At 42.8% G+C, this 72089-nt stretch overlaps 1 protein-coding gene and 2 long non-coding RNA genes across 7 annotated transcripts; 2 read left to right on the plus strand and 1 right to left on the minus strand.

Annotated features, from left to right (window-relative positions):
• Positions 1–20888: 20888 nt before the first annotated feature.
• LOC148315572 (uncharacterized) lies at positions 20889–31866 on the minus strand. 5 transcript variants are annotated; one of them, XM_088287471.1, is made up of 8 exons: positions 31666–31866; positions 30851–30899; positions 23513–23584; positions 23321–23395; positions 22995–23051; positions 22782–22916; positions 22419–22481; positions 20889–21133 (listed from the first exon to the last, which is right to left on the minus strand). In XM_088287471.1, exons 1-8 carry the CDS (start codon positions 31666–31668, stop codon positions 20925–20927), a joined length of 663 nt encoding a protein of 220 aa, XP_088143597.1. In that variant the 5' UTR covers positions 31669–31866; the 3' UTR covers positions 20889–20924. The 5 variants fall into 5 exon arrangements, with proteins under 5 accessions (XP_088143597.1, XP_088143596.1, XP_088143599.1 ...); XM_088287473.1 differs by having other exon boundaries at positions 20963–21133; positions 22782–22835; positions 23034–23051; positions 31666–31702; XM_088287470.1 differs by lacking the exons at positions 30851–30899; positions 31666–31866 and adding an exon at positions 23681–25679.
• Positions 31867–67043: 35177 nt separating this feature from the next.
• Positions 67044–68349, plus strand: LOC148315573 (uncharacterized). The gene is made up of 3 exons (XR_015840799.1): positions 67044–67789; positions 67877–67970; positions 68038–68349. It is a non-coding gene; the product is annotated as an uncharacterized LOC148315573 (long non-coding RNA).
• A 147-nt stretch (positions 68350–68496) lies between these two features.
• Positions 68497–69529, plus strand: LOC148315574 (uncharacterized). Its single transcript, XR_015840798.1, has 3 exons — positions 68497–68925; positions 69013–69115; positions 69177–69529. It is a non-coding gene; the product is annotated as an uncharacterized LOC148315574 (long non-coding RNA).
• Positions 69530–72089: the final 2560 nt, after the last annotated feature.

Below are 72089 nucleotides of genomic sequence, written 5' to 3' on the forward strand. Positions count from 1 at the left end.
TTCACGGTAACGCCCTCGTCTTCCTTCCCGACCTTCCTCCACACTGTACCATTGATTCCGATTACGACGACAATTTTGATCACCAGGCCAATTCACCCACTCACGCTTTAGTTGATAATGATTTAGCAGATGATTCTGAGCACTATGCCCCGCACGTTTTTGTCGACTCGGATCACGAGTACGATGCAGACCACATCTACGCCTTGTTAGACGCTCAGCGCCACCCGGACACAGTTAGTACCAGTCACTTTTTCCCCCCCGAACCATTCCTGACACCTTTTTCGTTTGAGTTTTCCAAGACCACTTCCCAATCCACCTCGCGCACTTCACGTCCCAAATCACGTAGATCACGGCCACGTCGTTCCCCTCGTTCACCATCGGTTTTAGCACCTGCTCACGTTCCCCTGGCACCCCCTAGCTCGCGTTCACCAGCCCCTGTAACCTTGGTCCCGCGTGTTCCCCATTCCCCTGATTCCCTATGGCGGCAGGCTGATAGGGATCAGGGCCGCCGGTTCGGCTGTGCCCGGACCGACTGCTGCATCCGGCCCTCTGTCGCCCCCCCGCCAGCTACTGAGCTTTGTCCCGGCTCCTCTCCAGCCGCAGCGTCCCATCCTGGCTCTCTGCCAGCTGCTGAGCCCCGTCTCAGCTCCCCGCTAGCTGCTGAGCCCCGTTCTGGTTCCTCCACAGCTGCTGAGCCCCTTTTCGGCTCCCCGCCAGCTGCTGAGTCCCGTCCCGGCTCCTTGCCAGCCGCAGCGTCCCGTCCGGGCTCCCTGTCAGCTGCTGAGCCCCGTCTCAGCTCCCCGCTAGCTGCTGAGCCCCGTTCCGTCTCCTCCCCAGCTGCTGAGCCCCTTCCCGGCTCCCCGCCAGCTGCTGAGCACCTTCCCGGCTCCCCGCCAGCTGCCGAGCCCCGTTCCGGTTCCCCGCCAGCTGCCGAGCCCCGTGCCGGCTCCCCGCCAGCAGATGAGTCCCGTTCCGGCTCCCCGCCAGATGATAAGCCCCGTCCCGGTTCCCCCCGAGCTGCTGGGGCCTGTTCTGGCCTCCCGAGAGCTGCTGACCCCCGCTCCGGCGCCTCGCCAGCGCTTCAAGTTCCTGTTCCGGCGGAGCACGTCCTGCGTCCGCCACCAGTCCCTGTTCCGGCGGAGCACGCCCTGCGTCCGCCACCAGACCCTGTTCCGGCGGAGCACGCCATGCGTCCGCCACAAGTCCCAGTTCTGGCGGAGCACGTTCGGCGTCCGCCACAAGTCCCTGGTCCGGCGGAGCACGCCCTGCGTCCGCCACCAGTCCCTGTTCCGGCGGAGCACGTCCTGCGTCCGCCACAAGTCCCTGTTCCGGCGGAGCACGTCCTGCGTCCGCCACAAGTCCCTATCCCGGCGGAGCACGCCCTGTGTCCGCCATCAGTCCCTGTTCCGGCGGAGCACGTCCTGCGTCCGCCACAAGTCCCTGTTCCGGCGGAGCACGCCCTGCGTCCGCCACCAGTCCCTGTTCCGGCGGAGCACGCCCTGCGTCCGCCACCAGTCCCTGTTCCGGCGGAGCACGCCATGCGTCCGCCACAAGTCCCAGTTCTGGCGGAGCACGTTCGGCGTCCGCCACAAGTCCCTGGTCCGGCGGAGCACGCCCTGCGTCCGCCACCAGTCCCTGTTCCGGCGGAGCACGTCCTGCGTCCGCCACAAGTCCCTGTTCCGGCGGAGCACGTCCTGCGTCCGCCACAAGTCCCTATCCCGGCGGAGCACGCCCTGTGTCCGCCATCAGTCCCTGTTCCTGCGGAGCACGCCATGCGTCCGCCACAAGTCCCTGTTCTGGCGGAGCACGTTCTGTGTCCGCCACAAGTCCCTGTTCTGGCGGAGCACGTCCTGCGTCCGCCACCAGTCCCTGTTCCGGCGGAGCACTCCATGCGTCCGCCCCAAGTCCCTGTTCCGGCGGAGCACTCCATGCGTCCGCCCCAAGTCCCTGTTCCGGCGGAGCACGCCATGCCTCCGCCACAAGTCCCTGTTCTGGCGGAGCACGTCCTGCGTCCGCCACAAGTCCCTGTTCCGGCGGAGCACGTTCTGCGTCCGCCCCCAGTCCCTGTTCCGGCGGAGCAGGCCCCGCGTCCGCCACAAGTCCCAGTTCTGGCGGAGCACGCCTTGCGTCCGTCACAAGTCCCTGTCGCGGCGGAGCACGCCCTGCGTCCGCTACCAGTCCCGGTCCCCGCTGCGCCCGGCCCGCCGCGGCTCCAAGTCCCGTTCTCGGCGGCGTCCGATGAACCGCCGTCGCCTCTCGCCTCTGGCCCTGCGGTGCCAGATGAACCACCGCCACTTCTCGCCTCCGTGTCGGCGGCGTCCGACGATCCACTACCGCTCCAGATTCCTGCCTCAGCGGTGGACGATGACCAGCCGCCGCCTGCCGCCCTTGCCTCGGCGGCATCCGACGAACCGCCGCCGCTCCACGTTCCTGTCTCAGCGGGGTTGGAGGACCAGCCGCCGTGCCACGTTCCGGTCTCGGCGGGGTTCGAGGACCAGCCGCCGCTCCACGTTCCTGTCTCGGCGGGGTTCGAGGACCAGCCGCCGCTCCACGTTCCTGTCCCGGCGGGGTGCGATGACCTGCCGCCGCTCCACGTTCCTGTCTCAGCGGGGTTGGAGGACCAGCCGCCGTGCCACGTTCCGGTCTCGGCGGGGTTCGAGGACCAGCCGCCGCTCCACGTTCCTGTCTCGGCGGGGTTCGAGGACCAGTCGCCGCTCCACGTTCCTGTCTCGGCGGGGTTCGAGGACCAGCCGCCGCTCCACGTTCCTGTCCCGCGGGCACTCGACGATCATCCGCCGCTCCAAGTTCCCGTCCCGCCGGCGTTCGACGACCAGCCACAGCTCCACGTTCCTGCTTCGGCGGGGCTCGACGACCTGCCGCCGCTCCACGTTCCTGTCTCGGCGGGGTTCGACGACCAGCCGCCGCTCCACGTTCCTGACTCGGCGGGGCTGGACGACCAGCCGCCGCTCCACGTTCCGGTCTCGGGTGCGCCCGGACGTCCGCCTGAGTGTTCACGGGTGGACTTGTTGATCGGGCCTCCCGGACGCCCGCCTGAATGGCCCCGTCGGGACTCGCTGGTCTGGCCCCCTGGACATCCGCCAGACCAGCCTAGTTCGCGGGCCTTGGTCCCGCCTCCCGGACGTCCGCCCGAATGGCCCCGTCGGGGCTCGCTGGTCTGGCCCCCTGGACATCCGCCAGACCGGCCTAGTTCGCGGGCCTTGGTCCCACCTACCGGCCCCCTTCCGCCCACCCTCGTTCTTGGACTTGGTTTCATTTTTGACTGTTTTCGTTTGGGACGTCTGGAAGCCGTCCCTTGAGGGGGGGGTACTGTCATGACCCGTGTCTGCCACGTCAGTGTTTTTGTTGTTATTTTCTTCCCTCCTTCCTGCCATGTGCCTTTTGTTATTGTTTTCATCACCTCCCTGCCATGTGCCTTTGTTATTGTTTGTGTTCTCACCAGCTACGCACCTGTTCCTAGTCATCATCACGCACCTGTTCCTAGTCATCATCACGCACCTGCTTCCCATCTGCTCCCCTAAGTACCCGGACTATTTAAACCTTCCAGACCGACAACGCAGTGTCGGGTCATTACCCTGTTTGCCTCCTGTTGCCACGTCACCTCGGACTCTCACGACTTGCGCTTCGCTCCCGTTGTTGCACTTGTCTTCGTTCCCTGTCCGCCTGGCTCGTTCCCGTCTCGTGTTTGGTCCTTGTCATCGTCCAGTTAGTCTCGTTCAGTTGCCTGTGTTGTTTCTTTGCCCACGCCCCGTTGTTCGTCCCCACCAAGCTCCACAATAAATCTCCTTAAAGCTTCACCTACCCCTGCTTCCTCGCTTCTTGGGTCCACCTCCTCATCGCCGCAAGGCGACTCTTGACATCAACGTGCGTTTTACTTATTAGGCCGTGATGCACTGACACAATTGGACCTTAATTTCAGAGTCAATAAGCAAGGGCGAATTCAAACAAACGTCAAAACTTTAAAAGCGCGCATTATCAGTGATAAGCAAAAAGAAAAAACATTACCAGAGCCTTAAAACCAATAACAGAGAAGTAAATGATGTTTTTATAGAGGTGTAATTATTGTCGGCATGAATTGCAAATTACTCAGAAATCACACGGCCATTGCTGGACATCATTTATGACCAGCCAATGACATTTGCGGAAGAGAAAAATTGTTTGAACACTTGAGGCTGACAAAGCTTTTTGAACTTGTCAAGCATTAACTCATTGATTATGATGTGTTAGCACTACCAACTTGATATTTAACCGCTAAATTGAGTCATGGAAATTCCCATGTCTCAACAGGGGGGATTGATATCCAAAGTACAGCTAGGACAACAAACCTTTTTAAAATTTTTGTAGGTCATGTCTAGTGTGTAGTAAACATAATGTTCAAGGGAACATGAGACCAAAAAGGAGCATCTTAACGCACTACCAAATTACTATGAGCATTGAGCAAACAGTGACTGCAAAAAATGGCTTCATGGACTTGTGTTGCTGCAGGAACACAGGAAAGTGAATCCATTTGCATATTAGTCACAATAATTGGATCCCGTGGTGAGAGCCACGTCAGAGTGTGTTCAAGCAGTCTTCACTGCTGCTTAAGGAATCAAAAAATGACATTCTTGTCCACCACATTCACATTGCACGGCGACCTAATTGTCACAGGGACACATTACACTGATAAGGTGCGGTGCGTTTCAGCCCAGCGTCACTTTTTCCCGCACCAGTAGAAGGCGCCACACGACTGTGGAAGCCGCTCCAAATTATCACCAAACCGCGACTTGACCTTATGGACACCTTTTTTTTCCCGACTGGAGAGACATTTTTTTTTAGGACATTTTTCTCCCGACTGGAGGAACATTTTTTGTTTTGGGGATTGCAAATAGAAATTTCGTTTCAAGGGATACTAGGTTGTGTATGTTCAGGACAAGCAGCATGATGTTTTGCACAGATTCAGGCGTGTAAGACACAAAAACCAGGTGCACATTCCAGACTGATAAGAAAGAAATGAGGTGCACATTCCGGACTGATGAGGAGTAGAAGCGTTTGAGAACCAAGGTCACAAAACAGATAATTTGTAAGAGAGAAATTGTGAGAAAAAGCAGGAAGAGCGTAGGCGGGTGTGAGCTAGTCAAAATTTGGGGTTTCCCATCTTGTATGGGTTGTATGGTTACAATGTGAACTGACGGTCAAAATAAATGTTCATGTGTTCTGTCGACATTGGGCAAACAAGGGCTTTAAAACCACAACAGAAAAATTAAAGTTGTGCATAAAACGTGTCTAAATAATTATTTGAAAAAGCAAAACTTACTTAATAAAAATGACCCAATTATAATTGGAAACTGCCTCGCTGACAATGCAGCGAAGTCGGCAGCCCAAGGCATGACCACAAAGTTGGCACTGCAATACTATAAGGGAAAATGAACACACACACACACCCCTACTTGCTTTTGTGACATTGTTGGGCCACCTGAGCAAAACTCACATTGTGGGAACCACCCTTTCTGGTGGTTGTACAGCTCTGGAAAAAATAAAATCAGGCAGTGTCCAGGAATTTAGTTAAACACAAAAACCACTTCAAATTACCAATTAAACAAAGTACAGGGTCCTTCACCTGACTACAGACGATCTTCTGGGGACTTTATTTGGTTTTAATCACTTTTGGGGTCTGCATCTATGCACACTCCCTGGTTTTGCTACCTTCCCGGGTACCACATACACACTGCTTGGTTTCTCTGCCTTCGTGGGTACCACATACACATTGCTTGGTTTCTCTGCCTTCCTGGGTACTACATACACACTGCCTGGTTTCGCTACCTTCCTGGGTACTAGTCACACAAACGTCAGACGACTCAGCACATACCGACTGTCTCAGCACTACACACTTTCACTCCAAGGCAGTACTGTGAACCAACTTACTGACAAGAGGTAGTATTTAGAATTTTAAAAAGTGCTTGAAAGGTTTTGTTCATGTCAAACCAACAGATGACATTATTATTATTATTTAAATCAGTATTAAACAGCATCAGCATAGGTTCAAGATATTATACAGACTATATACGATAAAAAAATACTAAACCACCCTTGCTTTTCCGTCATTTCTTGTATAAGTTAACACATATATAGTTGCATAACATTTGTTTATACAAATGTAACGATTAAAAAGTAGCTGATTAGAGTTTTAATTCGAGAAAATAACGAGAATCTAGCCATTGTCCTTTTTATTTACTATAGTAACAAAAATCACTTAAGTTGCATCAATAGCGATGGCATTGTAGAATTAGAATTAGAAATCCCTTTATTGTCATTGTACTCAAGAGTGCAACGAGATTAGAGAGCTCCCCTCTCCAGTGCAATACAACAATAATACAGACAAATATATAAATTAGATAAATAAGAGAGTGCAATGGAAAATAATACTGAAGGGTATATAAAAACACATCACGATGCTGTTCTGCAAGGTAAGGGTGGTCTCGTGTGTGTGTGAGAGTTCAGAATAGAGATGGCTCTCGGAAAGAAACTGTTTCTCAGTCTATTGGTCCTCGATTTGATGCATCTGTAGCGCCTGCCAGAGGGCATCAGGTCAAACAGGTGGGAGTTTGGGTGGGTATTGTCTTTGACAATGTACTGTCTCAAACAGTTTCCCCCCCCCCCTTTTTTTAAATTTTGTATTCATTAATCTGTAATAAAAATGGACATTATATTTTGGTTAATAAAATTAACAAGAAATAAAAGTAAAGGGTGGTCTAATACTTTTTTCAAGATTGTCCTAACATACATTTAATGCTTACAGTATATGTCTTCGGAAGAAGCGCAGCATTAGATTTTTTTGGTTCTCTCTCTTTGACTTCTGAATTTGAATTTCTGTCACAGATGTGCTTGAATTCTATTTTGGATGATTTGTGTTAAACTGCACAAATATTTGAAGAGCCATAGAATTCAAGAATCACACCAGTGCTGCTACTCCTCCGAACGGGTGAACGCCCTCGATTAACAACCTGCGTTGAGGTGGCTTTTGAGATTCGTGGTGAGGGAGAAAAATCTTTGAAGGCATTCTTAGACTTCAAGAGAGGGTCCACAATTTCCAAAGATTCACTTCCGTCTGAATCAGAGGCCTCACTTGTATCCGGAATATATTCATCTCCACTGTCATCTGAGTTGGAGTAATAATGCTTATCCATTCCAAAGTCAGCCTGTTTTTTTAATCTAAAAAACAACAACAACAGCGAAATATAAAGGATAGAAGGCAGGAGACCAATAAAATATATGCAATTTGCTTGTAAGATTCCCTGAAATCTATATGGGTTGTTTACCTGTATACTTTTGGTCGTCCTGAGCCTTGGGATAGTAATATGGTCTGGGTCTGAGGCGCAAAGTTCAGGGGCAGGATTTGACAATGATTCGTCAGAATCTGTGTCGTTATTCCAAGGAAGATTCAGCCCATATTTTTTGTCCAAGGGAGGAGACTGGGTTACATCAGAGTCCTAGAGAAAATTGAGAACCCATTAAATACTTAATTCCCAGAGGAATCTGCACAGAAAAAGGTCTTAATTCTATTTGGAAAAAAAACAAACTAAAATATTGATGAATGATATGACAAAATAATGTAATAACAAAATTAGAATGATTTTAGGAAATTATTTGCAAAACCAAAACATTGTGGTACGATAATAATGCATATAATTATTCTACGCAGCTATATTTAACAAAAACACTTAATTGACCGTAACAAAAAGCTCCCGGGAGGAAAACTACATTAAATGTTTTTTTACAGGGCAGTGAAAATATTGGAAAATAAAAAAAATAATAAATAAATAAAATAATATAAAAAAAGAATTCAATGTGTATCGATGGACCCATATGAAATACTTATATCGCTATGTACTTATCAGCCATATCGCCCAGCCCAATATGAAACTGCAACTTCAAAACCTCGGGCCATAACAGGATTGTAACATGGGATGCATATCTTCATTCCTAAATTTGTAGATCCCGAGGAGGCTGCTCAATGGTCCTGGTAATCTAAACCTCAACCAATTCGGTCACAGCCAATGTTCTCCATCCTTGTTAAGAAGTTTTGAAATGATTTAATAGATATACTATTGCAAACTATACCAGAATTTTAGACAATTTAAACTTTTGATCACAATTTTACCTATTTTCTAAAAATCTGAAGAATTCACTTAGAATCCACATGCCAAATCACCTGCTGTGGACACATAGGTTCTGTTCTGACAGATAATTCAGTTACAGGTTGTGTACTTAAAGCCAATAAGAGGGCAATGCAGCAGTCGACAGCCTGACGAAAGCTTAAATCTCCCAATGAGAGAACTGTGGTGGCTGGTAGGTTCTTAGATTGTAACATAGTAAAGACATATACTACGCATAACTGTATATCATATGATGATGAGGGAAAATATTATTAGCTACGATTTATGTCCAGATATATTAGAAAACTTGTCCAACCAGCACAGGTCTATCTAACTGTAATTTTAACATCTCAAGACACGACAGGATGACCACATGATACGCATACCTCCTTTTCAGAGTCTGTCAAACCTTGAGAAGGCTGCTTCGATGTTCTGGTGGCATCAACCTCAGCCGATTCAGTCATTGTCGATTGTCCTCCATCCTAATGAACAAGTTGAATATTAATTTAATGAATTAAAAAAAGAAAATGGATCAGAATTTTACACATTTTTAGGCTTTGGCCACCCAAAACAAAAACTAACAAGTTCACGAATGAAACAAAACCAATTACTTTAGCGCATGACAATTAATCTTCAGTAGAGATATGTTGTGACTGATATTTCAGTCACAGGTTGTCTTTTGAATGCCACCAGGGACGCAATGGAGCACAGGACAGCCAAAAGTCTTCTTGTCGGACAGCTGTAGTGGCTGGTAGGTTCTAAGATTATAACATAGTAAAGGCACATACAACTCCTAACTGTATTTCATATGATAATGAAGGAAAAGATGATTAGCTATGATTTATGTCAACAATAAAAATGGCTCTACGGGGTCCCCACAAACACAAACCTGACAGTTGGGTGTCAGATGGCCAACATACCTACTCGCAATTCAACTCAACTGGACCCCACAACACAAGAAAAAGCTGAGTGAGCCTCAAACCAGACATACACATTCACTGACAAATATCCTGTGACACCAGATATATTAGAAGTCTTGTCTAATCAGCACACGTCTATCTAACTGCAATTTTAACATCTCAAGACACGACAGGATGAGCACACGATACGCATACCTCCATTTCTGAGTCTGTAAAGCCTGGAGGAGGCTGCTTTGATGTTTTAGTAGCATCATAAATTTATTGAATTAATTATATTTGAGGTTGGATTAGATTTTTACACATTTTAAGCCTTAGCCACCCAAAACAAAACATAAGCTCATGAATGAAATAAAACTAATTAATTTCGCCCATGCCAATTAATCTTCTGTAGACACGTGTTGTGACCAGTGTTGTTTTTGGCAGGCATTTTAGATTTTGTCCAAGTCATTTGGACAAAGTGCTGATTTGTTTACATCACATTTAGTCATCCCAATTCGTTATAGTTTTAGTCCAGTTTTAGTCAACGAAAACTAAAAAAAGGGTTTTAGTCCAGTTTTAGTCGACGGAAACGCAAAAAAAGTTTTACCCTAGTTTTCGTCAATTTATTCACAAAGGTTTTAGTCCAAGCGGCACGGTGGCCCAACTGGTTAGCATGATGGCCTCACAATATTGAGGTCGTAGGTACGATTCTGGCTCCGGCCTTCCTGAGTGGAGTTTGCATGTTCTCCCTGTGTCTGCGTGGGTTTCCTCTGGGTAATACGGTTTCTTCCCATATTCTTAAAACATGCATGGCAAGTTGCTTGGACACTCTAATTGCCCCTAGGCATGAATGTGAGCGTGGATGGTTGTTCATCTATGTATGCCCTGCGATTGGCTGGACACCAATTCAGGGTGTACCTCGCCTACTGCCGAAGACAGCTGGGATAGGCTCCAACACCCCCCGCGACCCTAGTGAGGAGAAGCGGTACAGATAACGGATGGATGGATGGGTTTAAGTCCATTTGAGTTAAAACAAGGCATTCAAGGTTTCCACCCAATAACAAAGACTTTTGGATGGACTACTAAGGATTCTTCATTACAAACAGAAAAAAGTGGCAACAGTGGAATCAATGCTCACTGCTCCAAAATAAGCCGAGAAGCAAAACATTTTGTTGGGCAACTGTTGTGGCTTTATTTCACTAAAAGCAACATAAAATAATTTATGAACCACATGCTAACAATTTTGTCTCGTCAACGAAAAAAATTCATGTACATCACGTCATGTTTTCGTCATAAAAGAACCTCGTTTAGCTTGTCATCGTCATTAAAAAAGGGGCGTTAACGAAGTATTTTCGTCATAGTCATCAGTGACGAAAACAACACTGGTTGTGACTGATATTTCAGTCCCAGGTTGTCTCCTGAACACCACCAATTGGGCAAGGGAGCGCAGGAAAGCCTGGGGTCTTCTATTTTGACAGTATAGAAAGGCTAAATATCAAATTGAAACAGTGTTTTATATCATGAATATAAAGGGTTGGTGCTGGTTCTGGTAGGGAAACCACAACATAAAGATGTCCTTTATTAGTCCCACAATGGGGATATTTGCAATATGGCATATGATGGCCTAACAGGGCCACCGCCCAGAAAGGAGTAATGCAGAACTTTGTAATACTGTCACTCCCTGACCAGTTCGTTGTTCCTGCAGAGCCAAACTTTGACTCAGACCCACAAATTTGAATTACAGATAGTGGACAATGGAGAACTCCCCCAGTCAGTCAGCATGTTCAACTTCCATAGAAACCTCACATACATTTATTAGATTGCCAAACTAATTGGAAACTACATCACCAGAACACCACAAGTGGGCTCTGTTATTGTACTTAAAGATGCATCTTACAAACCTGTGTTCTCCAAGGCCAGTCAGCTGGTCCATAGTCTTAAGTTATTTCTTCGCCAACATCAATGTCTCGGAGCGCAAACAGACAGAGGTGTGGTCAGTCCTCTGTTGTCATCTTCTTCATTTTACAGTTGGGGTGCATGTGGTCATCATTAACCAGTCTTCCCAGACTGCCATCTTCTTGAGCTGCATCAACACTTAAAATAGATTTAAAAAAAAAAAAAAAAAATTATTCAATCAATGTCAGAAATTAATCTTTGAGACAATCTTGTGTACACAAAACATAAAAATAGGAAATCCACAATTTTTAAATCTTCTAAATCAAATCATACAAGAAATTACTATTGGAATCAGACCCTATTAACAGCTTGTCTTTGAGACTTCAGGTCTATATTTTCATTTGTAAAGATTCAACGCATGAATAAAAGTAATTATACATTTTTGCTTAGAGAATGATTTTTCCCCTAACACTTATGGGATGAGTATGTGTTTATTTTTTTAAATAAAAACAAAAATAAGATAACATCTCAATCTTAGCCTCACCTCCAAGTTTTTTCTTGCCGGCGGAAGTCAAACAAAAAGACAGTGCCTCTTCCATCCATCTTCCTGCGTTGAGATTCATCAGAATCTATCAATTTTCCTCTGTACTCCATAATAAAGAATAAAGTCGTCTTTCCTGAAAGGGGCCTTGGTAAATACTCCTCGACCTAGTTAACAGGGAAATCAAGTTAGCTTCGTAATATTTTTAAGCACACAAATAAGGAGTCATCGTATTCATTTGGGCCACTATACTAATGTAGGGTGGTTTGAAACATTGCTTCTTGTGAGGGATAGAGCAGAGCCCTTCTTTATGATTTTAAAGGAACAGACCAGCCAAAATTCATTTTCCAGCATTGCATTAGCCAGTATGTATTAGGACTGAAAGTACAAATGTCAATGGCACCTGGTTACGTAAAAAAAAAAACTTTAAGTTTATTTAGTTTCAAAACAATGACATCCACTGTACACAGTCATATTGGATCGCGTCACGTGATGTCTGTGACGTATTACGTGCTTTACACTAGACTATCAAAATCAGACTTGTTAACCGGTCTATTGTGGTATAAAAATGCCGGAGGGCGTCATCAAGTACAGCCTTAATTTAGATAGAACTCCTACCATCAGGTTTCACGCTCACTGAAATAACTTGAAACTGACAAAAGTGGCAAATTGTGGCAAAAGAAAAGGTCAAGACACTCTTAATGTAAAATAACCACTTAAAAAACGATGTCAGCTTGGTTATCAGAAAACAATAATATATCTTAGCAAAAGCGTTAACATCATACCTTTAAATGAGTTTATATACTTCGCTTCTAACTCTGCAGTCTTGTCCAGACCCTTGACTGCATGTTCAATAGTATCCTGCTTTGGGGACTTCCTGCATCTCAGGGAAGGCATTGTTTATTCTATAAAGAAAAAAGACAGTTTTGTGTTGATAATTATTCATACTATAGGCTAAATGGAGTTTTAACAATATCAGCGTAAGAAAAATAAATTATAAATTAAAAAAAATATCAATCCCTCCATCCCAATTAACGATTTCAACCATAATAGTTTATATTGAAGTTTAAACAACAGACACAGACAGATTTATGCAGTGTGACTACAAAAATCTTACCAAAATTGCATTCACAGTAACCTTTGCTTTAAGAATCATGTAATTAACCAGTGAACATCGTGTCTTACACAAAAATTAATGACAGAAATTATCATGGTACTTGCATTCTGTTGTTCTATAACAAAAGTGCAAGCTGTTAGCTCCGCAAAGCTAACGCAACAAGCTAGCGTCCCTCGTGCTCACATTCAATGCAAACCTGACCACCGGATGACAATACGCGTCGGTTTAGTTCTTTAAATGAGTAAAAGCACCATGACGTTTTATAATTATTCAATGCTTAACTGGAGCTCGTCAATTATGTCGATGTAGGAGCACATGTTTGCTAGGCCAGTGTTGTAGGCCCACATCCATGGTGCTACTTTGTATAGTGTTTTCCACACAACTATCTCTAACCATGAACAAATGCACTCGAGGCATGTTTTGAATAAAAACAAACGAAAAACACTTACCCATCCGTTTCAACAGCAGTTTGAACTTCGAAGTGGTGATATTCTCCAGCGTTAAGCACCTGCTCGAACTGCGAATAGGTCAAATTCAACAGCGTCTTTTTTCTGTCCTAATATTGCAACACTCGGCGCGACAGGACGTCACTTTCGGCGCGACATCTTTTCCTCCGCTTTTATCCACCGGGCGAGTAAACGCAACTATGGTTTCGTGCACCACCACATGCAACACTTGCACCATTCTCATGGAAAGACTCTCCCTGCTAGAGGGACGTGTCCGCCAGCTAGAGCAGAGTAATGTGGTAAGCGTAAACGTGGCGGACACGACTGTTAGCACGGGTTGTAGCCAACCTGCTAGTCTGGTTCGCATTGGCCGAAAACGGCTTGCTAATCGCGGTGAGCCTGTTAAGACACATAGCAGTTCCATTCCACCTCGGTCTCATGGCTCCCGCACCTTAGTGATAGGTGACTCCATTACCCGCAACATTAAGCTTGAAAATCCAGCCACAGTAATGTGTATTCTAATTTTTTTTCTTTTCCGGTTCCGGCGCCGCGCGAGTGGCTGCCTGTTTACAGCAGCGTGGCTCACTATTGAGCCTTTTTCATGTGTTTTTTCCCTTATATATACACTCGGTGTTGTCATGATCCGTCCTGTCATGCCTTGTCTTGTTGTTATTGTTTTCCCAGCTGAATGGGCGTTTCCCTCCAGCCTTACCTCCTCGATCCGTGCCGCCCTTGCGGAACAGACGTGCCCACCGGTTGCGCACCAGGCTCTGATCAACACCATGATTACTACGCTACTTAAGCCAAGGGAACGGACTCCTCAGCGTCGGAATATTGCTCATCGCTCACGACTCATGATCCCACGTCTCGATCTCGTACCTCTCGATCTCGCTCCTTGTTCTCGCTCCTTGTTCTCGCTCCTTGTTCTCGCTCTGCATTTGCAGTAGACGCTTTTTGTTCCCTCGTTTATATCCAGCTAAGGCTACTCTCCTTTGTTTTCTCGTTTGTTCGTTTGGCTCCCTCTTGCCCTTCAGCGGTAAGCAATTTAAGTTCTATGTTCCTTGCCTTTTGCAAGCGATTTCTGTTTTGCCGTCAGTTCCTTTTTTCCTGGCGTGACCTTTCCGCCAGCGCGTTTAGTTCTCTAGTTGTCGGCACCCTGATTGTATTGATTATATTGATTGGAAAATATATACCATTTGTAGCAATAAATACCTTTGTAAACTCGCATCTTGCTGTGTCTGCAATTTTGGGGTCCACTCCGCGACTCCCAGTGTTCGCTGGGAGGCGCGCACAACAGGTGTTATATTTGACGCAACTATGTCATTTCAAATGCACATTAAAAATATTACTCGAACTGCGTTTTTTTCATCTGCGTAACATTGCTAAAATTCGCCCAATTCTATCAACGTGTGACGCGGAAATCTTAATCCATGCGTTTGTTACGTCTCGCCTCGACTATTGTAACGCTTTGCTCTCGGGTCTCCCCATGTCGAGTATTAAAAGTCTGCAGTTAGTTCAAAATGCAGCAGCTAGACTCTTAACTAAGACGAGAAAATTTGATCATATTAGCCAATTTGCATTGGCTTCCGGTCCACTTGAGATGTGATTTTAAAGTTCTGCTACTTACTTTTAAAATATTGCACGGCTTAGCACCTTATCTCGTTGACCTCGTGGTACCATATGTTCCGTCCCGAAACCTTCGCTCACAAAATGCTGGTCTTTTAGTGATCCCGCGGGCCAAAAAGAAGTCCGCAGGTCCTAGAGCGTTCTCTATTCGGGCACCAATGCTTTGGAATGCACTACCCTCAGATATTAGAGGCGCCACTTCAGTAGAAATGTTCAAAACACTATTAAAGACTCATTTATGCTCTTGTGCATTTAGCTGAAATATTTGTTGGCCTGTTTACTGCCGCTTTTTTTTTCTTTTGTTTTCTTTTGTGCCCCCTTTTCCCCCGGCTGGGGGATTAGGTGACGGTGACCCACTAGGAAGTTTAAGGCATTGACCAACTGGGCATGCACCTGTTCCAGTGATGTCGTCTTCCTGCAGCGCGACATTTGATCAATTTATTTATATACTTTAGCATCTAATTTAATTATTTGTTGGCCTGTTTACTGCCGGTTCTTCTCTTTTCTGCCCCCTCCTTCCCCTGCTTGGGAATTAGGTGATGGGGACATGCTTTGAAGATTACGGCACTGACGAACCGGGAAGGGACCTGCTCTGCCGAAGTCGTCTTCATGCAGCGCCTTTTCTGATTTCCTTATATTTCAGCACTTCATTGAACTACTTGTTGGCCTGTTTGCTATTTCTGTTCTTTCTTTTCTGTTCCCAATTCCCCGAATTAGGTGATGGCGATTCACTTGGAAGTGGCTGTACTGAATTTACACCAACTGACTGGTACAAGATCGAAGGCTCATCTTCGGATATGCTGCCATGGATATTACGGCCCTGGATGAGGACCCACTCCACTGAAGTCATCTTCCTGCAGCACTTCATTCAATTGACTCTTATATTATCTCATCTATTATTGCATAGCATCATTGTATGTGTCAAATATTGCCCAGTTGGCATCCATTGCAGCCTGGTCCTCCTGGAAGGGGGATTCCCCCATCTGTGGTCCCTTCTCAAGGTTTCTCACTTTTCCCCTAATGAGGTTTTGTGAGTTTTTCCTTTCCCTCCTGGGGGTTAAGATTGGGGATGTCGATTGTGGCTATGTAAAGCCCTTTGAGACTGTCTGTGATTAAGGGCTATACAAATAAAATTGACTTGACTTGACTTAATAAGGACGCGACGAGAGGAGGAGCGCTTGCTTTTTCGTCAGCACGCCCCGCACGGGTGGTGCTGCTTTATCACTCTCTATCTGTGCCCGCCCGCCGGCATGTCGATAGAAAAATAATATTCCTTCAAACATTACTTTCATCTTCTTAACGTTTTGTAGTGAATTTAACAGGTTCACCACTTTTTTCAAATACACCAATGGAAAACGGGTCTTAATTGAGGAAACATACAAAGAGCATCTCACAAACACCTTATGATGAGCAATGTAATTTGATCATGTTTTTTGTCACTGCCTGGACGTCGGGTTCACTGGCCTGGTGGCAGTGGCTTGTAAACACTGTCACTGAGTGGGAACGGATCTCAAGGTGGGTCAAACTAACCCAAGCAGTGGATCGGTCAGTTTTTTAAATTTATTAATTTTTTAATTTTATGTATTTATTTATTATTTAATACAAGGACTTCGGCTCACTACCAGTGGGCGGGACCAAAGAATTTGGGTTTCCTTTGAGCTAGGAGGCAGTCAAAGGCAGTCCAATCCCCTGCAACATAAAGCGCCTAGCTCTGGGGACATGGAATGTCATTTCTCTGGTAGGGAATGAACCCGAGCTGGTGTGTGACTAGACCAGTGGTTCTCAATTATTTCCTGTCATGCCCCCCCTACCAAGAAGAAAACAATTCGCACCCCCCCCCCACCACAATTTTTTTTACATTTCGTACTAATGTACATGTTCTTTGCATTTTAATGTTAGATTGTCAATAAAATATCTTACCTTGACAAAGCTAAATTGATAAAAAAAATATATCATTTTGAGAACGACTATTGTGAGGATCTCGAAACTCAGTACTCTGTGGTGCTAATATTGATGAGATGATAAATATTTACTATACGTTTTTGTTTTTTAACTTTAAGAAATCAAACAGTTATTAATACGTACATAATATAGAAAAGACAAAAAGAGCAAGGGGGATTTTAAACAAAAATTCTTCATAAAGCAACAGTTTTAATAATATACGTTTTTTTTTGTTTACAATACGTTTGACGTCGAACCTCTTTGTCGTGATGACGTCAGCCACTTCCGTGGTCCAGCCTGAGAGCATCTACTAAATTGCTCACGTAGACGTCGTCTTATTTTGTTTCGATAACTAATGGTTGCAATGCAACATTTCTGTTCATAGCTGCTGGCTCTCCGCCCAAACGCGGTTCGAGTCAGACTTCTGTTAAAAGTCGAGCGTCCATCGAAGCAATTCATTTTAGCGATTAGCGCGCTTAGCGCCTCCTTGCTTGCCTCCTCATTTAGAACGCTACTTGTTTGCAGTGTTGTTTATTTGCCATCACGTTGCTTGTTGCTGCTGCTGTGCGCGGACTTACATATAGTTCCAATGAAGTCCGTTGTGCTGCGGCGCAAGATAGCTTGGCGCGGGGCATTTAAGGAGCGGCGAAAGAAATCACTTCACTTTTTTTTTAATCAGTGCTGCGTGACAGCGCGACCCTTTTTTTTTTTAATCAGTACTGCGTGACAGGGCGACACTTTTTTAAAACCAGTACTGCGTGAACTAGGGGCACAAACAGCTTTGACGAGCTCAAACTGGCGTTGTCTGAGATCGCCTTTTTCTGTCCCAAAACCATGCAAAAAAACATGTCCCCCAGGGTCCCACACGCCCCCCCTCAGCATCGCACCGCGCCCCCCCACTATTTGAGAATCAGACAGAGTCGGACTCGGCTCCAGACAGTGTGTGCTCTGGTATCAGTCCTCTCAAGGGGTTTTGGACTCTGTTCCACTCTGGAGTTCCCCAATGTGATATTTCCAGGGCAGGTGTGGGTTTATTCCCCCTGGGTTGGTGCTTGTAAATTGGCGTTCATCCCAGTGGACGAGAGTGAAGCCTCCCTCCGCCTTCAGTTCGGGGGCGGGTCCTGAATGTTGTTTGTGCTGATCCACAAAATTTTTAATCATTGGACTTCTGTGACTGTCATGTCATGTTCAATGATCAATTTTGTGGTTATCGTATTTGCGACTGCATGTTTTGGACACTCGGGTGAAGAGAGGGACGGATCTTTCAACTGATCAACACCTGGTGGTGCGTTGACGATTGTGGGAGACGTCAGTCCAACCTGGCAAACCCGAATCTATTGTGAGGGTTTGCTGGGAACTTCTGACAGAATCCCCTGTCAGAAAGAGCTTCAACTCCCACCTACAGCAGAACTTTGAACATGTCCTGGAGGAATCGGGGGACATTGAGTCAGAGTGGACCATGATTCATGGGTCAATTGTTGAAGCATCCAATCTGAGCTGTGGTCGTGGTAGATGTCATTTCAGCAATTCCCAAACCCGCTGTTGGACCTCAGTGGAGCGGGATGCCGACAAGCTGGAGAAGGTGTCTTTCTGAGTGTATCCTGTGGGTGTCTGTAGACAGCTGACGGGTACCAGCTGGCCAAGCGAAATGCACCTGTGGCAGTCGCCGTAGCAAAAATTCAGGCTTGGGAGAAGTTTGCCGAACTCAAACAAAATGCTTCCAGGAATTCTGGTCCTTGTCGATAGACCGGTCGATCTATAATCTTACCCTCAGCTATGGTCACCAGATGTGGGTCGTGATCGAAAGAATGTGATCCTGGATATAAGAGGCCAAAATAAGTTTCCTCCACATATCCCTTTTAGATAGGGTGAGAAGCTTGGTCATCCAGGAGGGACTCAGAGACGATCTGCTCCTCCTCTAACTTGAGAGGCGCCAGATGAGGAGCCTCGGGCAGTTGTTTAGGATTTCTCCGGGACGCCTCCTTGGTGAGGCATCCCGTACTTGTCTCACTGGCAGGGGGCCCGAGGAATTTCTCTGCTAACACCTTTGAATCCCCCGAAAGAGTTTGAAGAAGTAGCTGGGAAGAGGGAAGTCTGGGCTTCCCCGTTAAAGATGTTGCCACCATGAACCATCCCAGGATAAGTGGTAGAAAATGGATGAATGGATGGATTAATAGTTTAAACCACAAACATTATTGACTGAAATTTTCCATTTTATTGGATTTTTTTTATCTACCCAGTAATGTAACATTGACATTAAAAACTTATTTTTCTATGGAGTCCAGAACAAGCGGTAAGGAAAGGCAGCTTAATTTATGAAGCACATTTCATTCGCAAGGCACAATGTGCTTCACACAAGCAAAGACACATCACAAACGCATTTACAAACACCACAGTGAATGAATTCAGATTGAAGACAGCTGTACTGTAGGGATGATTCTTATTTTCATATTTATTTCTACTGCATAGTATTTCTGTTTTTTGTGTTAACATGAGTTTCTTGATGCAAAAGGTTTGGATGCCCCTGCTGTACTATTTTGTATGGTGGGGTAGGCATAAGCTTGTTCTTCAGCTTTCATTACCATGTAGTGAATATTGTATGTAAATGTCAATGTAATCTTTTTTAAAAAACCAACATCCTTTGGTACCTGCATACTTCTTTTGAGTTATTCCTTGCCCTCCAGGGGGTTAAGATCAGGGGATGTGGATTGTGGGCATGTGAAGCCCTTTGAGACTTTGTGAGCTTAAGGGCTATACAAATGAATTTGACTTGATTTGACATACTAATCACATTGTGCAGTTTATCACTTTCAGCAGGAACATGTTTCGTAAGGCTCCTTTTACTTTGTTGGTAGCATTGTACTCCATGTTGACAGCTCTTAGACCATCATCTAGATGAGCTCAAGGTTCACATTTCAATCACATCTTCAACCATGACTTTGCCATCTTGAGTTAGGTAGATCGCTTCCTGTTGCAGCCATTTTGCTCAAGGTGAACCCACAATGCATGAAAACCTAAATTATTGTGTGTGCTGTAGCCATCTTGCGCAAGGTGTCCCCGCATTGTATTAAGAACTGATTTTTTTGTGTGTGTAAGCGTGTGTTTTGTGTGTGGGTGCAGTACCATTTTCGGCCACTAGGAGCAGCATAGAGCAAACACAGTTATACACAAAAATGTTGGTTTTTGTGCATCTTGGGGCTACCTTTGAAAATTTGACAGGACACTTCTTAGGTCATTTTATGACTAAATCAATGGTTAAATTCGTGGGGACCAGGTTTTGGCTCCCCACGCTATGATTGTGCTGTCAGATACTGGTCCTCACAATAGTGCAAAGACAAACACCCACACACACACGCACCCCCCCCACACACACACCCCTTCTTGCATTTGTTACCTTCTTAAGACCACCCATAAAATGCCTACTTTCCAGGACCACCCTTTCTAGACATCACAGGAACAAATGAAAGGCATCCTTGAACTTGGAAAAAAATCTATTTTAATTGTATCACAATATAACATTAGATTTTGCCTTTTTAAGACTACCCATAAAATGCCTACCTTTTTAAGACCACCCCAAAAAAAATGCCTACCTTTTTAAGACCACCCCCCCAAAAAATGCCTACCTTTTTAAGACCACCTTTTTTAGACATCATAGGAACAAATGAGACATCCCCGAATTAATATATATATAGATAGATAGATAAATAGATATATATTTATTAACAGTGTCACAATATTACCTAAGAATATAACCTTTAAAACCCCCAAATAAATACCTACCTTTTTTGGACAACACTTCCTTGGCATCACCAGAATTAAATACATCTCTCAACTTGGGTGTGGACAATGTATTTTAACAGTACCACATTTGGCAAATGTTAAATAAACCCTGACATGAACAAGCATTTTGCTTCCTTCAACAGCAAAAGCAAACGTTTGCTGCTCAAGTTGCAAATGTTAGCCGCGCAGTGAGGGGCTTAAAGCTCAATTCTCTTTAAAGTAAGCCATATGTTGGATCTAAATTAAACTAAATTAACTATCCTATTGATGTCGACGGTATGATGACACTTACACCTGTTTTTTTAAAATAAGTTACAAAAGAGCAACCACTAAATAAAAGAATAATATAATATGAATAATAAAAATAATAAATGAAGTAAATAGATCAAATTTGAGACAAGTCTGCAGTTTCTCCTACCGACTTATTATGTCATCAAAGGATGTCATTTATTATACGTAATAAATATATACATTATACAGTGTGTGCAGCACATTATACAGCGAGAAAGTAGTGGTGACCTGTGTCTATAGCCTCTGATCAGAAACAATCCTGTTGTGGACATAGAATTTAACGGCCTTCCAGTCCCTCTCAGCAAGGGCTCCCGGGGAAGCTGCGATGCATCTCTCGCAGTCTGCTTTTCCCGGGGTCTTACCCGTGCGTATAAAGTCCATCAAAGAGTGTTCAACAGCCTTAACCTCTTCAGTTGACCACTTTCGTTTGGGTCGATTCGTACCTTGAAAAGAGAGTAAAAACACTTAAAGCACAGATACTTTGGAAATTAAAGACATTCTTGACTTTCCTCCCTGCCCAATAGGTGTAGTCTCTGTGCCTATTGTTTTCCAAGAACTTGGGTTGACCTGAATAGGTTGTCAGTGAATATAATCGGGGCTGCGACGATATTACAAAAAATATATATTTTATAATATATAAAATAAATACATCACAATACATTTATCCTTATTGATAGCTTCTTTTTGTTCTCAAACAAATCACAGCCGACACATTTGTTGTTGATGCTACCAGCAAAAGAGGATTCTGAATTAATCATTAAAAAAACAGACAAGGCATTCCATTTGGAAGGTGAGGAAAGGAAAGGAAAATTCACTTCATGTTAATTAGGTGTTGAACTGTTCACTTGTGCAGTACGATTTCATTTACATTTTTTGTTGTTGTCTTTTCCTACCACACCAGCTTTAGGCTATCATCTTATTTTTCTTCTTAAGTTCTTTTACTCAGATTAACTAGGTAACTACAAGAGGAGTTTACGTCAACTCAGGGTGATCTGCAGGTCATTGCCTGTGAATATTCTCATTCATGCAGGTCATTTTATTCTGAAGGCATTGAATCAATTGCAACTGGACTGTTCTGTTTGACTAGGTTCACATTGAAGAGAAATGCAATCCGGATTGGATGTTTTTTTTTTGCCCATATATGACCTGCATCTTGTTTTTTGTGATAGTCTGATTAAGATTTTTTTCAAATCCAACCTGGGTTGCTTTTATATGTGGTCCTATTGGATTTTTTGCAAAGCAACCACAATCTGAACAGCCGGCTCACATATGTACATCCTTGATTTTACTGATTCGCTTCACGCAGGCATAGACAACTGTTTGATTGTCCGTGAATCTGCAAAGTTGTAATGAGTCACGGTATTGGCTTTATATTTATCTTTAATTTAATTCCACTTGAAACAAAGCAAAAAGTGCACATTTGTCATAACTGTAGTCACCACATAAACGGCAATGACGTAACATTATCTTTAGGGGTGTCTCCATGAAACATCAGGAGGTTATTTTCACATCTTAACACTATTTGTAAGGCAAAGGCAATGCAATGAGTAACTATCCCTGCCGAGCAGAAGAGACTGGACGTAGTAACTTGTGTCTGGCATGAAAAGGGTAAATGAGCATTTTGTTTCCCTCTTGCTATTCAGTTACAGTGTCTAGAAACTTCTACAACAATAATTTAATTTACATGTACAAGGCACAGGAGACCTAAAAATGATAGGACATTCTTACCTCGTGATCCTCGCTTCTGTCCAAGTTGTCCACCTTTCTTATCCTGAGGTGGAGGTTCCTCTCCTGGAAAATATTCATGGGAAATAAAATCATTTACAATGCATCACTAGCCTATTGTCATATCATTAAGTGGTGAAAACAAGGCATGAGTTAATATTTTCATTCTGGTACAATTTATCCACCCATTGGGCAACACTACTTGAGTAACATTGCCCTAGCTCGTTGCAAGAGGGCTCTTTTTTGCGAGTCGCTTTTTTTTTTTTTTTAATTTTCAAGTCAAAATTCTCAATTTTCAGCTCAATATATTCATTGTTTGGTGAGCCAGTGACATAAATGTAAAAGTCAAAGCCATGTTTCACACACCTGAATGCTGTTCTTCTCCAGGTTGTTGTTTTTGTCGAAGAACTGAAGCTCCGCCTGGAAAACATTCATAGAAAATGACCTCGGAGAAAGAATGAGCCTCTGCAACTTTTGTAATTGTATGCCCATCCAGCGTCACTGTACAGAAACATTCATAAAACAAAGCAATAAAATTCATGTCGAAACACAGGACACATAAAACAAAATTCTAGCCACCAGAGCCTTGATTCTGTCCAAGCTGTTGCTTTGAAGCACCTTTTCCAGGATCCTCCCCTGGAAAATAGTAATCAGGAGCAAAATGATGTAGATAGCTTGTCTAGCCTACTGACACCTCATAGGCAGAGAAAACATGGCAGAAATTCTCAAGATATATTGGTTCCGTTTATCAGCCCATTGGGCATCACTAGATCAGGAACATTCACCACCTATCTGTTGGTGAAAGTTATACAGCAACATTACTGTTAATAGAGCTGACGGACATATTTGACTGACATATTAGTTAGCGACCATCAGGACACGTAATCAACATGCAAAATTCTTACCTGCTGAGCCTTGCTTCTGTGCAAGCCGCCTCTGTTTTGAAGCACATTTCTTCTTCTGATTAACCTGTTCCCCTCCTGGCAAACATTCAATTTGGCACTGATGTTATTTTTACATGCAAACCGACCGTCAATGAAACATAACTTTAATTTACAAAAAAAATTTCTTGTCTGGCACACAAATCAGAAGAATACCTGACATATCTGCTGCAGCACCAAGATCATCATCTTGAGATGAAGAGCTTTCTTGCATTATGTCAGTTTGGTCTTTATGGTGACAAACAAAGGCAGATTAAGTCAAATACCAGTGAATTTAAATTATAGAGGTGGAAAGGCATCTTATCCTTAGAATAATTTTCTTACCATTGGGGCAAATCACGATTTGATCCAGGCTTTTTCCCTTAAATTCTCCTAGTCTGCCCTGTTCACAGGCCATCAAGACCTTGCTTATCTTTGCCAATTGCAAAGTTCCTTCGGGGAGGCGATAAAATTTTCTGTGCACCCTGATGTCATGTCCTAGAAAGTCTGCCAAAAGATCTTGTTCAGTGTCATTGAGATTGAGTACTCTTGAAAGAGTGGCCACTTGTTTTCTCAGTTTAGTGGAAGACAGAGTTGCAGGACTTTGGGCCCCACAGTTTTTAGCCAACTCCCGGATACAGTCAGACCCACGAAGTCTTGTTCCAAACCCTGGTCTAGCAAACAAATACATATTTTCACCAACACCACATGAGCTTCGCTCCTCAACAAGTAGCTCGAGAGACTGCACCATAGCAGGAGTTAAGATAATAGGCACCTTCCTGCCGCGCTTCCCACGAATTTCTACACGCTCAAAATGTTGGCAAAGCTTTTTTTCCAGTCCAGTCAGGGCGTCTCCAACATCCTCATTAAATGTTGACTTATCCCGTGTGATAAATACTTCTAAGCTCATCTTCGAGACTTCACCTTCGCGCCTTCTGTTGAAAAAGATTATCTGTGCTAATATAACTTTAACAAGATTGCTCCAATTCCTTGAGTTTTTTTCGTACAATAATTGCTGGTGATATTGTTTTTGCTTGTCCGCCATGTGCATGTGCATTTTTTTGACATCCTCTGCTAATGGTATGAGCTTCGGTTTGTTCCACTTCTTCTCCTCCAGTGTGCGGTACGCAGCAGAAGAAATCATTTCGTTCCAGGTTAGACTGTACATACGCCTAAACTCTTCGACCACCTGCCTCTTTTCGTTGTTTTGTGTTGAGAGGGCTACAGCCTCCATAATGTCTGCAACCCTCTGGATGCTTTGCCCTAGCTTTGTAGCTAGTGTGGGTTTCTCAAATGTATTGATCTGATCATCAAAGCCAGCTACTAATTTCACAGCTCGAATTACATGTTCAAAGTGTTGTGGATTAATATAATCCTCCAGTGTTTTTAGAGGGGTCACTGTCCTTCCGAAAATCACAAGTCTCCCCAGTCCTCGCATAATTTGGCGGATGTTGTCGTGCTGGGAAGCAGTTTCACGGTGCTTGTTGTACATTTTTTCTCCGACTTTCATGATGTATTTATCACCTTTAATAGCAAGGGTTATTTCATCTTGAGTCATCTTATTCACTAGGGCCCATACTTTCGTGCTCACATCTTTAGGTGCTGGTTGAGCAGAAGCACACAGTGATTGTATTCTTGTTTTCCCCGGTAATGTTCTGCGAACACTTTGTGCAAGCACGCACCGTTTCGCATGCTTCCACATAGACTTGCGCTTGAAGTACCCAAAGCATGCAAAACAATGCTGATAGTCCTTTGGATTGCTCTTGCCTTCACTTTGTTGTCTACAAGCTACCAGTGTCCCTTCTCCTTTCGTGAGTGCATCAATGTTTTGTGCTCGATTTCCCTGCTTGCGAAGGAGATCCAGCAGATTTCTCCTTTCCTTCGACTTTTTGGGATATATCACTGCATTGGCAACTTCACTTTTATCCTTATGTTTCCGTTCCAAGTGTCGTGCAATTTTTGATTGTGGTTCCCTGCAGTAAAGGCAGTAGTTTTTCTTCTGGTGGTATTTTTTAGATCCATCTACTTTTGTAACATTAGCTACAACAGGAGAATCACACTTTTTATCAGACCGTGCCTTATGATAGGATGTTTTAAATCTAGTGTAAGTCTTTTTCTTTCTTCTTTCAAACATAGAGTCATCTGTGTCGTCTTCTACTCGAGAAATTTTGATTCTCTTGTCACTCTTTTTCTGTCTTTTTTTGGTCTTCAGTCTTGATTCACCTGAATTGTCTTCTTCACTCACACTTAAGCAACTCTTATCACGCTTTTGGGGTCTTATTTTGGTCTTCACTCTTAGACTTGAATATCTCTTGTCACTCTTGCGCCTTTTTTTTGTCTTCAGTCTTCCATCATTAGAATCTTCATCTTCACTCAAACTTGAGCATCTCTTGTCGCTCTTTTTGTGTCTTTTCTTAATTTTCAATCTTGATACCCCTAAATCCTCTTTGTTGCTAGAAAACAACGTCAGATTGTCGTGCGTCCCTGTTTTTAGCTGGGGTTCATAAGAGTCTTCTTCCCTGGAATGTATTTTTTCATCTCTGCTTTGTTCTGATGATTCGTCAGAATTGGCCTCTGATGATGCTGGTACATACTCATCCCCACTGCTGTCATTGGAAAGTGACACTTCAGAGTTGTCCTCCAGCATTCCTTTGGTCAACTACAACAGGACAGAGACATAAGAATCAAAACAGATGCAACTTCACATCACAAGTCTTCCCTAAAATAGAATAATTTATTAAGCTGACAATACAAAAAGGACAATACAAAACAAAATTTGACTCCTGTGACTTCCATTTAAATCTGACAATTACAAATACAAGCATGTTCTGAAGAACATAGGAGCTATACTTACAAATACACTCTCTTCTCGTGTTAAGGGCGGAACCACTATTTCATCCTGCAACTGCCAAAATTGTAAAGGGAATTATTAGAATTTTAGTTCAAGCATTTTGAAAGTATAACAGACAATACACCAGATGTTATTATATATACATAACAGGCTATGTTACAGCTTGCGCTGTTGTGAAACTATATAAAGTTGTATTGTATAATTTAACATTATAGTATTACTATTTAAAATTAATAATAATTAAATATAAATATGTAAAAACCTTTTGGGGCTCGTTAACTTGTGGAAGAGAAGATAAACCGCAATCAATGGGGAAAAAAAATGGATGGATGGGGAGATAAAGGGCTGAACGATTTATCGTTTTGGGACCGAAATCTCAGACAACGCAATATCGAGATCGTCAAAGCTGCGGTTTGCGTCACACATTCACGAAGCAGATCACAAAAAAAAAAAAAGAAAAAAAAAAAAAAAGAAACAAAAGCCTTGTGCTGTTGTCCGAAGCCCCGAAAGTTATTTCTTTCCCCCCTGCTTGAGTGCGCAGCGCCAAGCTATCTTGCGCCGCTGGACTATGGACTTTATTTGTACTATAAGAAAGTCCGTGCACAGCAGCAGCATCAAGCTGTATAATGACAAATAAACGACCGCTCTAACACGTAGCGTTTTCTCAGAGGCGGCAAACAAAAAGCAAAGTATAGCGTTAGTTGTACAGTCGACTTTTCACAGAAGTCTGGTTAGAAACGCGTTAGGGTGGAAAGCCGGCAGCAATTAACATAAATGTTATCTTGCAATCAGTACGTATCTAGGCATAGACACAATAAGATGACGGCTATAATAGCAATATAGCAGACGCTCTGCGACCGGAACACGTAAACGGATGACTTAATCATGACGAAGAGGTCCGATGTCAAACGTATAGTAAATATTTATAATCTCATCAATAATATTTGCACCATAGAGTATTGGGTTTTGAGATCTACACAATAATAGGTCTCAAATGTATATATTTTAAGCAATTTTGCTTTGCTAAAGGGACAATGATTTCATTGACATAATCTGACATTTATGTACAAAGAAAATGTACATTAGTACAAAATGTAAAACAATTTGGGCTTTAAAAAATACATTTCAAATACACAATTACACATAAATACAAAAATACAAATTTATAAAACTATTTTTTAAAAACTTGGAAAAAACGGCCCTGCTCACGAAATCTCTGAAGTGTCTTTGCATTATTACAGTAATAGCTTTTATTGTTTTTACTGGTATAATGGCATGCTCTGTAATGTCTGTAAATGTCACTGTACATTATGCAGAAAATCGCAATCGTAATATCTGTCAGAAAAATGACAAGTTTTTCCTAAAATCATTCAGCCCCAGACAGAGAGAGAGAGAGAGAGAGAGAGATGTAAATTAATGTTACACTTGTCCATAAACAATCAGTATAAAGAGATTATTATGCAAGTTAGCAAAGAAAAAGGCTCGCTGAATATTAAGGAATGTGAGTGTGTTGCTCAGCTGGACAAATGTAAGGTTTTCCCCATGTGTTGAAATTAAATTAGATTACATTACAAAAATAAGGTTGAAAGCCAATTGAGAGCCAAAGGCAAAGTAAGTAAGTCTGTCTTTTTCTCTGTTAAAACAAAAATTAAACCAAAACAGAATAACATGAAAAAAATGTTGCCGGGGAGACCTCATTAAAAAATTTTCATGTTTTAATTTCCACTTTCCATTTTAAGATCTCAAATATAACATATCCTACCTTTACGTTCTGTTCAACATGACAGCTATCCATTACATCAGCAACTGCAACGAAATCACATGAGAGAAGAGCATTAACCAGGTTCCTAATGAGCTAACAGCAGCCATGTGCCTTTATTATAAACTTTCACCTCACCATGAAAATTATTAGAGTTAGCGCATCCGAGACAATAAAAATACATAAAGCCATGATCAGCCATGCTAAGTACACGAAACATCTTTCACTGAAGATGCACAACTACTTGGAACAAAGGTCACTCAGTAAAAGGATAAGTTTGGCTCAATTCCATCTGTTACATTATTTTATTTGTTGTAGTTTTCTGTCAGATTCTCAAGGAATATGGTTGAGGTAATTCAAACATTGGAGAAAGCCCTTGCGCGATGAAGAACCCACTTGTGGTAAAAGCCATCAATAACAAGCTTCCTGAATTTGTGAAGAAAGCAAAGCTTGTCTTTATGGTCAATCGAAAAAATAGTGTCACGTAAGTCAATCATTTTGATTATTATCTTGCATTTCTGAATGAGCAATAGGATAACCTCAAGAGACTTGAGCATCTCAAAAGCACATAAAAGCTCTGACAAGATGGATAACAAACTAACACCCACAAAAAATGCTGCGACTAAATCCATAAATGATTGTGTTGTTTGTGGAGATGAGAATCACAAACACCATGACAAGATCCTACTGAAAATGTTTAAGGTCTGAAGACATGCCCAAAAAGAAGGTATTGCGAAACGGAATGATGTATGTGCCTTGAGAGGCACGTCCATGGTGGTGGGTGTAAAGACCAGTACATGTGCAAGAATAAAGACTGTATGAAAATGGGCTCTTCAGATCGCCACTACCTCCTTGGCTCCAAAAGTGAAGCTAAGAAATATGAACGAGGGAAAAGCACCGCAGGGAAAAGACAGCGGAAATAAAAGTCAAACAGAGAAACAAGAAAGATTCTGAAGTGAACGTTTTCCAGCTATAGCAGAAAGATGCAAAAAGGCTGTAAAAAGGCCTGGAATAAGGAATTCCACAATGTCAAACTTGGTGGTTCTCAAAGAAAGTGGACTGCAAGAGAGTCCAGTCCTGATGATGTTGTTGAAAGTCCTGACTAATGCAGGACAAAATAAAGTTCCTCTTACGTGCGGGTAATTGTGACACAAATCTAACACCATACTGTAGATCAGGCATAACCAAATGGCGGACCTCGGTCCGGATGCGGACTGACTGATGGTTCGGACTGGACCCATGACCAATTTATGATAAATGTACACGAACAGAATTTTTTTTCAGGCTACATTCGCAAATGTGGTCGCTTCTATTACGGTAAATGCGTCACTGATTTGAGCCAATCAAATCTTTTGTTTCTGATCCACTGCCAAATGTGCAGCAGACATGAAGAGAGTGCTTGCTCAAAAGTTAGCAAGGTCGATGCGTGTTGTTTTAAAAATGAATGGACGGAGAAATTGATGTTCATTCTGGCTTCAGCCGGTTTAAAACCAGTGTGCGTCATTTGCTCCGAAACCGTCGCACCAACACGAAGTGCCACTACGAAACAAGGCACTGCTCTTTTGCTCAAAGTTGTCTGCTGAAGTCTGAGGAGAGAGCACGCAAAAACATCGAACTTTGAGTGCAGTCTTGCGGATTTTTACATTTTCCATTTTCGTTTACAGCCAGCGGCATGCAAACGAATGTTCACTAAAAGTATCATTCATGGATTTTGGGCAAACATTAAAAAAAAAAAAAAGTTCAGTCAGGGCAGTTGCGAAGGAGTGCTAAAATGCGGCTAACAAAAATTATTTAAAGGAAAACACAAAGACCAGGTATGTGAAATAATCAACCAAATTCTAAGCCTTCCCTTTTTTTAGGCGGACAACTCTTTGATTTCAGGAAAAAAACGGGAAAAGACATTAACTCAATGCTCAGCAGTTGATTTATTTCTGCAGGAGATATTTTCCTTTTTTTTATCTGCAAGTGTCGCCCTTAAATCCTTTAACCTGGAGCCGCTTACATTTTCTTGAATGTGAAATAAACCCCTTATATTTATTTGACTGGGAAATGTGTTTAATGGTAACATTGTTAAATATTTAGTATATAAGTGTGCTCTATTTAAAATTACTCTAAATATTAAAACTATATAAAAATGTGAACATAGGCTAGACCAGTGATTCTCAAATTGTGGGGCGCGCCCATGCTGAGGGGGGCACGTGGGACCCTGAGGATGCTTTTTTTCCGCCGTGGTATGGCTGAATGATGCATTGTTTTAGGACCGAAAAAGGCGATCTCAAACAACACGAGTTTGAGCCCTTTGACTCTAATTTTTGTCTTTTCTATATTATGTACATTTTAATAACTGTGTTTGGTTTGGTAAAAAAAAAAAAAAAAAAAAAAACTAAATATTTATCATCTCATCAATATTTGCACAACAGAGTACTGTATTTTGAACTCCTCACAATAATAGTCCTAAAATTTATATTTCTTATCAATTTAGCTTTGTTAAGGGATATTTTATTGACAATCTAACATCAACATACAAAGAACATGCACATTAGTACAAAATGTAAAAAAAAATTGGTGGGGGGGCGCGAATTGTTTTCTTCTTGGTAGGAGGGGCGTGACAGGATATAATTGAGAAGCACTGGGCTAGACAATAAGGGAAGTAGGACTTTGATTCGAACCTTTTGATTGGAAGAAATTTTAGTAGTGGGCCTCTGTGACTTTTAATTGAATACCCCTGCTGTAGATTCTGCCTACAGCACGGAGAATGCAGGGATCTGTGATTTATTCCTGATTTTGATTAATTGAACAGTTTATCAAACGCATTTTGTAGTGATATTGATTACTGGCCTATCCTGACACAAATTAGATTTACCCCACCACTAAGCCCCCACCACCCCTTCGTCCCCCAACTCACCTGCGCCGTCAAAAGTGTCACCACTGGAAAAGAAATCTGTGCCTTCCTCCTGTAAACAGTGACACAATCAAAGATCATCAGATCACAGAACTACTTTCACTTTACAGCCTCAGACATTTTAAGTGTTGCTTACCAGGAGTGTTAAACTCACTACACTTCACATATAGCATAATTTGTAGTAATATTTACTTGAAAAAAAACTTGTCAAGTTTTTCAAGTAAATATCACTCCCCAATATTTGCAGTGTATAGTTTTAACCCCTGGCTTACACAACCATTGGGCTATCATATTAATCAGTTTGGTCATTCAGTTTTAACAGACTAAAAATCAAATAATTTATTGTGTCATAAGGTGGCTTTTACCAAAATATACCGTATCTCAATGAACAATATCTAGAGCACCTACGCGAAACAGGCCTATACTAAAAAAGTACAATGACGCATGTAAAAAAAAAAAAGTAAACCGCATGACAATGGAAGGAAGATGAACTAATCATCATCATCCATCATCATCCTGTCCTCTGCTTCTTTCTCTTTCGCACTCATCGTGCATTCTACTTTACACAGACTTTAGAAGCTTCATTATAACGTGTATTTCACAAAAACAATAAACCAAATTAATGGATTCAACTGTTTTACTCGACGCTGGCGCGTGTACAGGCCGCTTATTAACAAATAACTTAGCATTAAATATGCGGCAACCATCCTGGAGAAGTTCCACCACACTGACACAAAGTTAGCTCATTTTACATTGCTCGAACTCCCGTGTGAAAATTGAAGGCAAGTAAAAAGGGAATACAAAAATAAAACACTTACCATTTCTCTTGAATGCCCGGCAGCTTGAGCCCAATGTCCTGTACTCTCGATGCTTGTGGTTAGTCGAGCGAATTTGCCGATAAGCAGGTGAGCGGTCGAAAAGGGAGTGCTTGTTTTTAACACAGCACACACCACCGTAACAGCGAACGTAGTTATCAAGAGCAAAAAAGAGAAACTGGTTAAGATTTTTCAATCCATTATGCGGCCAAGAACTCATGATAACTTATATCTCGTCATGATATGTTTTTTCTTGAAACGACAAGTGATCGGTGAATGGGGAGGAGGGGGCAATTGTTCGACTTCGCACCAGTAACGGGAGAAAGATAGTACGTTTGGGGACCTCTCTGTTCCACACAAGCATACAAGTAAAAGAGACACACAAGCGGCTGTCCAGTTAAATCGCAGCCGCAACACGGCCACCAAATTAGTTATTAGTTATTTTTTGTACTACTACCTGAGCTTGCTTAGTTGTTTTACTTACTTTCTATTTGGTCTGTTTTAGACATCAGAAATGTAATTATGGTAAACACATACTTCAAATCAATTACCCCCCACGCCCATTTATTTTTCAATGCAAGTTACAGTACAGTAAAAGAATTTCTCAAACAGTTGAGGGAGTTCAAGAAGGAGTGAAAGTGCCAAAATTAATTAAACAAATACACCATGAAATGTTTAATTAAAATTATCAATAACAAATTCGATGTTTAATTTATTAATTAAATGTAGAATAAAATAAATAAATGTGTAAACCCGGTTAGTAAAATATGGGTGAATCAACGTTGCAATATGATTTATATATATATAGAGAGAGATATATAGAGATAGATAGATAGATAGATAGATAGATAGATAGAAAGATAGATATAAATATATATATATAAATATATATATAAAAATATATATATAAATATATATCAGATCCAAGAGGAGCAGTGCAGTTTTCGTCCTGGCCTTGGAACAGTGGACCATCTCTACACTCTCTGCAGGGTGCATGGGAGTTCGCCCAACCAGTCTACATGTGTTTTGTGGACTTGGAGAAGGCGTTCGACCGTGTCCCACGGGGAGTTCTGTGGAGCGTGCTTCGGGAGTACGGGGTACAGAGCCCCTTGATACGGGCAGTTGGTTTCCTGTACCACCGATGTCAGAGTTTGGTCCGCATTGCCGGCAGTCAGTCGGATTCGTTTCCAGTGAGGGTTGGACTCTGCCAAGGCTGCCCTTTGTCACAGATTCTGTTCATAACTTTTATGGACAGAATTTCTAGGCGCAGTCGAGGCGATGAGGGGATCCGGTTTGGTGACCTGAGTATTTCATCGCTGCTTTTCGCAGATGATGTGGTACTGTTGGCTTCCTCAGGCCGTGATCTCCAACTCTCACTGGAGCGGTTCGCAGCCGAGTGTGAAGCAGTTGGGATGAAGATCAGCACCTCAAAATCTGAGACCATGGTTCTCAGCCGGAAAAGGGTGGAGTGTCCTCTCCAGGTCGGGGAGGAGATCCTGCCCCAAGTGGAGGAGTTTAAGTATCTTGGGGTCTTGTTCACGAGTGGGGGGAGGATGGAGCGGGAGATTGACAGGCGGATCGGTGCAGCCTCCGCTGTGATGCGGACGCTGTATCGGTCTGTCGTGGTGAAGAGGGAGCTGAGCCAAAAGGCGTGGCTCTCAATTTACCGGTCGATCTACGTTCCTACCCTCACCTATGGTCACGAGCTGTGGGTCGCGACCGAAAGAACAAGATCTCGGGAACAAGCGGCCGAAAAGAGTTTCCTCCGCAGGGTGTCTGGGCTCTCCCTTAGAGATAGGGTGAGAAGCTCGGCCATCCGGGAGGGACTCAGTGTCGAGCCGCTGCTCCTCCACGTAGAGAGGAGCCAGATGAGGTGGCTCGGGCATCTGTTTAAGATGCCTCCTGGACGCCTCCCTGGTGAGGTGTTCCGGGCATGTCCCACTGGCAGGAGGCCCAGAGGACGACCCAAGACACGCTGGAGAGACTACGTCTCCCGGCTGGCCTGGGAACGCCTGGGCATCCCTCCGGCAGAGCTGGAAGATGTGGCTGGGGAGCGGGAAGTCTGGGCTTCCCTGCTGAAGCTGCTGCCCCCGCGACCCGACCCCGGGTATATAGAGATATAGATCCGTTGGCACACCATTATGATGAAAATATGTTTGTTTTTAACTTGAAAAAGACAAGTCATTGGTGTAGGTGGGGGAGGGGCATAGTCCTTGTGAGGACCACTCTGAGTTTCACACACATGTAGAGGCCTGATTGAGGCACAAAAAGCTGCTGCCCAGTTACATTGTAGCTACTACACGGCCACCATTTTGTTCATGTTGTACGACTACCTGAACTTGCTCAGTTTACTTATTTTCTAATGTTTTGTTTTGTTATGATCAGTAATATAGTTACAATACTCCATACAGGTTCAAATGTACCCCCCCCCAATGTATTTTTTTCCATGCAAGTTAAAGTGGAGTAAAACAACTGTTCAACAATTGTTGTCTTATGTATTCCAAAGCTAATTATGCATTAGGGCCCAGAGAGAAAAGAAATGTCTCAAACACAGCAAGCGAAGTGGCTGAGTAACATCTCGCAGAACTCTATGGCCACAAGCTAGCTAGCAGAGGAGTCGGTTAACATCCTAAGGCAAACCCTGATTGGTGATATTCATGGAAGCGAATAATAAATTGTTTGCTGCTGTAATTGGGAATGGAATAATGCCCGAGTTGAATAAGCTATTTGCTTGATAAAGGCATATTGAGAGTCGGAGGACGACTAAATAGGCTAGGAATGCCAGAAGGCCTGAAGCACCCAATCCTTCTCCCAAAGGGACACCACGTGTCAAGACTCCTGATGGAACATACTCACAGGCAAGTGGGGCATAGTGGGAGGAATCACACGCTATCAGTATTAAGACAGAAATATTGGATCCCCTGTGCCAACACTCTTTGCCGAAAGGTCATCCACAACTGTGCAGTATGCAGGAGGCTAAGAGGCAGTACTGGTGAGCAGAAGATGGCAGACTTACCAACAGACAGGATCACTCCGGATCTGCCACCATTTACTAATGTTGGAGTTGATTACCGTATTTTCGCAGTCATAAGGCGCACTTTAAAGTCACAAAAATTCCCCTTAACAAACAAAGCGCCTTGTCAGTCGATGCGTCCATTAAATGGACAAAGTACCACTCACGTCCATCAGCCCTTGTCATCAACGAGCTGTTGGAAGTGCATGTTAGCACACCCTGCTGGGCAAAGAGTGAATTGTTCATGTTTACAATCGACCGTGACAAATACACTATCTGACTATAATGTTTGGGTGATGGTGTTGGAAAAAGCTGGACAAAGGGCAGCTGTCCACAATGTTTTAGTCTGTCTTATCATTTATGTTATTGCAAGCAAGAAACGTCCCAGGTTTAGACAACAGACAAAAAGTCCAAAGCATAACAGCACATCTCTTTAAACAGCCATGCAAATCTCTCTAAACAGCTATGGGATTGTGGGTCTCTGCTCCCAGAATGCATTGCTTGAATTAGCTAAGGCTGAGTGGCTTTTGTGTTATTTTAATTTTTTTGGGTATATTGATGGCATGAGAGATACATGTTTGTGTTAATCTTATTTCTATGTTTCATTGTTTGCTTGTATGATGAGTTTTTTATTTTTTTTTTAAACCGTGACTCTAAGGAGTGTGGTAAGCAGCCAAGTCCCTCCCCTGACGTTGCTTTGTAGGCTATTGCCAATGCACCTAATATTGGCCTGAGCCATTGTCAATGTCAGCTATTGTCAATAGAGACTTGGCGTCTGCTGGGGTGATTGCTTATGTTATTGGGGCATAGTAGGCTGCTATCGGCTGTGTCAGTGTGGGCAGCTCTGCCAAGTTCATGCTATGCTAACAGCAGCTGTGCTATCGTCTTGTCAGGCGGTGCGTCCAGTATATGTTACAAAGACAGAAATAGCGCCCTCAACAGGTGTTGCGCCCTTTGACACGGCGCGTCTTTTGGGTGCGAAAATACGGTATTTCGGCCCCATTGAAATCAAGCGTGGGAGGAGCATAATGAAACGGTATGGAGTCCTCTTCACATGTTTGGCCAGCCGTGCAATGCACCTTGAAGTGGCCCATTCGCTTGATACAGATTCTTGCATAAACGCTCTCAGACGCTTTATTTGTCGACGAGGTCAAGTGAATGAACTACGATCCGACAACGGGACTAATTTTGTCTCTGCAGAAAGAGAATTGAAGGAAGCGATTGGGGAATGGAATCAGGATCAGATCACCCAAGCCATGCAGCAGAAGGGCGTAAGGTGGACCTTCAATCCCCCTGCCGCTGCCCACCATGGAGGCGTGTGGGAAAGATTAATCAGGATATTGAAAAGGACTTTGCTTTCCATTACAAGGCAGCAAATTCTGGACGATGAGAGCCTTGTCACTGTCATCTGTGAGGTGGAAGCCATCCTTAATAGCCGTCCATTGACCACCCTGTCCGATGATCCTAACGATTTGGAACCTCTGACCCCAAATCACCTCCTGCTATTAAAGGCAAAGCCTTTGCTGCCACCTGGACTCTTCAAGCAAACCGATTCATATGCCAGACGACGCTGGCGACAAGTACAGTATATAGCAGATTTGTTCTGGTCCAGATGGGTAAAGGAATACCTTCCACTTATGCAAGAACGCCATAAATGGAGCAGAAGCAGAAGAAACTTTGTTAAAGGAGATGTTGTGCTGATTGCTGATGCCAACTCCCCAAGAGGATCTTGGGTTATTGCCAGAGTGGTAGATACAAACCCTGATCAAAGAGGAACTGTAAGAAGTGTGAAACTTCAGACGCCGACCAGTATTATAGGGAGACCGATAACCAAGATCTGTCTGCTGGTTCCAGCTAGTCAATGACGCACCTTATCGAAAGTGCGATTGGCCAAATTGGTATTTATTTATATTGTACGATGCTCCAAATTTTGAGTATTATTATTTCGCTTTGCCCATAATAATAGGGGCCGGTATGTTGGAGCAGTTTTCTTTTGAGTAATGCAGTATGGCAACACCACCACTAGGGCAATTGATGACGTCAGCACTGGTTGCGTTCATCCATAAATAACGAATGCAGGACAGGTGGGGGAACGCTGGTCGGATACTGTTTTTCAACCGCACTTACAAAGACGCATTATTTATGTACAAACTGGAAGATAGAAGATAGTATATTGTATTGATTACCGCATATGCGCGTATGTTTTTGATTTGAAGTTTGGAAGACCGTAGCCATTGATATATTTATTTGATTTACTTGACTTCACGGCATGACATCTGGACTGAAATGACTACGATTAAGACTAACCCTTGACTGTTTGACGTAACATACATAACTACACATCAACATCAAGACCAGTGAAGCCGAGCGAACGTCATCGCAACTTCAACTCATGGTGAGTGAGTGCGCGTTAAAACTTTCTTTAGCCAGCGTATCATTGAAACGGCAGTAACACTAGTGTCATTGGAGCCGACGTGTATCACTATATCTGAATAGCTAGCGTTGTTTGCACTGCGCTGGTGTCTAGGTCTCTTGCGTGCTAGCTCCATAAGATTAGCTTCAATGTCGGGTGCTCTGGCCCCAGCAATACACATTCTGTGGTTGGATTTTCAAGCTTAATGTATCGAGTAATTGAGTCACCTTTCACTAAAGTGCGGGAGCCAGGAGACCGAGGTGGAATGGAACTGCTCTGTGTCTTAACAGGCTCAACGCGATTAGCAAGCCATTTACGGCCAATGCTAACCGGTGCTGTCCGCCACATTTACGCTTACCACATTACTCTGCTCTAGCTGGCGGACACGTCCCTCTAGCAGCGAGAGTCTTTCCATGAGAATGGTGCAAGTGTTGCATGTGGTGGTGCACGAAACCATAGTTGCGTTTACTCGCCCGGTGGATGAAAGCAGACGAACAGATGTCGCGCCGAAAGTGACGTCACGGGTTGCGTCTCCTCAGAGTTCGTTCGTGCCTCAGCTTGGTTGATACATTACCAACACATACCTGTCAGGGCACAATAGTGACATTGAGAAAACGTTCTCGGTGCACAGCCTCTCTTGCGTCATCGCTAACTGACTGTTCTTCCATGGTCGTTCACCATCTCCATATGAGACTGTCAAGTTTGGTGAGTTTTCGTGTATGTTTAGGGGGTCAAAAATGCGATCGAACGATCGGAAAATAGAAAAAAAAATAATAACTAGCGCTGCAAGCAGCGATAAAGGGCCCTCGCAGCCCTGGCAACGTTGGGGTACCGGCACGTTGGAAATGTGAAATATTTACGAGAAAAAACGTGAGGAATCCTCACAAGGAATTTTTGTGGAGTTAAAGTTCAAGCAGTTTTTGTTGTCAAAGCCTCGTCCATGTTTTAAGTAAATTCAAAATGGCCGACTTCCTGTCAATTTAGAATGTGGCTCCCAGACACTTCTTATTATGTCTTGGCTTTATACATGCATCATCAAATTTTCAAAAAGTTTGAAGAAACACAGATCCAGGGCTGTTTTTTTTCAAATGTTCAAGGCGGCGATAGCGAGCCATTTAAAAAAAATTAAACAACAAACTAATAAAATATTGATGAATTTGCCAGGCCTGATTTTTCATGAGCTTTCATTTAAATTTCGAACCTCAAAATAAGCAAACTTGTTAACCTACTCTGAGAAAAATATCAACAAAAATAACTTGTATTTGCTTTAACCAGTAAGTGGCACTACCACTACGATGAAAAATAAGTTGGTAGATGTCTTCAGGATTGGACTATCCTTAAATTTGAAAATATTATAGAAGTTAGGATCATTTGATTCATGTTACGGTAGCTTTTGTTGCCACAGAGATTAATAAATTTCTGCAGCACCGTAATGGCTACGCCCTTTGCTGAAAAGTCACAAAATTCAGCATAGACTAAGATCAACGTCTTGAGGCTGTTCTGACAAATGTTCAGTCAGCTTCCTGAAAAGGGATCCGTGCAGCATATTAAAATGTAAAAAAAATCTATTGTTTTGAAACCATGAGGTGGACCTGTGTGTATAATAGTATAATAATATATAGATGTCTTCAGGTCGGGACGTTTTATGTACAGGGTAAGTTTGGGATTTTTTTAGAGCATGAGCAGGGGAGTTTTTAAGCATTTAGTCCATTGTGGTGAACCGCCCCCATTTAAGTAAATTCAAAATGGCCGACTTCCTGTAAAACCTAGCGCATGGCTCCAAGAGACTTTTTGGTAGGTCTTGGCCTTATACATACTCCATCGAATTTACAAAAAGTAGGTGAATCACTCAACCACGGCTGATGTTTTTGAATATTTCTAGAGGGCCATGGCAAGCCATTTTAAAAAAGCTGCACATTCCATTCCGCAGGATTGCTATGGTCATTGTGGGTCCTTTGACAAAAAGCAGTGGTGTAGTGTGTGACAACGCCACACGTTTCCCAGAGGCATTTCCATTGCGCACAATCACTGCTCCGGCAGTACTTTGTGCCTTGGTGCAACTCCTTTCCAGAGTTGGCATACCAGATGAGATTCTAACAGACCAGGGAACCAATTTCACTTCAAGGTTAATGCAACTGTTCAACAAACAACTGGGCATCTCCGCCATCAAAACCACTCCATACCACCCACAGACTGATGGACTAGTGGAAAGGTTCAATCAGACCTTAAAGAAGATGCTCCAGAAATTTTTGGATGATACTGGAAAAGACTGGGAGCGGTGGCTGCCCTTTTTGCTGTTTGCCTATCGCGAAGTTCCTCAGGCGTCAACAGGTTTCTCTCCCTTTGAACTCTTGCATGCTTGGGAGGTTCAGGGGCCATTGGACTTGCTCCGAAAGGCCTAGGAGGCACCTTCCACCACGTCAAGTGATCGGGGGGTGGTGAAATTTGTGCTGGAAATGAGGGATAGACTGGCCAGGTACCAGTAGGAGGCAGAGGTCAACCTGCGGGAGGCCCAGAAAAGCCAGAAGACCTGGTATGACCAGCAAGCTCGCCACCGGGAGTTTAAACCCGGCCAAAAAGTATTGCGGCTTCTCCCCACATGCAACAACAAGCTTTTAGTAAAGTGGCAGGGGCCATATGAGGTCACCCGGAAGATGGGTCCAGTGACCTATGAGATTTTCCATCCGGAGAAGAAAAAAAATAAACATACTTATCATGTGAACCTCCTCAAAGAGTGGAAGGAGCGTTCAAACCAGGCTCCAAAGGAGGTCATACTCGCGCGGAAGGTGGAGGAGGACGACGACGACGAGGACGACGACGACAATGATGATGATGATGATGACGAGGCAGAGCTGGAGTCCTCGACGACGACAGATGCGCCTGCACTGGCACATCTGAAACCCAAGCAAGTCACAGAGATGTGCTTAATTTTCAAGACGGTGCCTTCTCTTTTTTCCGCCAGCCCAGGGAAGACGACGGTGGTAGAACACGTCATTCGTCTCAAAGAAGGATTACCAATTCGTCAGCGCCCCTACCGAGTTCCGCAACACTTGGTGGAGAGACTAGCCAAGGAGCTCCAGGAAATGCTGAAGCTTGGAGTCATTGAGCCTTCCAAGTCGGAGTGGTGCAGTCCGGTGGTTATCATCTCCAAGAAAGATGTGTGCTGATTTAGAAAGAGAGTGAAAGACGTTTAAGAGAAGAAGCAGAAAGTACTTAATATGGAGATAAAGAAAGACGAAGAAACAGGAGCGAGAAAAAAAGGAGGAAATGCACCAGCCGAGGATCAAAGAGACAGTGACAGTGAAAAAGGAAGTCAGGGTGAGAGAGCTGAGGAGGCGGGCCAGCGAGAAAAGGAGCCGGGATTGCCTCAACAAGTGGACAACAGCGCCCTGGGAAGCCTGCCACAAGAGATGAATGCAAAGCGGCCTGCCAAACAATCACACCAATCCAAGATAATATGCGTAAATGGGCTGCGGGCCTCACGACCACCCCGTCAGCACCGATCTTCTACCAAGGACGTGGAAGAGGAAGAGGACACCTGCCAACAAAAGACGACGTCTGCTACAACTGTAGGAAACATGGCCATTTAGCTCGAAACTGCCGTCAACCACCCAGGAAATTACAATTTACACAGACAGAATCAAGTTTGATAAGAAATTTGTGATTTGTCAGGACCAGTCGTGAAAGCAACGCAGGATCACGTGACGTAAAAAACAAACATAAAAAGCAAGTGGAGAAGCAGTTCTACATCAACGTGCGTTTTACTTATTAGGCCGTGATACACTGACACAATTGGACCTTAATATCAGAGTCAATAAGCAAGGGCGAATTCAAACAAACGTCAAAACTTTAAAAGGGCACATTATTATCGGTTGCTACATTTGGAAGAACAAAATAGGACGTCAATAAATTATTAGAAGTAGCTCACAATAGAGTCTGTTTGGGCGATGGCGTGCAACACATGGTTAGTCTGCAAGGGACTATCAGATAACATGTATCAAAAGTAAGTGACTTACTGAGGCCTCATTTCGATTCAAAAAGGGCGCATTGTCAGTGATAAGCAAAAAGAAAAAACTGTGCCAAAGCCTTAAAACCAATAAAAGAGAAGTAAATGATGTCTTTGAAAGAAGTGTGCAATTATTGTCGGGCATGGATTGCAAATTACTCAGAATACTCAAGAATACAAGATGGCGGCGCGCATAGACGCAGCGGCTAACGGCTCTCCCTCCCGCACTAACTATTCTCTTATTTATCGAATTTATATATTTATCTGAATTATTGTTGTATTGCACTGGAGAGGGGAACTCTCTAATATCGTTGCACACTTGAGTACAATGACAAAGGGATTTCTGATTTCTGAAATTACACGACCATTGCTGGACATCATTTATGACAAGCCAATGACAAAAAATAGTTTGAACACTTGCGGCTGACAAAGCTTTTGAACTTGTCACGCATGAAATCATTGATTACAATGTATTAGCATTACCAACTTGATATTTAATTGATAAATTGAGTCATGGGAACTCCCATGTCTCAACAGGGGGGGGATGATGATTGATATCCATAGTATGATGATTGATATAATTGATATCCATAGTATGATGATTGATAGCCATAGTACAGGACATTTGCTGTACCACTAGTTCTACAAATAAAATAAAAAATAAAAATAAAAAAATTGTAGGTCATGTCTAGTGTGTAGTAAACATAATGTTCAAGGGAAGATGAGACCAAAAAGAAGATTGTATTGACAAAGCATCTTAACGCACTACCAAATTACTATGAGCCATTTGAGCAAACAGTGACTGCAAAAAATGACTTCACTAGCCTAGGTTACTGAAGGAACCAGGGCAAAGTGAATCCATTTGTATATTAGTCACAACAATTGGATCCCGTGGCGAGAGCCACGTCAGAGTGTGATCAAGCAGTCCTGACCGCTGCTTTAAGGAATCCAAAAATGACATCCTTGTCCACCACATTCACATTGCACGGCGACCTAATTGTCACAGGGACACATTACACTGATAAGGTGGGGTGCGCTCTGCGTCATTTTTTCCCGCACCAGTAGAACATGCCTCACGACTGTGGAGGCCGCATCCAAATTGCCACCAAGCCGCGACCTGACCTTTTGGACACTTTTCTCCCGACTGGAGAGACATTTTTTTTAGGATTGCAAATTGAAATTTAGTTTCAAGGGATATTAAAATCTGTATGTTCAGGACAAGCAGCAGAATGTTTTGCACTGATTCAGGCTTGTAAGACACAAAACCAGGTGCACATTCCAGACTGATAAGAAGTAGAAGCGTTTGAGAACCAAGGTCACAAAACAGATAACTTGTTAGAGAGAAATTGTTAGAATAAGCAGGAAGAGCGTAGGCGGGTGTGAGAAAGTCAAAGTTTGAACAGCAAACTTGACAATTTGATCTCACACCAGGAAAAATGCACCACTATTTGAACGCACACATTGGGATAACAAAGGTGCAAACATTGCTGAGGACAGGTTCCGCAAATTGGTAGATGGCAAATCCTGGCTGCCTAATTCATTGGTTTAAAGGAGTAACAAGAGTGACACATGAGCGTAGCTTGGTTCCTCTCTGGCCTTGGCCATTTCAATAAGCTCGCCCAAAAGGAGTCAGGACATTTAAACCTGACAGTGGCACTACCACTACGATCAAAAATAAGTTGCTAGAGGTCTCAATGGCTGGAATATCTTCAAATGTGAAAAATTTCAAGAAGATGGGATCATCTGAGTCATGTTGCCGGAGCTTTTGTTTCCACGGTGAATAATCAGACTTTGCAACACCGTTAAAGCCACGCTCTTTGACAAAAAGTCACAAAATTTGGTATGGGGTAAGATCAATTTCTTGAGTCTGTTCTGACCAATTTTAAGCCGAATTTGTTTAAAGGGCTCCGTGCAGTACGTTAAATTGTAAAAAAAACAACATTTTTTGTCACCACTAGGTGGCGCAAGGTGTATAACTGAATACAAACATGTAGATGTCTTCGACTACCGACTCTTTATGTACCTGTGATGTTTTGGATTTTTAGCAGCTTGTGCAGGGGAGTTATCAAGCATTTTGTCCATTGCGGCGAAGGAAATATTCAACGAAAACTTTGAAGCCCCGCCCCCGTCATATAGTATTTCGGAAACTAAAGATTTTTGTCCCAGTGTTTGTCCCAGGTCTTAAAATGGTACAGCCGGAATTGTAAGGCAATCGGATGAACCCTGTAGCATCAGGGTGCAAAAGAATGACCTCTGTAAACGTGCAAAAATGGGCGAAAGTTGGACTTTCAAAAATTCATAACTCACTTTCTGTTCATTATAGACTATTGTCGTCAAAGAAAGTATTTGTAAATCTCGGGGTACTACACGTGCCTGGCAATTTTCGGAGGCCTACGTCAAACGGGCCAGTTTTTCCTTTGATGTTTCCCACTCTAGTTGGAGCTAGAGAGCCAATTTGTTTGCGTCGTTTACGACGACGCAAAAATATCAAATTTTTCGCCATGCCTGATGAGACTGCCAAGTTTGGCGAGTTTTGTTGTTAATGTTAAATATTTATGAGAAATAACGTGAGGAACCTTCAAGAGAAATTTTTGCGTTGTTAAATTTAGAGCAGCTTTTGTTGTCAAAGCGTCATCGATGTTTGAAGTAAATTCAAAATGGCCAACTTCCTGTGCAATTTAGCTCCTGGCTCCAAGAGAATATTTTGTAGGTCTTGGCCTTATAAATACTCCACAAAATTTTCAAAAACCTAGGTAGCACACTCAACCAACTGCTTTTTTGAAAATTTCTAGAGGGCGATAGAGAGCCATTTTTTAAAAGCTGCATGAGAAACTAATAAAATATTGATGGTTTTGCCAGGCCTGATGTGTATGCAAAGTTTCATGAGTTTTCATGCATATTTAGAACCTCAAAATAAGCCTAAGTTTATTAGCGAACTATGCAAAGCCACACCCACAGCTTTTCACGAAAAATGATACATTTCGTATTGCGACATCCGGAAGGGCTAAACATTCATCCAAGCAAATATGAGTTAGACCTTATTAACCTGCTCGGAGAAAAACATCAACAAAAATAACCTGCATTTGATTTAAACAGTTGGTGGCGCTACCACTACGATTAAGAATTAGTTTGTCGATGTCTTCAGGGTTGGGCTCTCCTCAAATGTGAAAAAATTTGAGATGATAGCATGATCTGAGTGATGTTACAGGAACTTGTGTTGCCAAAGAGAAAAATCAGACTTTGCGGCACCGTCGTGGCCACGCCCTTTGCTGAAAAGTCGCAAAATTCGGCATTGACTAAGATCAATGTCTTGAGGCTGTTCTGACAGATTTTTAGTCAGATGTGTTAAACGGGCTCCGTGCAGTACGCACCATAACGGCCATGCCCATCGCCAAAAAGTTACAAAATTCGGCAGAGAGTTCAATGTCTAGAGGTGCTTGTGTCAAAAAATTTTGTCAGATTCGTCAAAAGGGCTCCGTGTAAAAAAATAAAATAAAATTGTTTACACTAGGTGGCGCTATGTATATAACAGAATAAGAACATATAGATGTCTTCAGGTCCGCGTTTGACGTACAGGTGAAGTTTTGGATTTTTTGGAGCATGTGCAGGGGAGTTATTAAGCATTTTGTCCATTGTGGTGACACGCCCCCTTTGAAGTTAATTAAAAATGGCCGACTTCCTGTGCTATTTCGCTCATGGCTCCAAGAGACTTTTTTGAAGGTCTTGGCCTTATACAATCAAAATAAATTTTTCAAAAAGCTAGGTGAAACACACAACCGGGGCTGCTCTTTTGAAAATTTCTAGAGGGCGATAGAGAGCCATTTTTAAAAAAAACTGCACGAGAAACTAATGAAATATTCATGATTTTGTCAGGCCTGATGTGTGTGCAAAGTTCCATGAGTTTTCGTTCATATTTAGAACCTCAAAATACGTGTTGTTTTATTGGTGATATGTGCGATGCCACGCCCACAGCTTTCACAAAAAATGAAGAATTTCGTATTGTGACATCCTGAAGGACGAAACACTCAGCCGAGCAAATATGAGGGCGATCTTGTTAACCTGCTCAGAGAAAAACATCAACGAAAATAATTTGTATTTGCTTTGACCAGTTGGTGGCGCTACTACTACAATCAAAAATAAGTTGGTAGATGACTTCAGGGCTGCAATATCCTTAAATGTGAAAATTTTCAAGAAGATAGGATCATCTGAGTCATCTTGCCGGAACTTTTGTTTCCACGGTGAATAATCAGACTTTGCGGCACCGTAATAGCCACGCCCTTCGAAGCAAAGTCACAAAAATAGGGATAGAGTAAGATCAATGTCTAAAGTCTTTTTTGGCCAATTTTCAATCAGATTCGTTAAAAGGGCACCGTGCAGTACGTCAAAATGTAAAAAATTATAATTTTTGTCACCACTGGGTGGTGCAAGGTGTATAACTGAATATAAACATATAGATGTCTTCAGGTACCGACTCTTTATGTACATGTGAAGTTTTGGATTTTTAGCAGCATGTGCAGGAGAGTTATTAAGCATTTTGTCCATTGCGGCGAAGGAAATCTTAAGTGAAAACTTTGAAGCCCCGCCCCCGTCATATAGTATTTCGGAAACAAAAAATTTTAGCCCCAGTGTTTGTCCCAGGTCTTAAGATGCTAAAGACAGAATTTTAAGGCAATCAGATGAAGCCTTTAGGATCAGGGTGCAAAAGAATGACCCCTGTAAACATGCAAAAAAGGGCAAAAGTCGGACTTTCAAAAATTCATAACTCACTTCCTGTTCATATTAGACGTTAAAATATCAAATTTTTCGCCATGCCCGATGAGACTGCCAAGTTTGGTGAGTTTTTGTGCATGTTTCGGTGGTCAAAAATGCGATCGAACAATCTGAAAAATAATAATAATAATAATTTCTAGAAAAACAATAGGGACCTCGCAGCGGTCACTGGTCGGGCCCTAATAATAATAATAAAAATAATAATGATTTCCACAAAAACAATGGGGACCTCGTTGCGGTCGCTGCTCGGGCCCAAATAATAATTTCTACAAAAACAATAGGGACCTCGCCGCGGTCGCTGCTCGGGCCCCAATAATAATTTCAACACAAAGTCCATTGTGGTGACCTGCCCCCTTTTAAGTAAATTCAAAATGGCCGACTTCCTGTAAAACCTAGCTCATTGCTCCAAGAGACTTTTTTGTAGGTCTTGGTCTTATACATACAGTGAACCCTCGCTACTTCGCGGTTCACCTTTCGCGGCTTCAGTGCTTTGCGGGTCTAAAAAATATTCGGGGGCATTGTAGTTTCGCCGAGCGGCACGACGGGGCGCTGGAGCGGTTCGACGGCCGGCGTGCGCCGAAGAAGAGCGTGGGCGAAGAGGAGAGTGGACGAAGAAGAGCACGTTCCCCCGGACACAATCGGTGGCGACGTTTCGCGCGGTTCGGACCGTACCAGAGCTCCGGCCGGCGTGCGTGGCAGTTAAGCCGTAGAGGAGCACCGGGCGGTGCAGAGCGGCCCCTAAGTTTAACCGAATGGAAGCTCCGGAGGAGGAGGGCATGCTCGCGTCACAGTAAGCCGAAGAGGAGCACCTTCCCCGGGCACGGGCGGTTCCAAGCGGCCCCTAAGTTTAACCGAATGGAAGCTCCGGAGGAGGAGGGCATGCTCGCGTCACAGTAAGCCGAAGAGGAGCACCGTCCCCCGGGCACGGGCGGTTCCAAGCGGCCCCTAAGTTTAACCGAATGGAAGCTCCGGAGGAGGGCGGGCGTGTGTCACAGTTAAGCCGAATTGGAGCACCTCCTCCGCCCGGGCACGAGCGGAGCGCGAGGCTGTCAGTTATGAATGAATAAATGAATAAATAAATAAAGAATGCCACCTTTCATTTCACAGGGCACACCGGACGGCGTACCAGCAGGTAAAAGTCGGAGTAATTAAATAAATACAAAAAGAATGGCTGGGGAATAAAAAAATAATACATTTTAATAATAATTTGTTTTTTTTGTTATAACATGAATTTCACTCTCTCTCTCTCTCTCCCCGTGTATGTATATATATATATATATATATATATATATATTGTATATTTTTTTAAGCATTTTTGAAGGTGCGCCGCTACTTCGCGGATTTTCAGTTTTCACGGGTGGGCTCGGTCCCCATTAACCGTGATAACCGAGGGTTCACTGTACTCCATAAAATTTACAAAAAGCGAGGTGAAACACTCAACCAGGGCTGCTTTTTTGAACATTTCTCGAGGGCCATGGCGAGCCATTTAAAAAAAGCTGCACAACTAACGTATAAAATATTGATAAATTTGCTCGGCCTGATGTGTGTGTAAAGTTTCACGAGTTGTCGTTCATATTTAGAACCTCATAATCAGCGTTGTTTTATTGCCGAACAGTGCAATGCCACTCCCACAACTTTTCACGAAAAAGGACGAATTTCGTATTGTGACACCCTCATGGCCGAAACAGTCATCCGAGCATATATGAGGGCGACCTTGTTGAGTTGCACGGAGAAAAACATCCAAGAAAATAACTTGTATTAGCTTTTACCAGTTGGTGGCGCTACTACTACGATGAAAAATAAGTTGGTAGATGTCTTCAGGGCTGAAGTATCCTCAAATGTGTACAACTTCGAGAAGATAGGATCATCTGAGTCATGTTGCCGGAGCTTTTGTTGCCACAGAGTACAATCGGACTTTTCAGCACCGTAATAGCCACGCCTTTTGCCAAAACGTCACAAAATTCGGCAGAGAGTAAGATCATTGTCTTGAGTCTTTTCTGACTAATTTTCAGTCGGATTCGTCAAAAGGGCACCGTGCAGTACGTGAAAATTAAAATAAAAACAAATTTTTGATTCCACTTGGCGGCACTGTGTGTATAACAAAATAATAACATTAAGATGTCTTCAGGTCGGGACGTTTTATTTACAGGTGAAGGTTTGGATTTTTAGGAGCATGTGCAGGGGAGTTATTAAGCATTCATTTATTTGTATTAGGTTCATTTTGTCTTCTTATTATTGATATTTGACTGATTCATTAAAAGCAGACAATTATGTTTTAGGTTAATTTTTTACCTGACATGTTTCGGCGAGTCTTTCCCCTTCTTCAGAGTGTCGCATGATGGTGTCTTGAGACCCGTCTTTATCAGCTGATGTTCCATGAGGGTGTGACTTACCTGTAAAAAAAAATTAAAAAATCAGAGCAGTAAAAGAACAAGCACAACATGAACATTACAAATCAGCAATCACTGACCACTGCAAAAGGGAAAACCACATCATGGACTGGGAGAAGGGCAGGGTCATCCGCACCGAAGAGAACAAACAACAGCGCTGGATCAGAGAGGCCATTGAGATCTGCAAGCGAGGCATAAAAACCATGAACAGAGACAAGGGAGCCTTCATCCTCTCTACCACCTGGAGCAGCATCTTGGCGGAGTGAACGGACAGCGGGGGGCGTGACTTGCCTTCATTCTTGTGACAGGTAAGGCACGCCTTCATGGAACATCAGCTGATAAAGACAGGTCACAAGACACCATCACAGGGTTCGAAGTTAACTTTAAAAACTGCTTGCCCATAGGGCAAGTGCCACTAAAATTTGCCTTGCCCGAGTGGCCAAATTACTTGCCCAACTTGGGCAAGAATGGAAGCTCCGGAGGAGGAGGGCATGCTCGCGTCACAGTGAAGCCGAAGAGAAGCACCTTCCCCGGGCACGGGCGGTGCCAAGCGGCCCTTAAGTTTAACCGAATGGAAGCTCCGGGGGAGGAGGGCGGGCGTGTGTCACAGTTAAGCCGAATAGGAGCACCTTCCCCGGGCACGGGCGGGGTGAAATGAAACCGAGTTCAACCGAACGGAGACACGCTTCGGGGGAGCAGGTCCGGCGTGCATGACAATTAAGCCGAAGAGGAGCACCTCTTCCGCCCGAGCACGAGCGGCGCGCGAGGCTGTCAGTTATGAATGAATAAATGAATAAAAAAAATAAATGAAGAATGCCACCTTTCATTTCACAGGGCACACCGGACGGCGTACCAGCAGGTAAAGGTCGAAGTAATTAAATAAATACAAAAAGAAGTAATTGAATAAATACAAAAATAATGGCTGGGGAATAAAAAAATAATAAGTTTTAATAATAATTTTTTTTTTTTTGTTATAGCATGAATTTCACTCTCTCTCTCTCTACCCGTATATATATATATATATATATATATATATATATATATATATATATATATATTTATTTATTTATTTTTTAAGCATTTTTGAAGGTGCGCCGCTACTTCGCACTTTTTTTTTTTTAAGCATTTTTGAAGGTGCGCCGCTACTTCGCGGATTTTCAGTTTTCGCGGGTGGTCTCGGTCCCCATTAACCGCGATAACCGAGGGTTCACTGTATTTTTTTCATTATCGAAATTTTTTTTTTTCTATTCTAGTTTTTAGTTCATTTTCGTTTACTAAAATAACCTTGGGCTGCAACTACTATCACAGCAACGGCTCATTAGATTTTGGCTGCTAAATATGCCAATTTGTCAGAGAGAAGACCGTGACAAAGAATGGCCCAATCGCAATAAACACTCTACACCATACGTTCCTCGTTGACGTGTACATGGGGTGTTGCAGAGCACAGGTTCCAAGCGTACCGATATTGCAGAATTAGGACAATGCGTGTGACGACACCAACTTCCGCCTCCTTATGTCATCGAGCTTGGCGGCACGTTATCATTATTTATTTATTTGTAACAATTTTGACGTTTAGAGTGATATTAAAACTTAAGTAATGTGGTAGTTAAGAAAAAACCCTAGCTTGGGACCCACCGGAACAAGCTATAGCTTCATTTGTACTATTTGAGGCGCTCTCACAATCTGCGGCGCATGCACACAAGGTCGCTAAGTACGCTAGCTGCACTAGGACAAAACACATAGGTGACTTTAAAAGAGTGACCGAAATTGCACACATGCAACTGTTTATCATAATGTCATAATTCGATATGTACATTTGAAGAGAATTTTTTTCAGCATGGGCACAAGAATTCCACCGAACATCGCCAGTTCAATGGGATTTTGGTTAAGTCCGCAAATAATTGTGGACAATATACTTTGGCTGCGCGCTCGAATAATTTTACTCGTATATACTTCAATGAGGGTGTAGTGTGGGTATCGGGATCTTTAACACGCCCTAACACGAGGCTGACTCTCCAACCGCCACAGCCTTTTAATGACGAAATTATAAAATAAACAAAAACACTGTTAAACAACATAAAATAAAATAAAAAATCACATCATACTTACATTTATAAACTTTAATCCTCAAGAACATTATTCTCAGGTTGACCGAAAGACGAGGACACGGGAGCGCCTCGGGCATGTTCTTCTTCCTTGTGTAGGCGAATGACGTTTTAAGGTGCTTGTCCGCCACCTGCTGTGCTGAACTATGTATTAAAAAAGAAAAGCAAATTGTTGAATGTTTTTTCCCCAATGAAGACTGAATTGTAAAATACCCGGAAATGGCTTTTCTGTTTTATTGTGCATTTTTAAAAAATTCCGATTGTCCTTTTTTGTTGAGATAATTGTTGAATATTGAAATTGCACATGTAACTGGTAATTTAGTTTTAGATATTATTTGAACCAGTGGAGGGCCATGCATTTCACACCTGGGCCTTCAATGAAGTCCTACTTCGTCCAACTTGAATAAATCCCCCTCATAATACCATAATTTATGACACCACGGGTGGACAAACAATATACAGAAAAGCACTTAGACAGCACTGAGCGAGTGTTGGACGATATAGCTTCTCTTGAAAGGTCCGTGTTGAAAATGGCCTCGCAAGTGAATCTTCAATTTATAAAGATAAAGATGTCTTTTAATAGTCCCATAACGGGGACATTTGCAGTGTTACAGCAGCAAAGATATAGATCACACAGTGGCACCGACGTAATGTAGCCGTTAATGTATAACATTGGCAGCAGGCATTCATAAAAAGCATGCAAATATACACAGTATATACGTATATACACAGATCCCCATGTATATACACACTTACAGCCCACAACATATACAAGTGTAAGGAAACACTCCTAATGCCTGTCTATGGTTCAGAGGGGAAATAAATAAAAACGCTGCAATGATAAAAAAAAATACTGAATGATTGAAAATACTGCAATGATAAAAATACTGCAATGATAAAAGTACTGTACCCAGCCAACATGTCCAACTGGGCCCCAAATGGGGCAAATGCGGGATTCCTGGGTACCAAGTGGGAATGGGCTAGAAGTGGGCAATGTCATGATCCGCGTCGGACATGACCGGGGTTTTGTTATTGTTTTCATGTTCATGCGGTTTTGTTATTGTTTTCTTCACCTCCCGGCCATGTGCACTTGTTATTGTTTTGATCTGCTGAGTAGGGGCGTTTCCCCTCAGCACCTCGCCCTCACCAGCCACGCACCTGTTCCCCGTCAGCTCACACACCTGATGCCCATCCGCACTCCTAATGACTGGACTATATAAACACCTCATCCCAACAACTCATGGTCGGAACATTACTCCTGCTACTCCATTTGGACTGTCACGACCGCTCCCTGATCTCCTTCACGGCCATGTTCTTGCTCTCGCTCCATCTCATGTCCCTGGTTTTTGTCACTGTCTTGTTCATCGGCTTTTGTTCTGTTTAGTCACGTTTAGTTCGTCTTAGTCATTTTGCACCCTGCCACGTTTGTTTGTCCACGCCATGTTGTTTGTTCATTTGATTAATTTAATAAATTCCCTTTAGTTTACCCTTTTCCCTGCTTCCTCGCACCTCTGGGTCCACCTCCTCCTCGCCTACCGGCGAACCTGACAGGCAAATGTTGTGGGTGCAATACGGGTTGTGTATGGGCTAAGTGGGCATGGGTTAGAACTGGTAAAGATAAAGATAAAGATGCCCTTTATTAGTCCCACAATGGGGAAATTTGAGGTGTTACAGCAGCAAAGATATAGCTCACACAGAGTCGGCGGCGTAATGTAGCCGTTAATGTATAACATTAGCAGCAGACATTCATAAAAAGCATGCAAATATACACAGTATAAACGTATCTAAGTGTAAGGAAACACTCCTAATGCCTGTCCATTATACAGAGGGGAAAACGCTGTAATGATAAAAACTACTGAATCTACTACTGAAATCATTTATAGGTCCTATTTGGGTTATGTGTGGGCTAAGTGGGCATGGGTTAGAACTGGTCAACCATGTGAGGGTCTCATATGGGCTGTATATGGGCCAAGTGGGCATGGGTTAGAGCTGGTCAACCATGTCTGGGTCCTATTTGGGTTATGTGTGGGCTAAGTGGACATGGGTTAGAAGTGGTCACCATTTATCGGTCCTGTTTGGGTTATGTGTGGGATAAGTGGGCATAGGTTAGAGCAGGTCAACCATGTCTGGGTCCTGTATGGGTTATAGATGAGCTAAGCGGGCATGGGTTTGAAAATTTGTTCTGTAGCCTTTTTTATATTTAATGCATGCTATGCTAATAGTAACCACCCGAAGACTATTCTCAGTAGAACTATTCAATGGATGCCAAAACGATAGAGACATGGCCATGGAGCCTATGCTGCGAGATTGTGAAAGGACTAAAATAAGTGTCGGAATTTTGAGGACCAGAAGTCAGCTTTTATTAGGTTTGACATTGATTTAACTTATGGAACAATGCAAATTATGGTCGTGTTGTTGTTGGACTTTTTCAGCTTTTGACTCAGGGACGGGTGTTTTTATTTTCTGGGACTCTTTAGAACAAGCGGCACGGTGGCGGACTGGTTAGCAGGTCCGCATCACAGTACAGAAGTGCAAGGTTCTCCCTGTGCCTGCTAGGGTTTTCGCCGGTTTCCTCCCACTTTCCAAAAACATCCATGATAGGTTGATTGGTCACTGGTCCAAGGTCTGAGTGTGAGAGCGGATGGTTGCTTGTCTCTGTGTGCCCTGCGATTGGCTGGCAACCAGTTCAGGGTGTACCCTGTCGACTGCCCGAAGACAGCTGGGATAGGCTCCAGCACGCCCGGGGACCCTTGTGAGGACAAGAAGCAGTACAGAGGATTGATTGATTTATTAAAATTAAAATTAAATTTATGTATTTATCTATGCTAAATTTAACAAGGCTGGATGTTATATTTTGTGAATTTACATGTACCCCCAACTGTGACTTAATAACCCTTAAGGGACAAGATAACATTTTATAATATACCAGACAGCTAAGATTGTCATCTATGAACTATTTGACAAGGCAGGTCCAGCATTGTCAGCCACATCCAACAGGAAAGCACACAGCGACACATCACCTAGCTCAAATCACCTATCTAATTAAGAAGCCGAAACTAAATGGTCATTCTTGGTGATACGGGTGTAAACGTAAAGTGGCCAACTCATACTACACATGGCCCAACTTTGCTAAACATATTTGGGGCAGTTTTGTCTTAAAATATGGCCAAGCTAACGGGTGATGCGGATATGAGCCAAAAGTGGCCGAAGTAGTTCAAGAAACTAAAGCACCCTAATTTACCGTTTTTCCTCAAATATAAAACCCAATTTTGTGAGCCAATAATGCATTCAACATTTTAAGATGAATACTATAAATGGCTTTATGCTTTTTCCCTACCTAAACTCATTACATTTCAGACATTTTAAATGGCTTACAGGTTTGTGAAACATTTTCTTTACTCTCAGAGTGGTATTTGATGTCAAATTTACATATTTATGTATAATAGCATAATTTATGGTATTAGTAATTTATCCCAATAACAAGAGCACCATAATCTTCAAATTTAGAATTACATTTGAAAAATTAACTAAGTACTTTAAAAGTATATCATTAGTTAGTTATTCATGTCAAAGTCATAGAGAGCTAAAACAGATGAATGAGAGTCGTTGGTTCCACAAACAACACAGTCCCGTTACCTACATGCAAAAATCAAAACGAGAATAACGTGTGTGTAAAGGAAGTCTAATGAGTAAAATGCATGCTCTCACTTATGTATGGGAAAATGATTTGGATTAAACACAGCCTTTTTCACACAATGTTTAGAACGCTTGAACATAGAGTGTAATGTTCACTTCTATATATCTGTCTCAAGTCAACACAGTTACTTTTTTTTAATAAACAAAGTCAACATTATTAATTAATGTTATTTTATTAATTCTTTATGTTGTGAAAGATCTTTATTCAAAGTATATTTGAAGTTATTTCTACCTTATTGCTTGATTTTTGTAGATTCAAGTTGGAGTTATCAAAATTACAGATTCTTTTGAAGGCAGCATATTCAAACTGTGAGAAAAGGAGCGAATGCAAGCTACGCGGTCTTTGAGGTGCGGCAGAAGAGCTGAAAACACGGTGAGTCCCGAACGATAATTGAATTAATTAATTAATCTCGGGTAAATGTCTGGCTCTCATTTTTTAGACTTACTTTACAATGTGTTTTGTAATTTTTCAAGGTTGCCTATGTTGGAAAACTGCTTGGTGCGTTAGCTAAAACACAGCATGCTAAAATGATAAGTGACGAGAACACAGAGGGTATATTAACAACGTACATACTCGAATTTTTTTGGGGAAAACTTAAGTACATTATAATCACCCTTTTAATAATACTGATAAGCGTTGTGTGTTTTATTTATTTTTATGAGGACCTTTACAACGAGCTACATATTGTTAGCATTGGGCCTACGACGCTAAACACAGTGTCCCTCGATCTCTCTCCAAAATTCTCCAAAAGACTTCAGCTTTCACTCAAATTAATACAATCTACTCCACTAGCTCATTTAAGGCTTTTTTTGTGATGTGTTTGATTTGGGTAAGTAAAGCAAAACACATTAACTGTTGAATGTTGCCTATTATTTAAATAATAGAAATTCAAGATGAAAGTTGAACAGATGTTGAAATGCTAGATTGGCTCATTCAGAATCATGCCGCAATGTGCTTTGTATGTTTTGTGTGTAGGTTTATCAAGCTCTAATTCAATGCAGTGTCAAAAACGAGCGCGCATAATTGTTGGATGAATGTTGGTTAATAGAGTCAGATAATAGTTAAAATTCCAACAGTTGAACAGATGTTGAAATGCTAGATTGGCTCATTCAGAATCATGCCACAATGTGCTTTGTATGTTTTGTGTGTAGGCTTATCAAGCTCTAATTCAATGCAGTGTTGAGCTGCATTTGAGAGGAACTACGTAAGTAACTAATGTGGAAAAATTGTGACTTCTTTGTGTACTTTTATTTTGAATATTCAAATTTTGTGGGTAAAGGTTAGAGAAAATAAATAAAAAATGAGAGCTGTACAGGTATTTAAGTTTTTGGTTTGTAAAATACCCGAATGTGGGTTTCAGCAGGTGAGGCAATGATTGGACAGAGCAAAAGCTATGCTCCAAAATAGAAGTGATTACACCTTCACTAGACTAACCTGCAGCTAATTACATAATTATAAAATTAACACTTTAACCTGGCTTCCCCATCACAGATGTATTCTTTTAAATGCAAAGCTTTTTGTTCTAGCTTTTGTTGTTAAATGACATTCATGCCCAAGTGTCCATGCATCCATTGCAGGGATGTTTTCTCAAGTGACGAGTCTGAAGCCTGTGATGACGAAGTACCATCTACACCTCCCCATGGATTATCACAGAGAAAAAGCTTCCTAACCAAGAGAGGAGCTGCAGAAGGTCCTTGAGTACGTCCAACGTGTTGAGTCTGTGAGTCTACTGCAGGATCTAATGCAGGTATGAAAATGATGGTATTTTAATGTATTATCTTCAAAATTATAAATGATTATTTAATTTCTTGAAATATAAAATTAGGTACCCTAATTCCAAGTAGGAACCCCAGTCCCATTACATTCCTGATTCTGGAGCGACAGAGATCAAACCATCTTACTGTATCCCTAAATAGCCCCACCTCTAAAACCCTGATTCGGAAGGCCGAGTTGAAAGACTTCAGAGTTCAAGATGGCCAACTGCAACTATGATAAGCCGAATGTGTTCACCCCAAGTCGGAAACTGAGAAAAAGACTCAATTTTCATATGATTTCAGTCCCTTCTATATTTAAAAGAATGTATTGGGGCTCTAGAAATGTGAAATATTTTTACAAGTATTTCTTTTACTACTCATAGGCAGTTTCATAATAATAGTACAATTTGGCATCGTGTATTGTTTTTTGGTTCCATTCAAAATGCACAAAACATATAGACATATTTTGTTTGTGGATCGCTGCAGCATCACACGAGCGCACAGAGACAAACGTGGCAGCAACTTAAAACAATTAAAATAAAATATCGAATCGAAATCGGGAACTGAAAAGCAAAAATCGAATCGGGGCTTGGGTGAATCGTTACCTCCCTAATCATAATCATTTTGGTAGAATGTTGGGCTCTTGCCCTTTGAGTGTATATGGCGTTACCGAAGCTGTTCACTTAATCGACAATTTCTTTCCTGTGACGTTTATCATACCCAGTTTAACTGCCAAAATATTTTTAAGTGTGTGATGATTATCTGGATTGAGTGACACCCATGTTATAATGGGTGAGGAAAAGTACACCATTAGAATGCTTCAGTTGAGGTATCATACAGTGGAAAGACAGAATTTCATCATACTTAGTTCCCTCAACTTTCAAAATGATAAAAAATGTGAATTAATAAAGAAATAGATGCATTAAAGCAAATGTAAAATATTAAATGAAAAAGAATCTCAAAGGTCAAACCATTTTTCCGCTCGCTAGGTCAAAACTTTAAAGTTCAAACCACGGCCAAAGGAGAACGCATACTGCTCTGATTGGTCTGTGATGTTATCCATAGCTTTATGCCGTCATCAACCAGAATGGGGAATTTTATCACACAAAAGAATTTGAAGTGAACATCATTGCACCTGAATGACAGTAAAGAAATTAAAGATGTTACCTTAAACATTGCCAATTGCACTGACAATGGTTTGATCCTGGAGCAGATCATTTTTATTTCCATTTATTATGGAAAATGTGGTGGATCTGTGTGGTGGATATATATATATATATATATATATATATATATATATATATATATATATATTAGTGCTGTCAAGTGATTAATTTGTTTTAACGAATTAATCACAAAAAATTATATGATTATCATGATTAATCACATTTTTAACTAAAATTTTTTTGCGAAGCTTATAACAGATATTTACTTGAATAATATCTTGGAATTGTTAAATCACCAAATATGAAGTATATTTAATTCAAAGATTGTTCTTGAATACGATCTAAATGGAGACATCTTTGCAGACATTTATTTTCGAAACATTTCTCAAAACGGCCCACAAGCGCCACACTCCAGCAGTGTTGGTTTGCAAGGCCCAGGGGTAAATTAGACACAGTGTTGTGTTCTGAGACGTGCTAAAGACAGCTAATATGGCACAATATTTGCAAAGTATGCACATTTTTTTAAGTAAATCAAACTGAGTTAAAATATTTAACTGAGTTAAAACTTTTGGGATTAATCACCTGAGTTACTGCTTTAATTTTGATAGCCCTTATATATATATATATATATATATATATATATATATATATATATATACAGCGAAACCCCGGTTATCGCGGTTAATGGGGACCGAGACCACCCGCGAAAACTGAAAATCCGCGAAGTAGCGGCGCCCCTTCAAAAATGCTTAAAAAAACCTATACAGCACAGTATACCCCCCTGTATACAGTACACCATATAGAATACGGGTAGAGAGAGAGAGAGTGAAATTCATGTTAGAACAAAAAAAAACAAATTATTATTAAAACTTATTATTTTTTTATTCCCCAGCCATTATTTTTGGATTTATTCAATTACTTCTTTTTGTACTTAGACTTTTACCTGCTGGTACGCCGTCCCGTGTGCCCTGTGAAATGAAAGGTGGCAGTCTTCATTTATTCATTCATAACTGACAGCCTCGCGCTCCGCTCGTGCCCGGGCGGAAGAGGTGCTCCTCTTCGGCTTAATTGTCACACACGCCGGACCTGCTCCCCCGAAGCGTGTCTCCGTTCGGTTGAACTCGGTTTCATTTCGCCCCGCTCGTACCCCGGGCGGAAGGTGCTCCTCTTCGGCGTAATTGCCACGCACGCCGGCCGACCTCCTCCGGAGCTCTCGTACGGTCCCGAACGGAGCGTAATGTCGCCCCGCTCGTGCCTGGCGCAAAGGTGCTCCTCTTCGGCGTAACTGCCACGGACGCCGGCCGGCCGCCTCCGGAGCTCTCGTACGGTCCCGAACGGAGCGAAATGTCGCCCCGCTCGTGCCTGTTAGCCTGAATGAAAACTCCCAAAGTGTTGACAACTTGTAACCGCACTTTATTCGCCACTTTTCCCCATAACACCACCGCATACATACGCACTTCCTCTTTACCCAACCCCAAGTAACACTGCCCCCTAGCTGTGTGGCATGTCAATGTTATTAAACAAAAATAAGACAACAATCTCAGTCTCTTAAAAAAAAAATAAAATAAATAAATAAATAAATAAACAAATACACAATTGCTCAATTTAACAGCAAAACATTAAACATTACATTCAATTACAATATAACGTGAATGTGTATTTTTCTTTTAAACTAACGGTGTAAACAGTATGTTGGCTAGGTTATTTAATTCTCCAATGCCCTTCATGGAGAGCCTTGAGCAACAAGGCTGGAGACGCTCCCCTTTTAGTTAGACAGTCTGCCAGTTGATCTTTAGTGTCTAACCACAGCACCTGTTTAAGCATTTTGGCTTGGATCAGCTCCTTAATAGAACTGATTTCCAAACGTAATCTTTTTTCAGCAACAAGCTTAGTAGATTTCAAAGCATCCATAAATGAGTGATTATCGGTAACACAGATTATTGGCACATGTTGATCAGGACTACCAGCATACAGTTCAGAAAATAAAGTTGACAGAAAAATGGCATTGTCAATTCCCTCAGACATAGCTAGTGTCTCACCTGCTAGTGTACTTCTGACAATTCTCTTAATTTTCTTTGACTGCCAGCAAATGGGAGAAAACTGTCCATTTTCACCCATCAAAACAACAAAGTGCCCACCTTGAGTACCCCCATCAGATAGATTTGCGAAAGATGCATCAGTGAATGCAACAAACTGTAGGCTATCATCTTTCCCAAGGGGTTGAAATTTCAACTCAACTGACTTGGTCTTGAGTTTGGATACGACTTTGTTTGCTTTGATAATTGTCTGTATGGTAGCACATTTGAGATTTGAAGCCAGATTACTGGCATCAAACATGGCATCAGGTCTGCTCTGTCTTGCAACCCACAAAAGTTGCCCTATTTTTGATCTTAACTGATCTCTTTCCTCTTCAGTGACAGGTGAAGTATGCTCAGCTGCACGCGATGGAGTGAGATGTATTGGCTGTAAATGGTCAATATATGTGGCCTGGTGTATTTTTATCCCTTTTTCTGAAGTAACAAAATCTACACCCACATACGAAAAATTATCATGAGCTTCACGACCAACACTAAACTTGACTTTGAGATGTGCCATGACAGTCATTTCAAACATTTGAGAACCACCCCAAATGAAATCATCAACGTGACATGCAAGCACACCCGTGACGTTTTTCTCATTGTCCAGCCAGTAGAAAACTGCTGGGTCAACTTTGGATACTGTACCTCCTGCACCAATCATTATGTCTTTCACTCTGTTATACCAATACAGAGAGGCATCTGCTAAACCATACACACACTTTTTCAATTTCCAAAGCGCCCCTCCGCAGTTGGCTTCAGGAGGAGGTTTAACAAAAATGACGCGAGACAGTTCCATGCCTTGTAGAAAGGCTGACTTTATGTCCATCGAATGAAGTGTCCACTGTCTTTGACAAATCACAGCTACAAGAAGCCTCAGCGACTCTGAGGCACAGGTTGGTGAGTCTTTTTGCAACTCAGCAACTTGCAGCTCCTCAAAACCTCTGGCAACAAGCCTTGCTTTTGGTACTAATCCAGTCACTGTCTCTTTCAGAGTGCATACCCATCGTGTGGATATGTACTTTTGTCCCTTGTCCTCAACTTCCTCAAACACATCATTTTTTCTCCAATTTGGTGACTCTTGTCCAAATTCCGACTTCATTTTTCCAGCTTTCGTAGGGTTTTCCTTCTTCAAACGGTGGCGGAACTCTGTAGTTGATAACCATCCTCTGCTACCAATGTTAGCCTGAATGAAAACTCCAAAAGTGTTGACAGTGCCCGGGCGGAAGGTGCTCCTCTTTGGCTTAACTGCCACACACATATATGTCAAGTCAAGTCAAGTCAATTTTATTTGTATAGCCCTTAATCACAGACAGTCTCAAAGGGCTTTACATAGCCACAATCGACATCCCCGATCTTAACCCCCAGGAGGGCAAGGAAAAACTCACAAAACCTCATTAGGGGAAAAGTGAGAAACCTTGAGAAGGGACCACAGATGGGGGAATCCCCCTTCCAGGATGACCAGGCTGCAATGGATGCCAACTGGGCAACATTTGACACATACAATGATGCTATGCAATGATAGATGAGATAATATAAGAGTCAATTGAATGAAGTGCTGCAGGAAGATGACTTCAGTGGAGTGGGTCCTCATCCAGGGCCGTAATATCCATGGCAGCATATCCGAAGATGAGCCTTCGATCTTGTACCGGTCAGTTGGTGTAAATTCAGTACAGCCACTTCCAAGTGAATCGCCATCACCTAATTCGGGGAATTGGGAACAGAAAAGAAAGAACAGAAATAGCAAACAGGCCAACAAGTAGTTCAATGAAGTGCTGAACTATAAGGAAATCAGAAAAGGCGCTGCATGAAGACGACTTCGGCAGAGCAGGTCCCTTCCCGGTTCGTCAGTGCCGTAATCTTCAAAGCATGTCCCCATCACCTAATTCCCAAGCAGGGGAAGGAGGGGGCAGAAAAGAGAAGAAGCGGCAGTAAACAGGCCAACAAATAATTAAATTAGATGCTAAAGTATATAAATAAATTGATCAAATGTCGCGCTGCAGGAAGACGACATCACTGGAACAGGTGCATGCCCAGTTGGTCAATGCCTTAAACTTCCTAGTGGGTCACCGTCACCTAATCCCCCAGCCGGGGGAAAAGGGGGCAGAAAAGAAAACAAAAGAAAAAAAAAGCGGCAGTAAACAGGCCAACAAATATTTCAGCTAAATGCACAAGAGTATAAATGCGTCTTTAATAGTGTTTTGAACATTTCTACTGAGGTGGCGCCTCTAATATCTGAGGGAAGTGCATTCCAAAGCATTGGTGCCCGAATAGAGAACGCTCTAGAACCTGCGGACTTCTTTTCGGCTCGCGGGATCACTAAAAGACCAGCATTTTGTGAGCGAAGGTTTCGGGACGGAACATATGGTACCACGAGGTCAACGAGATAAGAAGGTGCTAAGCCGTGCAATATTTTAAAAGTAAGTAGCAGAACTTTAAAATCACATCTCAAGTGGACCGGAAGCCAATGCAAATTGGCTAATATCGGGGTAATATGATCAAACTTTCTCGTCTTAGTTAAGAGTCTAGCTGCTGCATTTTGAACTAACTGCAGACTTTTAATACTCGACATGGGGAGACCCGAGAGCAAAGCGTTACAATAGTCGAGGCGAGATGTAACAAACGCATGGATTAAGATTTCCGCGTCACACGTTGATAGAATTGGGCGAATTTTAGCAATGTTACGCAGATGAAAAAACGCAGTTCGAGTAATATTTTTAATGTGCATTTGAAAAGACATAGTTGCGTCAAATATAACACCGAGATTTTTTGTTGAATCCTTTTGGATAATATTACATTTATCGATATTCAGAGTGGTGTCTTTGAAAAGGTACCGATGACGCGCTGGTCCAATGATGAGCATCTCGGTTTTATCTGAGTTAAGACGCAAAAAATTGAAAGACATCCATTGTTTAATTTCGGCAAGGCACGCCTCTAATTTATAGCAGTCGCGGGGATTCGTTATATCCAACGGCATGTATAATTGCGTATCATCAGCGTAACAGTGAAAACTAATGTTATATTTCCGTATAATATCACCAAGCGGTAGCATATAGATGCTAAACAATAGAGGTCCAAGTACCGATCCCTGCGGAACTCCACATATGATCTTACAAATATCCGAAGTCGTATTGCCATGAATTACACGGTGCGTCCTCTCCGACAGATACGAATTAAACCAAGAAAGCGCTGAACCTGAAATGCCAACACACGTTTCAAGGCGTTTTAATAATATGTTATGATCAACGGTATCAAAAGCGGCACTAAGATCGAGTAAGAGTAATATTGATGAGGTGTCGGCGTCCATAGCTATGAGAAGATCATTAGTAACTTTAGCAAGGGCCGTCTCAGTAGAGTGGTCGGCTCTAAAACCCGATTGGAAAGGTTCAAATTGATTATTAACAGTCATATATTCATTAAGTTGTTGCGCTACGACTTTTTCAAGAATTTTTGCAATAAACGGAAGATTTGAAACCGGCCTATAGTTGATGAGACTCTCTGGGTCAAGGTTTGGTTGCTTAAGTAACGGTCGGATAACGGCGGTCCTAAAAGCTGCTGGTACTACACCCGTGGTAAGTGATAGATTAATTATATTTAAAACAGACGGTCCTAGGGTCGTAAACAGTTCTTTAATTAGTTTGCCAGGAAGCGGATCGAGCACACAAGTTGTCGGTTTTGCCGCACTAACCAATTTTGTTAGGCTCTCAAGAGATATTTTTTTAAATTGACATAAGGTTATCGGACAGTTATCAGCCCTAATGTCCCTATTAACACAATTTGTCGCGGAATTCGACGGAATTTTAAGAACAGTGTCTTTAATCTCATCACGAATACATTCTATCTTCTGAGTAAAAAATTGCATAAAATCGTGAGCTGAATAGGAAGAGCTATCCGAGGTTGGTCGCTGTTGCGTTAGCATTGCTACGGTATCAAATAAATATTTAGGATTGTTTTTATGTAAGACAATTAATCTAGAATAATAATTAGTTTTGGCTAAATTAAGCGCTTCTTTGTATATTAGTAAACTATCGCACCATGCCTGACGGAAGACCTCAAGTTTGGTCGCACGCCATTTGCGCTCAAGCTTCCTACAAGATCGTTTCAGTACGCGCGTTTCCTCTGTAAACCACGGAGTAAGCCTCTTTGGACGAGTTTTAGTTTTTAAAGGCGCGACGGAGTCAAGCGCATTTAACAAAGCGACATTAAAGTTGTTTGTGAGATCATCAATCGTACCAATATAATTAGGAAACGAAGCAGTTGCTAAAGGGAGTAGCTCAGAGAGCGCAACGATGGTTGAGGAGCTAATGTTACGGCTGCTATAATTTTGATTATGGTCAGAACGATGACAGTGAGCCAAGACTTCAAATTTGATAAAGTAATGGTCAGATATAGCACTGGTATATGGTAATACAATTATTTTTGAAGATGCTAAGCCTCGGGTTAATACCAAATCTAGCGTATTGCCATTTATATGCGTTGCTTCATTTATTATTTGCGTGAAACCAAACATATCAATGATTGTCCGAAACGCTACCGTAAGTGGTTCCGACGGGAGATTCATATGAATGTTGAAGTCGCCCATGATAAGTATATTATCCGCATGAGTTACTAAATCAGCTACGAATTCAGAAAATTCATCTAAAAAGCCGGAGTAAGAGCCAGGTGGACGATAAAGAACGGCAAGATAAAACGGCAGCTCGGCTGAGGATCGCATAATGAGAACTTCAAATGTTTTAAAGGAATTGCTAAAACGAGGACTAAGTTTTAGGTTAGATTCGGAAATGAGGGCTACACCCCCGCCTTTCTTTTGAGGGCGCGCAACATGCGAGCTCACGAAGTTTGGAGGCGAAGCCTCATTTAGCGGTAAAAACTGATTTGGTTTTAACCAGGTCTCGCAAAGACCAATCATGTTAAGATTATGGTCTCTAATAAGGTCATTAACTAACAAGGCTTTCGATGAAAGCGATCTAATATTTAAAAAACCGAGTTTCAGTAAAATAGGTCTATCTAAGTTATTCCGCGCAACAGGACTCCTGGTCATAATATTAAGGAGATTGCCTTGCCTAGGTCCCGGATTGTACCTCGAGCGACTATAAACGCGGCGAGAAATTCTGACGGTCGGAATCCGATAGTTATTTACCAGCTTTCGAGTGCTATTATTTTGAGAGAACGGCTCGTCGTCAATAAAACCGACCGAGGAGGAATGCTTAAACCCATCATGTATTGCCACCTCAGTAGAAATTATATCAGTATGAGATCTACCAGCGTATGGTGTGTAGCGCTCAAATCTAGAAGAAAAGCTATGTGTGTTGTCTAAGTCTAGCATAGCGCTAGTTAGCTCTAGCCTTACAGACTCCATACCCTTCCTTACAGGCTCACTATTCGCCTGCAGCCCGACCTGCTCTAATAGAATAGAATAGAATAGAAATCCCTTTATTGTATGAATATGTATAATATGATATAATGATATAATATAATATGAATAGTCATGGAAGGCTCAAACAATAATCTATGTTTCTAGAAAGAGTGATGGCGCCTTCCCAGTTAGGGTGAAGGCCGTCCATCCTCAGCAGGTCGGGTCGGCCCCAGAAAGAAGGCCAGTTATCTATAAACTGCAGTCCGTGCTCACTACAAAAACTAGCCAGCCACTTATTTAGCGAGAATAATCTACTAAACCTCTCATCATTGCCTCTCGCAGGCAAGGGGCCAGAGACAATTACTCGATGCCGACTCATCTTTCTGGCGAGATCACAAGTCCTTGCTATGTTTTTCTTTGTGATCTCTGATTGCTTCATCCTAGTGTCATTGGAGCCAACGTGTATCACTATATCTGAATAGCTAGCGTTGTTTGCACAGCGCTGGTGTATAGGTGTCTTGCGCGCTAGCTCCATAAGATTAGCTTCTATGTCGGGTGCTCTGGCCCCAGGAATACACATTACTGTGGCTGGATTTTCAAGCTTAATGTTGCGGGTAATGGAGTCACCTATCACTAAGGTGCGGGAGCCATGAGACCGAGGTGGAATGGAACTGCTATGTGTCTTAACAGGCTCACCGCGATTAGCAAGCCGTTTACGGCCAATGCTAACCAGACTAGCAGGTTGGCTACAACCCGTGCTAACAGTCGTGTCCGCCACGTTTACGCTTACCACATTACTCTGCTCTAGCTGGCGGACACGTCCCTCTAGCAGGGAGAGTCTTTCCATGAGATATACAGTGAACCCCCGCTACTTCGCGGTTCACCTTTCGCGGGTTCAGTGCTTCGCGGGTCTAAAAAATATTCGGGAGCATTGTAGTTTCGGCGAGCGGCACAAGGGGGCGCTGAAGCGGTTAGACGGCGGGCGTGCGCCGAAGAGGAGAGTGGACGAAGAAGAGAGTGGACGAAGAAGAACAGGTTCCCCCGGACACGATTGGTGGCGACGGACACGATCGGGGGCGACATTTTGCTTCGTTCGGGACCGTGCGTGAGCTCCGAAGGAGACCGGCCGGCGTGTGTGGCTGTCAAGCCGAAGAGAAACAACTTCCGCCCGGGCACCGGCGAAGCGCGAGGCTGTCAGTTATGAATGAATAAATGAAGAATGCCACCTTTCATTTCACTGTCATGATCCGTGCCTGTCATGCCGCGTGTGTTTTTGTTTTTTCAGCTGTGTGGGCGTTCCTCCAGCGATCGTCTCGCGCCATGTCGTCAGCTGCTGCGAGACGCGCTGATTACACTGACTATATTGTGATAATAAATATCTTTGTATCACCACCTTTTTTCCCGGGTCTGCGTTTGGAGAGTCCTGTTCAATCCTCCAGTTCTGCTGGAGGATCATAACATTCACAGGGCACACCGGACGGCGTACCAGCAGGTAAAAGTCGAAGTAATTAAATAAATACAAAAAGAAGTAATTGAATAAATACAAAAATAATGGCTGGGGAATAAAAAAAATAATAAGTTTTAATAATAATTTGTTTTTTTGTTATAACATGAATTTCTCTCTCTCTCTCTCTACCAGTATATATATATATATATATATATATATATATATATTTGTATTTTTTTTAAGCATTTTTGAAGGTGTGCCGCTACTTTGCACCTATATATATTTATATATATATATATATATACAGTGAACCCCCGGTTATCGCGGTTAATGGGGACCGAGACCACCCGCGAAATCTGAAAATCCGCGAATCCTTCAAAAAAAAAAAAAACACCGTGTATATATATACTTCGCACCTATATATATATATATATATACCGTATTTTTACGGCCATAAGATGCGCTCCCTCAAAGGGCGCAACACCAGTTGAGGGTGCTATTTCCGTATTCAATGCATATACTAGGCGCGCCGCACTACAAGGCGCTAGCTCAGCCGCTCGCGCTAGTTCAGCGCTAGTTCAGGCGAGACTAGCCGCTCTCGCGCTAGCTCAGCCGCTCGCTCTATCCAGCCGCTCGCTCGCGCTAGCTCAGCCACTCGCGCGCGCTAGCTCAGCCACTCGCACCTGAGTCGCGCTAGCTCAGCCGCTCGCACCTGAGTCGCGCTAGCTGATGTCAGCTCACCAAGACTCAATCCCCCAAGTGATCGTTTCCAGAGGTATCACCCCATTTCAATGACAGATGCTATGAATCTATTGGGAGTCACTGCCAATAACAATGACTATAACCAACAAAAGGTGTCTTGGCATTAGTCTACTAAACAACGTCAGGGGAGGGACTTCACTGGTCACCACACTCCTTAGAGTCACGGTTTCAAACCAAAAAAAACCTCAGCTTACAAGCAAACAATGAAACAAAGAAATAAGATTAACACAAAACATGTGTCTCTCATGCCATCTATATACCCAAAATAAATAAAAATAACACAAAAGATTACAGCAATGGCTTCTTGGGAGCCACTCAGCCTTAGCCAATTACAGCAATGGCTTCTTGGGAGCCACTCAGACTCAACCAATCACATGGCTGTTTAGAGAGATGGGCTGTTGTGCTTTGGGCTTTTTGCAGTCTGTTGTCTAAACCTGGGACGTTTCTTGCTTGCAATAACATAAATGATAAGACTGACTACAACATTGTCGACAGCTGCCCTTTTGTCCAGCTTTCTCCTACACCATCACCCAAACACCATAGTCACATAATGTATAATTCACGGTCAATTAGAAGCATAGATGACTCAGACTTTGTCCAGCAGGGTGTGCTAACATGCACTGAACAGCCCAATGAGTAAAAGGGTTGATGGTCGCGAGAGTGATGCTTAGTCCATATAATGGGCGCGTCGCTTTACAAGGCGCTTTGACTGTTTTGGGGAAGATTAGGGACTTTAAAGAGCGCCCTATGGCCCGGAAAATACGGTATAAAAGAGGAAAGATTGCAGCCGTACAATGAAGACGCTCTAAGATGAACAGCTTGTTGGCTTTTGAGGTGAGTGGTGCAAAATCAAATGGATGATGACACTTGTTAAGATGAGACTGTCTTTTCCGTAGCGGCCCCGGACGAGGAGGAGCAGATGCTACGGCGCTTGGAGAGCAAAATGCCAACTGGACAGGGAGACTATTTCTTTGTTGTTCTTATCTTTGCTCTGTCACTAACTCACTGGGTGTGCACTGCCAACACTGACTGCATGATGGGGAGAAGTCGAGTTCCTATTTGCCCCTTCTTCCACTGTTTTTGCCCCCCTTTCTTGTAACAGGCTGGCAGCGGAGCGGGATGGCCCAAGTGGTGCTAAGAACCACTGGACGAGAGTCGTCATCGCACAATTAAGTGAGAAGTCCACAACTGAAAGTTTTGCAGGATGGGCACAGCCATGAAATAAGATGGTGACATACAAGTCAATGTTTGTTGTTGCAGGTTGGAGAAGGAAGCGGTCGAGACGGGAGTCTCAGAACAGCAGCGGAAGTCATAAAATCGAATTGACGGGGCAGAAGAGGAGCCGGATGAAAGGGTGGAAAAAGTTAAAACGCATGCATGCAAATCCATCAACAAGTGGCACATGAACATTTTTGTTACAGGCCGTTTGTGGACAAGGAATGATCGCTCCGTCAAGTGATGCTCCAAGCTGAGCAGCTTCCTGGCTCTTGAGGTAGATGACAGCATTCTTCTAACAACGCTTGGAGAGCAAAGCACCAACTGGACAGGGAAAGTATTTTTGTTGTTCTTATCTTTGCTCTGTCACTAACTCACTGGGTGTTCACTGCCAACACTGACTGCATGATGGGGAGAAGTCGAGTTCCTATTTAACCCTTCCACTGTTATTGCCCCCCCCCCTTTTCTTGTAACAAGCTGGCAGCAGTGCGGGATGGCCCAAGTGGTGCTAAGAACCACTGGACGAGAGTCGTCATCGCACAATTAAGTGAGAAGTCCACAACTGAAAGTTTTGCAGGATGGGCACAGCCATGAAATAAGATGGTGACATACAAGTCAATGTTTGTTGTTGCAGGTTGGACGGGGGTCTCAAAACGCACGGCCAATGCATCAACAAAGTGGCGCAGGGCTCAGAGATGGATTCAAAGAGGAAAGATTGCAGCCGTACAATGAAGACGCTCCAAGATGTACAGCTTGTTGGCTTTTGAGGCGAGTGTTGCAAAATCAAATGGATGATGACACTTGTTAAGATGAGACTGTCTTTTCCGTAGCGGCCCCGGACGAGGAGGAGCAGATGCTACGGCGCTTGGAGAGCAAAGTGCCAACTGGACAGGGAGACTATTTCTTGTTCTTATCTTCGCTCTGTCACTAACTCACTGGGTGTACACTGACTGCATGATGGGGAGAAGTAGAGTTCCTATTTGCCCCTTCTTCCACAGTTTTTGCCCCCCTTCTTTGTAACAGGCTGGCAGCGGAGCGGGATGGCCCAAGTGGTGCTAAGAACCACTGGACGAGAGTCGTCATCGCACAATTAAGTGAGAAGTCCGCAACTGAAAGTTTTGCAGGATGGGCACAGACATGAAATAAGATGGTGACATACAAGTCGATGTTTGTTGTTGCAGGTTGGAGAAGGAAGCGGTCGAGACGGGAGTCTCAGAACAGCGGCGGAAGTCATAGAATCGAATTGACGGGGCAGAAGAGGAGCCGGATAAAAGGGTGGACAAAGTTAAGAAAACACATGCATGCTAATCCATCAACAAGTGGCACATGAACATATTTGTTACAGGCCGTTTGTGGACAAGGAATGATCGCTCCCATCAAGTGATGCTCCAAGGTCAGCAGCTTCCAGTGTTCTAACAACGTTTGGAGAGCAAAGTGCCAAGTGGACAGGGAGAGTATTTCTTTGTTGTTATCTTTGGTCTATCACTAACTCACTGGGTGTGCACTGCCAACACTGACTGCATGATGGCCATTTTGGACTGAGTTGTGCATGAAGGCAATGCTTCATTTGAGGCAAATGTGGTCTGATATATTAATTTGAGATTTTATTTTTTTAATTATTTTTTTAAGTGAATTGTCAAACTTCCTTTTTGTATGCTCCACATGTGCGTTTGTACGTGAATTAAAATTGTCAAGTGATTTCAAGTGGTCTATTTGAACTTGTGAGTGGCAGTATATGCATGTTTTTGAAAAATGACAAGTGTAGAATGGCATTTCCCCCAAACATTCGAAGGGTGACTTTAAACATGCTTTCAAACTTTAAAACTCGACTAACAATGTTGATAAACATGCAACAGGTTCGGCATTCGTAGAAAGCAGAAGTTAAATTTTTCATGTAGATAAAAGTAATGGAGGGTAAGTAGTTAAATGTCAATTCTCCTAACATTAAAAGTGGTACATATATAAAACTTGTATAGTAAAACAAGATGAGTGAAGCTTTGAACAAACATTGCGAGACAGCCAATCATACGAACAAGGTGGGCAAAATCCTGCCTTCTGTTAGCTGGCCAGGTTAGCATTGAGCTCATGACTTGAAATTCCACACAGGCAAAGTAAGGCAATAACATCCCACGTAGTTTGAATTTGGTGTTTTAGCCGTTTCATTTTTTACATTTGTCTTTATAATACTGGGCCTGTTTTATTTAATTGTCATTAGAATGTATCTAATAATCAGATACCCTTATACCATATAATATTTGATAATTGGTTTATTTTTTTAATTGAATGTGATATTGTTTTGTTTCATTAATTCAATAAAGTTTAAAAAAAAGAAAAAACAATCTCTGCCTATTCATTCAATAGTTTTTTTTTAAGTCACGTGTCCATGTTCAAAATTTAAACGTCAACTTGGTTGTCTCAGTGCTTCTTCACGCATGTACGCCCCTCCCCCCTATGTACATCTTATTTCTTGAAACAACTGAGCATTAACTCTAAAATTTACCTTTTCCTCATTGCAATGTTACTCGTTATCCTTAGGTCTTTAAACGTGGAGAAAGGGTGATATAAGTTTCGTTTTCGTCCAAGATGCAGCATAATCGCGTGCATGAAATTTGTCCCTCGAGGCTTCCGTAGTTGAGGCGTCACCTTAGGCGCGAGCTGAATTTTCGTTCTTTCTCCTGCGGACCTTCGAAAGGTAAGCACCTCTCTTCGCTGATGCTTTTTAGTTAAATGGCTAGCTTATTTGTATTGTGGTGGAATTGTTTCATGCTGTTAATGATGTGTGTTGCTGCTGGGTTGAACTTTAATGCTCGTTTTGACGGCTGATGCTTGAGCTCCGGTGTAGTTTTTTTACCTCCTTGTAAGATTGTTGCTCCTTGCGTTGTTGTCCACGGTTGGTTTTCTGTGCTTTGGGGCTTCGTGGTGGCTGAGGTAAAACCGGATTTAATGGCGCGCTGAGCGCGAGTAAATTGCTGGGGCCTAGGAGTCACCGAGCTAACTGCTAAATCGGAGTTTAATGGCGCCCTTTTTATTTAATTTTTTATTTGCCTCCCCTGAAATGTAGTTGTCACTTATGATGTCCACGATTGTTTACTCTGCATTGTGGCGGCTGGGCTAACTGCTAAAACCGGTTAAAATGGCGGGTTCAGCTTGTGTTAATTTGCGGGGGGCCATTTAGCTACTGAGCTAACGGCTAAGATTAGAATTAATGGCTCGCTGAGCGCGAGTGAATTGGTGGTGCCTAGGAGTCCCCGAGCTGACTGCTAAAACCGGATTTAATGCCGCGCTGAGCGGGCGTAAATTGCTGGGGATAAGAGTCACCGAGCTAACTGCTAAAACGGGGTTAAATGGCGCGCTTTTTAATTTTTTATTTGCCTCGCCTGCAATGTAGTTGTCACTTATGATGTCGTCCATGGTTGTTTTCGCTGCATTGTGGCTTCGTAATGGCTGGGCTAACTGCTAAAAACGGTTTAAAATGGCGGGCTCAGCGTGTGTTAATTGCGGGGCCTTTTAGCTACTGAGCTAACGGCTAAGATTGGAATTAATGGCGCGCTGAACGCGAGTAAATGGCGGGCGGGGCCAAAGTAGCTTCTGAGCAAACTGCCAACTTTGAGCAAATGACACGCTGAGCGCAAGGAAAAGGCGGGAGCCTTGTTCCGCTGTGATTGGTCCAGGTTGAACAAGTTATGGTGTTTGAGTCCCTGTGCTTGGCCTAGTTTGAAATGCGTCATGTGGTGTGCTGTTCAAGCCCTGTGATTGGCCTCGTTTGAAATGCGTCACAAGGCTGGCTGGTTGAACACCCCCCCCCCCCCCTTTTTTTTTTTTTTCCCCCTGAACACTGATTCATTTTAAATGCATCATGCTATATTGCTGTCCCATGTATATCATACTTGATTTTTTTATCACACATGTACTGCTGTTTTTAATCAGTTTTCAACCTTACGCTGCACAATGAGTGTTTTTATTCCTGTTAAGCACATCCACTTTTTTTTTTAAACATTGTTCCACTTGGCATTGTGGACTCTTTGGCATTGGCTGTATTGTGGAATTTTTGGCATTGTGGAATTTCTTGCATTGTGGAATTTTTGGCACTGTGGACTTGTTAGGGGTTGGGGTTTTAGGGTTAGGGGTAAGGGTTTCGGGCACAGGTGTCAAACTCAAGGCCCGGGGGCCAGATCCGGCCCGCCACATCATTTAGTGAGGCCCGCCAAGACAAAACATGCACGACTACGTTTCTTGTCAAAATACCAAATGTTTTCTT

The sequence above is a fragment of the Idiotropiscis lumnitzeri genome, unplaced genomic scaffold (genome assembly GCF_059441095.1).
Source record: "Idiotropiscis lumnitzeri isolate Australia: NSW breed Sydney's pygmy pipehorse unplaced genomic scaffold, RoL_Ilum_1.0 HiC_scaffold_93, whole genome shotgun sequence".
NCBI classification, from domain to species: Eukaryota; Metazoa; Chordata; class Actinopteri; order Syngnathiformes; family Syngnathidae; genus Idiotropiscis; species Idiotropiscis lumnitzeri.

Coding starts and splice junctions, on each gene's coding strand:
- LOC148315572 (XM_088287470.1), bottom strand. CDS start 25,469: ATGTTTGAAAGAAGAAAGAAAAAGACTTACACTAGATTTAAAACATCC. Junction 23,396..23,512: donor TGCTGCAGCAGATATGTCAG/GTATTCTTCTGA, acceptor AATGTTTGCCAG/GAGGGGAACAGGTTAATCAG. Junction 22,482..22,781: donor TGGAGAAGAACAGCATTCAG/GTGTGTGAAACA, acceptor AATATTTTCCAG/GAGAGGAACCTCCACCTCAG.